Source organism: Gossypium raimondii, chromosome 2 (genome assembly GCF_025698545.1).
Source record: "Gossypium raimondii isolate GPD5lz chromosome 2, ASM2569854v1, whole genome shotgun sequence".
Taxonomy (NCBI): Eukaryota; Viridiplantae; Streptophyta; class Magnoliopsida; order Malvales; family Malvaceae; genus Gossypium; species Gossypium raimondii.
The window spans coordinates 26,293,597-26,365,685 of NC_068566.1; the positions used below are offsets into that span (position 1 = coordinate 26,293,597).

Genomic DNA, 72,089 nt, shown 5'->3' on the forward strand with positions numbered 1-72,089 from the left:
ACAATAAAGGCTTATGGAAGATCTTACTAAGAAGATGGATTTCTTAAATAATTAGGAGAGAGACAAGGAAAATCTGGTGGAGTTATTGGATGTTAAGTTACATCTTAACATTGAGATTAAGAAAGAAGAAGCCTTTTGGGAGCAAAGAGCACGTGCAAATTGGTTAAAATAGGGCAATAGGAATATTGTATTCTTTCACAAATTTGCAAATCAACGTAGAAGGACGAATAGTATTCGATGTTTGTATGATGAAAATGGGAGGGAAGTTACAGAGATGGAAGCGATGAATGTGATTGCTTGTGATTACTTCCAAGAATTGTTTACCATAAAAGGTGTCAAAAATTTGGATCATATTCTGAAAGGAATGAGGAGGTGTATTTCAGTTAATATGAACAGAGTGTTGACTGAGGAATACAAGGAAGAGGAGTTGTATGCGACGCTAAAAGAAATGGGTCCAACAAAGGCGTCGGGATCTGATGGATATCCAGCCTTATTCTTTCAAAGGTTTTGGCATATTTTGGGCTGAGATGTTGTAACACTGGGGTTTGTGCAAGTGTACACAGTCGTTATCAAGTAATAAGTAAGTATCGAGTTATCGTCTCCACAAGGATTGTATTTGTGCTAAGTCACTTAATTTGTAAAATTATATTAACAATTTGATAAATAAAAACACAGTATAGTTAAGAAGTGGTGATTAAAATATATTAAACTAAATGCAATGATCCCTAATGCAAATTATCCTATGTAGGCAAACTATATGAATGAAATAGATTTTAGTAAAATTAAACACTATTTGCAACAATTATAGCATAAATAAACTAGGACAATTACTTTAATTAAACTCAATTTATTATCAACATGCTTAATAACATTCGGAAAAAAATTCCATGGCAACTCGATCTTTCATGAGTTTGGAAACCACATTAGGTCCTTTCGGAATCCTTTACTTAGTAAATACACATTTTATTGATCCTTATTTACTAAAGGTTTCTTAGCATTCGTGTAAGGTAACAGGGACGTGTTAGGTTTGAAACAATTTAATCACACAAATCTAAAAACTATGCAGATAACAGAGCTTGGTTAGAGTTGTTATACAACCTACAAATCAATCAGGTTAGGATATAAATTGAGCATGCACATTTCAATTATGCGTCCATTAGCCGTTCTCTGGTTAGGATCGCTCAGCTAATTCAGGTGCATTTCAGTCACGTATGAACGAAATACAGACTTGATTTTAATTGAAAACATGATCAATTGAGGCACAAACATTATAAGCATGAATCAAATAACTATTATTTAATCAAAATAATCATCCTAACTTAAATAAAATTAAGCTATCATTGTTGTAAACAAGAACAAAGAACACATACCAAACATCTTTAAATTAAATTTAAAGAAAAGAAAGATTAAACACAATTCAGAGTGGTTGTCACCCAAGACTCTGACTGACGAGGCTCCTTCACTTCTTTACGTTGCTCCTTTGCTGATGGCTCTCCAAGGTGGCCGACCAAGGGTTCCTTAAGAGGCTTAATTGCTAAAATCCTTATGCAAGGATGATGAAGGGGAAAGATAGCTAAAAGAGTTGAGAGAATGATGAATGAGTGAGAGATGATGGGATGAGGGATGATTGAAAAAGTGAGAAATGAGCTCTTATTTATAGGTGAGGCAAGGGAGCTAGTTTGCTAAAAATAGGAGTGTCCATCCTTTGAAACTTCCTTCAAGAGTGGTTGGCCATGAATTGAGGAAAGGTGGCTGATTTTTCCTTGATTTTTGGTCAATTTGAGTGCCAGAACAACTCAGGACTAAGACTCGGTCATTAGCAAATATTCGGGAAAATCTCCAATTTCTTTAACTCTTCAAGGACTTTGTATAACTAAACCAAAAAATGGTTTATGACATCCATGTGTAGCCAAAAATTGGGTTGACTTGGTCCCCAATTTGGATGGTTTTGCAATTAGAAGAAAACTCTCAGACCTGTCCAAAAATAGTAGATAGTTTAGATGACCAAATAATATAATTTAACCACTTTAATTAATCAATTTACTTAATTAATTAAAACCCAATTTATTAATGAATTATTAAAAATGAATTATTAAATATAACTTTATATTTTATTGTTTAATTTAATCATGCATGACCCACTTTATAGCTTAAAATATAATATGCTCAAATTAATATAAAATAAGCCATTTTATGCATGAAAACTATATAATAAAGTATAAAATCACATTTTAATAATTTATATGTCCTAATTTCATATTTTCACGTATTTCATTAATTTATTAAAGAATTACTTGGTTTTAACAACAAATTTGAGTAAAATGTAATGAATTATATAGGAAAAATCCTATATATTTTTCGGTTTACAAATGTCAACTCTTATTTCCTGGAAATCCTTAATCAAGGTATGTCTTTGGAACCTATTAATGTTATGAATATTTTTTTGATTCCAAAGATATCTCATCCGAGAAATTTCCATCCCATAAGCCTATGTACTATTATGTATAAAATTATTTCTAAGGCTATCACAAATAGGCTTCAAATAGTTTCGGGTCTTTGTATTGATGAAGCGTAGAGTGAATTTGTTCCTAGTCGGTTGATAACTGACAATGTTTTGCTTGTCTACGAGATTCTGCACACTTTCAAAAATAAGAGGACAGGTCTCAAGGGTTGTTTAGCTCTTAAGTTGGATATGAGTAAAGCATATGACTGGGAGGAGTAGGCTTTTCTGAAATGTATAATGTTAAAGATGGGTTTTGAAGATAGGTTGACTCACCTTATCATTCGGTGTATCTCCACAACATTATGCAAGGTCATTATGAATGGGGAAGAAGGAGAGGTGTTTCATCCTTCTAGGGGGTTATGTCAAGATGATCCATTAAGTCCTTATCTTTTTCTGTTTTGTAGTAAAGGGTTGTCAACTCATATTGTAATAGCCCGTTTTTCAGTGGTGTTGGAAACAATGGTTTTAGGACCACCAAATTCGACAAGTAAGTTAGTAAACATTATTATTAAATATTTACGAGTCAACCATGGTTTTAAAAAGGTTTTTTATTTGATAATTTATGTTATTTAAGCGATTTATTAAGTTCGAATGGTAAGACATTAAAGTCAAAGTGGTTTTAGAAAATGAGGTATCGGGACCTCGTTTCTATAAACTAAGCAGTAATTATTTTTATAAATATTTATGAAGTGTCATTAAGGTGGTATTAAAGTTTCGTTAAAAAAATTTAACGTTTCGACAGTTAATTAATTAAAAAGGACTAAATTGTAAAAGACGTAAAATTTGATCACTTTTTGATTTGAGTGATTAAATGGCTTATTGAATAAAGGAAAATGGGCTTAAATGGTAATTAAACCATTTAAGGAGTTAGTGGATGGTTTTGGTTAATTAAAAGCTTGAAAATTGGTTGAATTTTAAATGGACAAAATTGTAGTTTTATAATTAAACATTAATTAAATAAAAGAAAAGCCATTATAACCATTTTCATGTCTTCTTAACCGATTGTAAAGAAGAAAAGGGAGCTATTTTAGACCTAGGAATTTCGGCATGTTCAAAAGCTTAATTTGTATGTCATTTTAGCCCTGTTTCTTTTAAATTTTATGTTTTTAATATCGTTCCAACTAGGTCCAGCTAGCCCGTACCTTCGATTTTGAAACTATTAAAGATTTTCAATGTTGCCATTGATGAATCTAGTGATTTTTTATGTTAAATTATGAATTTGAAATGTTGGTTGGTATTTAAAAGTATTTTATTAAGGGATTTTTGATGAATTTTTCGATTAGGAACTAAATTGTTGAAATAGTAAAAATACAAGGGTTTGTTGTGAAATTACTGCAAAAATGGGCTGTATTGAATGCCATGAATATTTGGCTAGCATGGATTTGCATTAAAAATGGTTAATTTGCATGTTTTAGGCTCAGAGACTAAATTAAATAAAAGTATAACTTTAGTGTCAATTTTGTAAAAAAATAGCTAAATTGCACAAAATACATTTTTTTACTGTCTAAATTAACAAACTGAATGAAATTATTAATTTAGATCAACATCGGGTGGAAAATCGAGGAGAATGGAAAATTACCAAAATGCCCCTGTACTTTGACATTTCTGCAAAATCGCTATGTATGTTTAAATGTTATTATATGATTTTATTGAAAATTAATCAATATATATATGTTAATTACACAATTGATCGAGTAAAGAAACGATGAAAATTCAACGACTTACGATGACTATTGAGCCCTGTTTGAACCTTAGGAACATATAGGATACAAGTACATGATGACATTAGGGGTTACAGTGTTTCGGGTGCTAGTCCTGAACATCCTACCGGTGGCTAAGTTTTTGGCATGTGTTGCGGTTACTTGATAGCTTGTGTGAACAGACCCACTTATGGCTCGAGAGAGAGCATTTATATGAGAAAAGAGAAGAAATGGTTTCGACCATATGTTAGTACATAGTGTGTGAGATTTTTGCGTATCCGATATTATTCTAAGTGGTTCAATAGGCATACAAAAGGAAGGAACGGTAAGTGTTCCAATTGGAAATGTCATGAAAGTATAGAAATGTATGAGTTACTAATGATTAAAGTGTGTATAGCCATTTTCATGAAAAGTATGAATGCTTATATGCTATATTCATGAAAGTTATTTTACCATGCAGTGATTATGCTAAATTATGTGTTTATTCACTAACTTGTGAATATAGTTAATGTTATATTTATGTTTTATGTCTGTGCAAATGAAATGGTAAGTGTTTAATATGAATTAAGATATGTATGCATGAAACTTGTTGGAATGGTGATATATGAAAAATATGATATGTTTTGAGATGAATGATAAATCCAATTGAATTGTGCTTAAGTATAATGGTTATCCTGTTAAATTCATATGAATTATGTTTAAATGAACTAACATATGTTGTTGATGTGCTTAGGCTTATGCTAAGCTTGTGGATATGATTGATGTTTATGATTATGCTTATACTATGCATATGTACGGGTAAGAAAAGGGAACAAAATGGTAAGTACGTAATTGGGATGTATTATGATGTTATAAAAGTTTAATATGATAAATGATGTATTTATATGTGAACAAATTGTGTATGCTATGGATGAATATATCTAGATCGGGGATAAATACACTAAGTCGGAAATTGATAATGTTGTTTAGGCTTATGATAAGCATTGAGTACGAATGGAAAGTACCTAAACTAAAAGGTGTATAATCTTATACAAAGGTCGATGGTTATACATTATGTCCCATAAAATCCTATCACATTATGAATGATAGATATATATGATATTAATGAATTTACTCATTTGTGAGTCGATGATCATATGTATTTATGAATTATTGGCATTGGTATAGGTTTATGTCTATTCTAATAAGATTAATATCGAAATGGAATTTTTATACTTAAATTTTATACGAACTTATTAAGCATACATTGCTTACGTAGTTATTTTTCCTTTACTTTTCAAATTATCGGAAGCTCGATTAGGTTGGAAGCTCGATTGGGTTGGAAGCTCGTCGAAGATCTATCACACTATCCAGCGATTATATCGGTTGATTTTGATGTCTTGGTTAAGGTTATAATGGCATGTATAGGTGGACTTGTGGTTGATGATTAGTTGAATGATAGTTGATGAGTTAGGCATGTATATGTCATTTTGGGTGATGTAGCCTTGGTACATTTGGTGCCTTGTTGATATGTGTTAATTTGATAATGTGTTAAAGCATGTTTCAATGGCCAAAGTGATATATGATGAACTGACCTCAACATGGTGAAGATATGGTATGCTTTGGAAAGGTTTTAAACTAGATATGGCATGAATCTAATATGGTATGGTGGTTATGTATCAATTATGTTCTGTTTTGGCATGGAAACAAGTTAATTGATAATTGGTTAAATATGCACATGTATAGGTGTTTTGATTGATGTTTTAGCCATTATGTTTTGGCTTGTAAATTTTGGTATTATGAATGATTAAAATGGTTGATATGTGCATATATGTATGTAGCCTTTTGATGGATGACTTTATAGTCCTTATGATGCTTAGATGATGGAAGTTGAACATGGTCATTTTGGTATTAAAAATGTAGTTGGTATTTATGGCTTTTATGCTAAATGTTAAATGGTAAATTTGGTACATATGAGTGTGATTTTGATATGTGAACCTAGTGGTAAGTTTTGGCATGAACTTGATTATAAGTTGGTTGAGTTTTGGCTAAACTATGCAAATGTGAACATATGTATGATTGTTGTGATTTGAGGTGCCTATTGGGCATATTGGTTGTGTGAATATATACCTTATTGATTTAGCTTGTTGATGCATTATTTGATGCAATTTGAATGCTTGATTACATGTGGAAAATTGGTTGTAGGTGTATGCATGATTGGGTGAGAAAAATGGCTTGGAAATAGCCTATTATTCGTCCACACGGGTAGAGACACGAACGTGTGTCTTAGCTGTGTGTGACACACGACCAAGCGATAAAGTCGTGTGTCCCCTGTAGCTTACTAAGGGATTCCAAGTCAGGCAGTTACACGGCCTAGCACATGACCTGGCACACGGATGTGTGAGGCCATTTCGAAGGGTACACGGGTGTGCGGCTTGGCCGTGTGACCCAAGTCAGAGAGTTACATGGGCACAGAAATGGGCTGGGACATGGCCGTGTGTCCTTACTTCGAATGTCTACACAGCCTGAGACACAGGCGTGTGTCTCAGCCATATGAGCCCTGTAGGTTGAAAATTTTCATCTTTTCCCTAAAAATTCTATATGTTTTCGATTTAGTCTTGATTTGTTTCTAATGTGTTTTTAGAGCCTCGAGGGCTCGTATAAGGGACAATATGTATGTTATTGATGAAATTTGCTATGATTGATGTTGCGAAGTAAATGAGTTATATTTTTTGATAGTTTTGAAATGTAAACTTCGGTAATGCTCCGTAACCCTATTCTAGCGACGGATACGGGTTAGGGGTGTTACACTTATGAGATTAGCTTGAGAAGAAGGCCTATTAAAAGGGCTAAAGTTTGTCGTAGAAGCCCTCAGATTACATATCTTATGTTTGCAAATGACTGCATTTTGTTTTGGAAAGGCAAGTGAGAATGGGGAAAATGTGTTCAAAAATATTTTGAGGGAGTATGAAGGGTGTACGGGGAAATGTGTTAACTTCAAGAAGTTAACAAGTTTTTATAGCGTAGATGTTAGTGATCAAGAAAGGCATTTAGTGGAAGATATTTTGGGATTTAGAAGTTCTGATAATCATGAAAAATATTTGGGGCTCCCAAATATGGTGGGACAGGCAGAAAATTGACAATTGGAGTACAAGATTTCTATCACATGGAGAAAAAGAAGTCTTTATAAAATTCATTTTGCAATCAATTCTGACGTATTCTATGTCTTATTTTCTTCTCCCAAAATCTCTTTGTGTGGGAATGGAAAACCTTATGGGAAAGTTTTGGTAGTAGAAAAGTCATGGAAAACTTGGATTACATTGGTGTGATAGGGGAAGGTTGTGCAGTTTGAAAGAGAATGGTGGTCTCGATTTTAGAAGCTTAACCAAGTTCAATTTGGCGTTATTAGCAAAACAAGGATGGCGTTTAATTTACTATACGAATTTCTTGTTAGTAAGAATGTCAAAATCAAAGTATTAACCGTTAAAAAATTATTAATGTAGGTTTAGGTAATTTACCTTCCTATACCTGGCAAAGTGTGTAAGCTGCAAAAGGGCTCCTTCAAGCCAGTTTATGCTGGTGATTGGGTATAGGGACTTCCATTTCGATTTTGAATGATACTTGGGTTCCAGGAGGAATTAACTATAAAATTCAAGATGGGGTTAGTGATCAAGATATGAGACTAGTTGTAGATTTGATAGAACCTAACACTAGAAGGTGGAAAAATGACCTTATTCAAAGTACCTTTAGTGAAAGGGATGCTGAAAGATTCTCAATATTCCTTTTTCACGTTGCCCAAGTGAAGACCACATAACATGGAGAGGAGAAACATGTAGTGAATACTCTGTACGCAGTGAATACAAGCTCCTTTTACAAGGACTTACAAACCCAAATGCTAGACAGGAACAAAATACAGAAGGTGATCTTTACAAAAAATTATGGCTGTTAAATCTGCCACCAAAAATAAAGATTACAATGTGGCGTATAATCTGCAACTTTATTCCTACTTTAAACAACCTACACTACAAAGACTGATCGTCACAACACGTTGTCCTAGATGTGATGAGGTAGCAGAACAGTAGTACATGTGATGCACGATTGTAGATTTACAAAGGATATTTGAGAAAAGTTGAGGTTTGGGTGGCCCCAAAATTTGGAAAATACGAGTCACAGAGACTGGATAGCCTACATTTTTTAACATTGTTCACAAAGTCAATGCAGATTATTTGTTTGCACTTTGTGGGAAATTTGGATGAGTCAAGATAAATTGGTGCATGAAAAGGAAAGACAAGTTGTTCTATATACTATGAATTTCATCAAGAACTACATTAATGAGCTGGATGATCTTATGAGAATCTTATTGGAGAAATGGGGTGCAATGGAGCGATGGAAAAGGCCAGAGAATGCATGTGTCAAAGTCAATTTCGACACTGGTAATAGGAAAAATGAGAAAAGGTCATGCTCTGGTATTCTGATAAAGGATTCAAGAGGAAAGGTAATAGCTTCAAAAGCTAACATTATGTTTGGTTGGAAAGAATAACAATGCATTACAGCCCAATTCAATGGGCCCATCACCAAACCATTGTTTGGTTGTTGTAATAAGCTACCTATTCCATACAACTTTATTCAGTGTGAAAATGCAGAATACCATTCTGTACTCTCCCCACAAAATGGTGATTTATGGAATAAGTAGAGTAACAAATTAGCCAACCTTTCAATTTTACCCTCACCATCCTCCCTTCTTTCCAATGTTTGAATTTCTTTTCTTTTTTTTTTTCCATACTTCTTCCCTCCTCCACTGTAAATCAACAAATTTCCAACATCATCTCTTCTTCACTTAATTTAAACCCTTTCTTTTAATTTTATTTCCTCCCAACCCTTTCTGTTTCGCACACCAAAACTCTTTTTCTCTTCAATATATTTACAAAATTCCTGATTGTTTAATCCATTAGAAAAAAGAAGTGAAGCATTTTTCGAGTGGTCTTGCAGGATCCAAGATCTGGTAAGTTTTAATTCCGACCCAAATTTCTAATTTCATTATTGTTTTTTTATTGTGTATATGGATGTACTACTTTTAAAGTTGATTTCAATGAAATAATTGTATAATTGTGCTTGTGGGTTTTTATTATTATTTGTTTATGAAAGTTTTTCTGGGTTTAATAACTTTGCTTTCTGATGGTAATTATTCAATAAATAAGGATTTCTACTATGACAATGGGTTTTTTTATGGTGATTTCATGTAAACTTGGTGAGGTGTAATTTATAAATCCTGATTTTTCAAATACCAACATCAAGAAGTTTAAAGCATATACTTCTTTTACTAAAAATCATATTTCCATTTTCGTGTGGCAAATTTTGCATTCATAAAGCTTTTTTCTCTTTTCTTTTCAGCTGGCACATTATTCAGCACAATATGTTTTTTTTTAAAGTATCCCATAATTCAATAATTTCAAAGAGAGTAGATATTTTGTTTATATTGTCAAATTCACAAACACTTTGCAAGCATATATTTGAAAATTGGTGAACATTGTCCATGAAAATAAAATAAAAAAAAGCTTTTGTTGTATTTGTGAAATTTTTGTGTGGTTTTCTTTATTGTTTATTTGTTTATGATGTGTTGGTTTTTTATTTCTTGTATATCAGTTTAATATCATGGTTAATAGTTTGTGGTTGTGGTAAGGTTGTAAAATAAATCTGCTACCTTTTGCATTTGCATTCACAAACATCAATTTGCATATTCATGAAAACAAAGAAGTATCTAGTTTTAGAGGGTAACAATTTTAATTTAGTTTCATTTTGTTGATGAATCAATTTAATAACAATGGTGTAAAGTTGCACATCTTTGATCTTCCTGATTGAATGATGCTTTTACTTATACACTTAAAAGGGAAAAGACCTTTATATTCTGGCAACTTTTAATTTCAAACAAGAACAAACCTACATGTCATATGGTTATGGTCACTTTATCTTAATTTTGATTTCCCTTATCTTAGTAGAAGCTTTTTTATTTTACCTTTTTGTTTCCTGTTTGTTTATGTTTACATGTTATGGTGGTTCATGGTTTTGAATTTTTCATTGTAATCTTTAGAATAACAACTTTAGAGATGTTTTGTTCTTTTCAAACAAAAATGAATGTTTTTTGTTATATCTGCTGAGTGTTTTCAAGTGGTCTTGCAACTTCTAATACTTAATTATTGTATTTAGCTCTTAGCCTCTTTGCAATCATAGGGATAGATCATCTTTGTCAGCTTTTCTAACCTTGTAGTAAACCATAAAATGTTTTGTTTTTCCTTTTTCACATATCAATCACTGGTGAAGTTCCGTACTTTGTTTTATGTTTTTGCTCCTTGTTGTATAACAACTTAATTGTCTCTTAAGGCACGTCTTTGTGTTGGTTATGAAGTAAAAATGCATTAGGCATGTTAAAGCCACTACAATTTTGAAATGTCCTGTTCCATTGCATTTAAAATCTTGGTCTTACTAACCAAAAAGGAAACTGCCAGTCACCATTATGTTGTATATGTTTTATCATTTTGATTCTTGTTTGTTGGCCCTACATGATAAGATACTAAGAAAGAAATCGATGCCTGAAAACTTCAAGTTTCTACTATTGAGTGGTATTAAGGTCTTGGTTCTAATTTGGTTGATTTATATGCATCATATTCCTTGCATAAAGTAGACCCTATATTTCTAATTTGCTAAGATGATAAGATTGTTAAATTTGTTGTTTGTGCATGATATCAGGAGATATTCCTAGAGTTAATGGACAACTGGCAATTTCGTGTGCTTTCGGTGACAAGAGCCTTAAACCGCATCTATAATCAGATCCCTACATTCAATGGACTAACATAGATAACAAAACAAATATTTTAATTCTTGCAAGTGATGGTCTTTGGAAGGTAAAACACTTTACTTTGATGTCTCCTTATTGAGTTGGAAATAGTTTTATAGGAATTATTTTTCCTTTTCCATATGCTTAATCCAGGTGATGAGTAATCAAGAGGCTGTTGATATTGCAAAAAATTAAAGACCCACAGAAGGCTTCGAAACAATTAATTGCGAAAACAATTAAAAGAGAGTTAAGATGACATATCTTGTATTTTCCTTTTGGAGTGTATTTTCTTATGTAAGAAAAAGTGTGTTTTTTTCCTTAAATCTCCATGTAGGACAAATAAAGAACTGGAGATTAATTAGGTATGGATTGTATTTAGCTTGCTCCTCTTATTTATTTTCCTTATTGTATCCAATACATATTATCTTACATCCCTGTCCAACATATTTATATAACTAGCTGCAAATTGCTAATGGTTGTAATTTTTCATCTTTTATGCATCTTTTCAATGTTGAATTGATTGTCCTCTGTTAAAATTTATGTGAATCCCTTTTTCTCTTAGAACTTTTGAAGTGGATCACAAGCATCTAATACTTGACAATTGGCATCCAAAATTGTTTCCAAGGTTTAAATTCATCACTGAAGCTTCTAATGAGCAATTGTTCTTTTTTTTTTATTCTTTAACAGTTTTCATAGTGGCATGTGCATTTTAGTTTTTGGGGTTGGAGTAATGAATGGATTGAAGAAACAGAGATAAAGATGGAGTTTGATCTTCAGGAAGTGAGAGCCGGGAGACTGAGAATAGAATAGGGTTTTCATTTTCTAATGGACCTTTTGTTTATTTGTTTGTGATCTATTATTTTGGGAAATTCTTTATTTGTTAGAAGAAATGAAGAGAAGCCAAATCTTGGGCCTTTAGGGGTTATATCATTTGGTATAAATTTTTTAATCCCTTCCTTTAAAGCAATCATTAATGCAAAGATGTCTCATTAACATTACCTTTTTCAATTCTATAATGTAGGCAAACAAACATTTTTGTCTCTTTTAGTTGAAAAAGAAAAATAAAATGTAGTGTATTATTTTAACAAAAAGTTTTTTTTCCAATTCAAATAATAGTATATTGTTTTAAAATGTAGTAAATAAATTATTTTAAATATTTTAATATAATTTAATATAAAAATAATTATATTAAGAATGTTATTAAATTATATTTAATAATAATTATATTAAAATATGATTAAATTGTTTATTTTATTAACTTATATTTAATAATAATGTTATTAAAATTTAATAACAACAATCATCTACCTAAAAAATTATGTTAAGGATACTATGGTCATTTTAGTTTTTCTTTATGCTATTACAAATCTATTCCATTCAACCAAACACAAGAATACTATTACAGTTCTATTTCATTACATTCAACCAAAAAATTGAATTACTGATTACAGCTCTATTCCATTATAGTTTTATTTCATTACAGATCTATTCCATTATAGCTCTATTTCATTCTAGTGAACCAAATGTGTCGTAAGTTTCATGAGAATATACCTTCAGCGTTTTGCGGCTGAAGTGGCTTGTACCATGGCAATGAAAATGTGTTTAGATCTGAATATCAAAAGGCTAGAAGTTGAAATAGATTCCTGAACTGTGATAAAAAAAAGGTAAGGAAAAAGGAGAGAGATAGATCTGAGATTTTTGCTTATATCGACGATGTGAAAATTTTAAGCAAGGATTTCCAATTTTGTACCTACATGCATGCATAGAGATCAACCAATGGAGCAGCACACCGGTTAGCAACTGAAGGGTTTAAACAGAGAATAGAGATTATCCTGATGTATGATGGTCAAAATTTGCAAAGACAATGGTAGAAGTTGATCGACAATGGGTAAAGGCTCTGGATTGAAAACTCACAATCGTAGATGGAAGGGAAGTACAGTCATCTAAAATGCTCTGTTTGGAGCTCAATTAGGAAATGAAAGGTTTTTCCCCTGACTCTGTTGTTTACAGGTGGATTAGGTTTTGAGATTATCTAGAAACTCTTAATTTCTTTGCTTGTTGAAGCATTCTAGTGTTTGGGCTGGATTTAATTTTCTGTTCTAATTTTTAAATTTTTGGAGAGTATTGGGCAGCTTAAGGGCCCTGTCTAGGGTACTATTTTAAATAAATCAACTGAAATCTTAAAAAAAAAACTCTTTTCTTTTTAATAAAATTTGGGACTTTGTATTAAAAAAGGCATTGGCTCGAAGCTCATTACAAAAGAAAAAGAGAAAAAATAACCTAAACCTACAAATTGGACTCACAATTCCTACTAAACTATATACCTAAACCTAGCCCAAACCTATGCTTTCCTAAGCCCACCAGTGATGCGATCCCAAACGCATCATGTTACGACACAACTCGATGCTACCGAGATTGGCCCAAACTCGAGGGGCCCAAGTGCAAAATGAAGCTTTTAATTTTAGTTTGTTAATTCGGCTGCTGGAAAATACGGACTTTGATTCATTAATTTTTAGTTATTTTAGTTTGTGTTTTTAATTATGTCATAGTTTGCACATCATTAATATGTGTTCGCATTTAATAAAGTCATGCATTATGTAACTTTCATGTTAGTTAATTTTGCATCATTAAATTAAGTCAAGTTAGTTTAATTATGTAACTTTCATGTTAGTTAAATTTGCATTTCAAAACCATGCATTTAAGCATCTTAGTTTAATAAATGAGTTCTTGAACATTTATTCAACTCATCTTAGTTTTAATTAATAAGTGTTTTTGTTTAACTTTATTTAATAAGTGTTGTTCTTAATTAATCTAGTTCCTAGGATTATTTATTGATACATGAGTTAAGTTCATTTAATTATGCTTCTTTAATTAAACTAGTTGTTGGAATAATTATTGCATATATGTTTTAGTTCATTTATTTAAGTAAGTTTAATGTTTGTTATGATAAATAAGTGTTTTCATTTGTTTAATAAACTCATTTTAATGTGTTTATTGCAGGTGACTTTTAGCTTATAGTGGTTACAATTCAAGGTCATTACGCATTTAATTAAGTGGTCGTTCAAGTTCTTTTGAGTTACAATTAAAAGGGCTGTTATAAAGGGAGCTTAAAATCATTAAAGGAGTTTTTAAAGAGCATTTTATGCCCTTTAAAATTTAGCAGCAACTCTTCCACTTCCGGTAGTTTTTGGAGCTTTCAAGAGAAATCAATCAAGCCTTTGAATGTCATTAAGGAGCAGGTTAAGAGATGGTGACTATTCAACTAGCCAAGGACAACTCAAGAGTCATTTTCTAAGCCATTAAAGACATTCAAATCAGCTGAATTAAAGTGATTTTATGGAAGGAGTTATTTGGTTCAAAGAATAAGAAAAGACATCAGTTTTTTATGGCACATTAAGTGGATGTTTTTGACCATTCAGTAACCTTGTTCTAGCATTATAAATAGATGTAATCAGCCATAGAGGGAAAGAACTTTTTGCTGAATATACATGAAATCTTTGAATTGTGAGTTATCCAATTCTTTTTATTCTTACGGAATTGATTTGACTTATCAAGCTTAGCTTGTGGCGTCTATCCGTTTCTTGTTTTCGAACTTATCCCTTTCATAGTGTGGCGTTCAATATACCTTTGGTTCCTATCATAGTTGATAGTGGGTCAAGGTTCCTTTCCTGTTTCCTTTAACCGAAAAACACCTAAAGACCATTTTGAGATTCGGGTCAACAATTCGTTATTGTTGGTTCATTTTCGGTCTTAGCCAATTAATTTGTTATTGTTTCCTCTTTATTTTGTTTATTACCTTTGTTTGAAGCCATTATCTCTATTTTGTTTCATTTTAAAACCGAAACGAATCCATCCTTACTCAATTCACGATTGGGCAACACATACGACTCAAAACATCACGAGACGAGTTCGTATCAACCAGGCCCTATCTCGATACCTCAAATGCCCAGCATTGTTATCTAAGATAGCCTACACCATCTCCATTAAATTTTTTTGCCAGAACCCTCTTTCGTCTTTTTATATGCCCTGTTCCCCTCATTTCTACTTCTATTTCTGCCCTTATCTGTGAAAATTTCCTTCAATTGCTTCGTAGTGCTTCATTTTCTCAATTGTTCCCTATGTCCATCATTCCTCTCATCTCCTTCTGATGCTACCAGACTCCTCACATCTTCCTCTAGTGCTAACATGGCTTTCCTCGGTAGCTAGTGTCTCAAGTTAGTATTCTTTAAACTCTAAGCAACCCTGTTACCAGATCTAGATATTTTCTAAAATCAACACTCTTCAAATCCTCTGCTTAATATTTGTATATCCTGTATGTACGAACATAGTACTGATCGATCCTCTTTTAATGCCTTTACTTGCTGAATAACATTGAGTGCAGTTCTTTCTATGACTACCCATTGGAGTCATATTTCTAACCTCGTCTGAACTGCCTGTAGACAGGCTATTGCCTCTACCGCGAAAAGTGTAAGTACTCTCTCATTAACTATCATTTCGACACCCAAGTTTTCTCATTTTGAGTTCCTACAGATTATACATGTTCCTGACTGCTTCCTTTGTTTGTTATAGGCCCCATCAAAGTTTATTTTGGTTATACTCTCGTCCGATGGTTTCCAACATTCATTGTTATTAATCCTCCTTGGTATGTTGTTCTTTACTACTGACCATTCCTCTATATATTTCCTTATAAAGCATATTGTCTCTGTGGCTGATTGTTGTATTTTTTCATGCAACACTCTATTTCGTCCCATCCAAACCGTTCATATGGTGGCAAATAAAAGTTGTTTCTGTTAGCCACTACTTCTAGTAAGTTTACCCCTTATCCATTCCTGTAAAGTCTCGTTTAATGTTGTTCCCTACATCCTAAACTTGAGTTCTGACCATACCTCTTTTATTGCATGACAGTCCCTAAATGTATGCTCCAAAGTCTCTGTTCCCTCCCTACATCTTGGACACAGAGCCGAGTTACTGATTCTTCTGTTGTATAGGTTTCCAAATTTGTAGAAATATAATTGTTGTATATTCTCCACTTTGTAGTTTTAATTTTGATATACAGATTTTTATGCCAAAGGTTGTTGTAATAATCTCTATTTGTGTAGTTATTGTTAGCCATTTTTGGGTTTGTATTTCTCATCAATAAGTCTATAACCGCTCTTTATTGTGTATTCCCCCGTAAGTTCTCCACTCCAAACCCTTCTGTCCTCCTGTGAGTCTTTTGCAAGAGGAATATCCAGGATCGCCTCTACCTCTTTATTACTAAAGAGTCTGGTAATTACTTCCTCATTCCACTGTCTTAAATTTAAATCAACTGCCTTTTTGTTTCTAAAGAGTCTAGTAATTACTTCCTTCTTCCACTGTCTTAAATTTAAATCAATCAAGTCTGCCACTTTTGTTACACTATAATCACTAACTGACTCTTGAACTATTTGGTTTTCCAATCTAGGAACCCAGGCATCCTGCCAAATTGAGATGTTTTCACCATTCCCAACTCTCCAAGCCATACCATCTTGCAAGACTTTCCTCATTGCCCAAATGCTTCTCCAGGTATACAAAGGGTAGTTTCCTAACTCTGCTTGCATAAAATCTGTATTAGGATAAAATTTAGCCTTTAATGTCTTCACTAATAAAGAATCAGTATACTCCAATAATCATCAGCCATATTTGCGAGAAGGGCCACATTAAACTTGGTCAAACTTCAAAAACCCATCCCACCATCCTCCTTTAATGCGCATAATTTCCTCTACTTGCACCAATGCATTCCTCGCTTCCCTCCTATTTTTACCACTAAAACTTGCAAATAATCTACTTCATTTCTCGACATAAAGAATTTGGTAAAAAAAGCACGACATAGCATAGGTTAGGATTGCTTGTAACACACTTTTAATAAATACCTCTTTCCCACCTTGCGACAATGCCTTAATGCACCAATTATTAACACGTTTGTCCATCCTGTCCTTTAAACCCTAAAAACTCCCCCTCTTCTAGTTTTCAACCACTTTCAGCAAACTTATATACTTTTTTGGTTCCTCCAAACATCTTACCTGCAATGCTCGTGAAATCAATTCTCCATCTCGTATTGAACTATTAGAAGTAAAAAGTAAAGTGGATTTGTCCAATTTAACCTTCTGCCCCGACATTAACTCGCAGTTCTCCAAAATACCTTTCAACTCGTTTACCCTTCTCACTGTAGCCTCTCCGAACAAAATACAATCATCCGCAAACATTAGATGAGTTATCTACGGGCACCTTTTACTTACCTTCACTCCTTTTATTTTTCTTTCCTTACTCGCCATTCTCATTAACGTTGAGAGTCCCTCTCCACAGATTAAAAATAAATAAGGGCTAAGAGGGTCGCCTTCTCTTAGCCCTCTATTCGGTTTGAACTTATCCCTTCTTTCTCCATTTAAACAAACCGAGTAAGAAATGAAATTAATACTATGATATTAATCCATCTCACATCAAAGCCCAGTCTTACCATCATTTCTTATATAAATCCCCATTCCATTCTGTCATATGGCTTGCTCATATCGAGCTTAAGCTCAAACGAACCTGCTTTCTCCACTCTCTTTTGCTTGAGCACATGCAAAATCTTATAAGCAAGGAGAACATTATTAGTAATCATTCTTCCTGGTACAAACACACTTTGTGCTTTATCTATGCATACATCAAGCACTTTTCGAAAATGATTAGTCACCACTTTTGAGATAATTTTATATAACACAGAACAAAGACTAATAGGTCTAAAATCTCTTAAATCACCTGGTCTAGAAGTTTTAGGAATTAACACAATAAGTGTAGAGTTAATACCTTCCAAAGACTCCCTTTTGTTGAGAATGTTAAGACAGAACTTCCCCACTTCTTTACCAATGATATGCCAAAGTTTTTGAAAAATAAAGTAGGGAATCCATTGTCCCCTGCCACCTTCAGTGCGGCCATCTCTTTTAATGCTGATATGATTTCCTCAATAGTGTATTCTACCATTAACATCTTATTCATTTCTCCCATTATGCTTTTATCAACTCCTTCAAGACCCCGCATCACTTTTCCCCTTCTATTTAATGTGGATAGATCTGAGAAATACTCCTTCACTATTTCGGCCATCTCCTCTATATTGGTTGCAAGCATGCCATCCTCCCTTTCAAGTTCCTTTATATTATTTGTTCTTCGTCTCTATGAGGCAAACCTATGAAAAAAAGTTGTATTTCGGTCCCCATTTTTTAGCCAATTCGCCCTTGCCCTTTGTTCCCAATATAATTCCATCTTGTCAATTTCCATACTGAGTTCTAATTTTGTTTCAATAAGATCACCAAGAATAGTGTCCGTTCATTCCTCTATTCTTCCTCTAGGTCCTTTATCTTTCCAACTTTCATCATTCTCAATTTACCTGCCCATTTCATTAAGCCCTTCCCAACCATCTCAAGACGCTTCGGAACACTCAAATTACTACCCTCTCATAACTCTCTTATCTCTTTTTCACACGATTCCTCAAGTAACCACCACTATTCAAATCGAAAGTATTGCACTTGGTGCCTTTGATTATCAAGCTCCGTTTCCAATAATAAAGGACAATGATTTGAAAAAGAATGTCCTAAATGCTTGACCCTGTACTTAGGAAATAACTCCCACCATTCCATATAAGCCACAAAGCGACCAAACCTCTCCCTTATATTTTTGTTCTCAAAGTTATCCCTCTCCTGAGTATAGGACCCGTAAACCCTACTTCCTCCAATTGACATTGATCCAACATTTCCCTAAATGCTTTCATTCACTCCCCGTCTCTTACCATGTCTCATTTCTTCTCAAATGAGTATAATATCTCATTAAAATCCCCACCCACTATCCATGGGTGCCTCGAATTTTTCCTTAATGACTTTAACAAATTCCAAGTCATTTCCTTCAATCGAATATCAAGAGACCCATAAAAGCCTATAAATCTCCATTGCCTATCAACAGACTCATCTTCCACCTTCAAATCAATGTGATTTTTTGAAAAACTATTTAAACTAACTTTACTTCCTTCCAGCTATCCTAAACTCAACTTCCTCTTGTACCCTCTGCTGATACGTCAATCCTATTGTAGTAACCACATGTTTTCCTAACATGCTTCAATCTTCTGCTATCTAGTTTGGTCTCTCTGAAGAAGACCATGTAGGGACGATTAGCTTTCAGAACATGCTGAAACCTCCTACAAGCCCGAGGACTCCCCAATCCTCGAACATTCCAACATAAGATTTTCATTGTTGTCGGTCAGTTGACCTCCTAACGGCTACCGATATTTTTGGTTGATTGACTGACCCTTAACCCCTCGAGCATTCCATTGGTTCTATCACATCCTCTAAATCTAGAGTCCCACTCTCTATCTCTTCTTACCTTTCACATCCGCTAATAGACTATCTTCTTCCTCTTGCATTCTCATTCTTTCCTTTGGATCTCCCACATACTAATCCTCCCCCCAACACCTCTTTTATTCGTCCTTCTAAATTAAAACCCGTAATTCGATTCACATGTCTTCCCCTCTCAAATTTTTGATTCATCTGCTCACCTTCCCTTTTTTCCATCTTTTGCTCCATTTTTCCATACTTGCTTCCTTTCAACCTATTACCAATGTCCTCCCTAAGTCATATGCTTGTGGGTAAATTAGATCTCCTTTCTTGCACCCGCAAAGATGTATCCCAACCTAATTCTAGATTCTGCCCTTTGCTTTTAACTCGTAATGGACAGAAACTATCCCCATGGCCCAATCGACCACATAAGAAACAAAACAAGGTTAACTTTTCATATTAGAATCTCACATAAAACTGTTTTCCACTCAGTGTCATTAATTTCTTCCTCCTCTTTAATGGAACTCTCACTTCCACTAATACTCGTATTCTCATATAACTTCGATATCCCTTCCTTATCTTCCTCGCATCATATTCAATAAAAGTCCCAATAAAATCATGGAATTGCTTAGTAACCATCTCTGAAACATTCCTAGCAATAGATCATGAATTTGCGCCCAGAAAAAAGAATAAGTCAATGGCACCTCCATTGAGTCCTCATTCTCCAATAGACTATGAAAAACCATCAGATGGTTATTAAAGGTCCATGGTGCCCCCTTTATCACTCTGTCAATGTCCACCTCATGATAGAATTTAAATAAAAATCTCTTCTCCCCTAGATTTAAGATAACTACACCACCTATTGGGTGCCAAATGTTAGCCAACATATTCTTCATGGTCTGAAAGTTTACCATTATTGCTGTCAAGAAACACCCCACTAGAAAAAATTCCTGTTCCACATCCTCATCCACTGCCCAGATCTCCTCCTCCCCATCATGATCCTCAAATTCGCTAAATCGTATTCCATCACAATGATTCGGCAAAAATCAGACTAAACGCTCCTATGTTCAATTAATTAGAGTTGTACGCTCCAAACACCCAAGATCCAATCCCTAATTAACTAGAAACAAGAGTCTTAATTGCACCTGCAACCTTAACAGACCAAATTAGAAAAGAACTACCATTGCGGTAGAGGAAAAACCTTGATTTTTTTTTAATTTTGAAGGGTTTGAGGCTTGAAACCCTCTTTATTATATTATTATTTTTTGACTCATAGCATAATTCAACTTTTTAGATAACATAATTCATTAAAATATGTTTTAGATTTAGAGTTTAGACTTTATATCACTCATTTTATTTTATTAATTTAATTTAAAAGTATAAATTTTAAAATTTAAAATTAATTATTCATATGATAATTTTTTAATTAAATTCACTAGTGTATTATTTTGGAATAAAATAAATACTTGGTAGTTATATAAAAATATGCAGTAATTAATCTAAATTTAACTAAAAATTTTAAAAATACTAATAATTAAACTTGAATTGTTAAATTAGAAAAAAATCCTAATTTTTAAATAAAAATAAAAATTTTAAATTTTAAATATATGAATGCAGGGTTTTTGATAATTTATTAACCCTCAACTTTTTAAAAGAATGTGATCCCATAACAGAGGAGAAAAACTCTGACGTGTGTTGGTTCTATCTTACAAAGGAAACTCCAGAATCTGTTCTTCACCCTCCCACGCGTCCCATATAGCCGTCTCTTCAAGCGCGCTCTCTCTCTCTCTCTCTCTCTCTCTATATATATATATATCTGCGTACAACCAATCAAAGTTCCCAAATCCAAGCCCTAACTCAGTGAAAATGTTGAGGATGGTGTCGAAGAAGCTGCTCGGGATTCCCTCCCCATCGCCTCCCCTACAGACTCTGCCACGTCTTTACCACCAGAATGTCATCAATCACTACAGCAATCCTCGTAACGTCGGTTCCTTCGACAAGAACGACCCCAACGTTGGTACCGGCCTGGTCGGCGCTCCTGCTTGCGGTGATGTTATGAAGTTGCAAATCAAAATCGACGAGGATTCCGGCAAAATCGTTGATGCTTGCTTTAAAACCTTCGGTTGTGGCTCGGCCATTGCCTCTTCTTCTGTTGGTATGCCCCTTCGATTTTCCTTTTTTATGTATATACACTTCTGGTTATTCAGGTTTATAGGTATAGTTTGTTTCAATCCACAATCGGTGCTGTGATATTTTATTTATTTATTTATTGTTTTCTTCTATTAAGTTAAATTTCAAGTCCAAAAAAAGTAATCCTAATTTCAAATTCTCTGATTGTAAAGGGAATTTCACACGGATTAGTTTTTATTTCGATACTTTATTTTGTTTCTCATACAAAAGAAAAAGAGTCCTTTATACAAAAGCAAATATTTATGTTAATCAATCAATATAATATTTATCTTTTTATGAAGAAAATGCATGATTTTTCTTTAATATGGAACCGACATGTTGAATTATTGTTGATTTTGGGAAGCAGGAAAAAGCTGCTATTATAAAAAAACAAACCAACGGAACAAATGTGTATTTGTTTTGTCAGTAATGTTGAAACTTCTAATCTGTTTTTATTGATGTTATTCAATGTTTTGTACATATGAGTTTATTTCAAACGGCCTTCAATTTTTGTGGAGGACCTAGGTAGTAACTTGGAGCTTTTCATGTTGCAGCTACTGAATGGGTGAAAGGGAAAAGCATGGACGAAGTGCTTACTATTAAAAACACGTAAGTATTAGTCCCATTTGTATTTATTTGATTCTTATCGTCTCCTGGGGTATTTTGCGGTATTCCTTTTTGGTATCTGACCTTGGAAACTAGTGGAATTTTTTGATTACTTGATTAAGTTATTTGCACACACTGTTCGTATTTTTCGCTTTTAATTTAAACATTGTAGAATGCTATGGATAGATCATCTTCTCTCCCCCATTCTTTTAACTTCCTTTCTTACAATTTTTAGGCCGCTTTCATTTAACCATATCTGCATTTGGTAAGGGAAGGTTTTAATTACTTATAATATGAATTTTTTTGTTATGCTTGTTAACTAAGTTTACTTTAGTAATTCTAGGTCATTCTTTATTCTTCATGTGTATGCACAATGATATTAAGGCCTAGTGGTGGCAACGAATTAGTAGAAGTCGCACTTTCCGCTCATAAAGATTGACCTGAGTTTAAAGGCTTGTCTAGCTTTGTCTATTGAGCCTTTTTTCTAATTAATTTTCAGATCACGATTTTAGGTATCAACAGAATCAATATAATAAATACAGTTAGTCATGAGAAGAAATATTAGATGATGTTGTGATGTTTTCCTAGCAACATATGTAGGTATAAATTGTAATTATATGATTGTCTAAATAGGTAGCTTAAGAACATCCAACTTTAAGTTTTAAGGTGATTGCATAGAGTATGCATAAGCTAATGCATAGCTTTCATCTTTTAGTCAACTGGTTTGTACCCTTTATTTTTTAGTTGGGGAAGTGGGGATTTTAACTGGGCTCTTTTGTGTAGGGGGATCATGCACCAACCCTTTGAGTCTAATGCTCTGGTGCTGGTGTGTTCCCATCTAGTTTTGAGAGCAATGTATAAAATATATGTGAGTGGTAGTGGAGGAAATGAGGTGAGGAAATATAATATTTTGATGCCAAAGGATGCTGTTATGTTTTAACCGTATTTTGCATTTATGCTGTTCGTCTTTGTGGTACCAATAGTTGGTCCTTTAACTAATTTTTCTTGCAATCAATCAAATTTACTCATGCTGGCAGGGAGATCGCGAAACATCTATCACTTCCACCAGTTAAGCTGCACTGCAGTATGCTTGCTGAAGATGCAATTAAGGCAGCTGTGAAAGATGCTGAAGCTAAACGTGGCAAAATGAATGGTAATTCCAAGGCTGCTGATGCCTGATGTATGTGGATATGCTAAGGAAAGAACTCTGGAAACTTTGATTATCATCTAATCGTATGTAAAGTTGGAAGATGGCATGCACCCGGGGGGGGGGGGGGGTGAAAAGAGTATACTACTTGTCCAAAAGATGTGTTTGGTCAATGATAAAACTTATAACTACTGAATAAAGCATTGGTTGAGTCCAGACGCGATCATTATAGCAATATTAAGCTTATTGTTGCAAGTTCTAATCCTCTTAGCTTGCTTGGACCTGCTTTGATGTTATGCAATTTGTAAGCAATTTGGGATCCCATTTGTATGTGGAGCTCTTAGCTTGCTTGGACCTGCTTTGATGTTATGCAATTGGTAAGCAGTTTGGGATCCCATTTGTATGTGGAGTTGGCTGTTATTGTGTAGTGAATGCCCTGGATCGTGGTTTTGCTTTCTTATCGTTGGATCCAAGGTAGAGGCGAAGATAACAATCAAATCCACCATCTCTACTGACGTCTGGATTGGAAAAAAATTGTTTCCAAGGTTTTTAATTAATGACTTCTTTATTCACCTGTTCTGAGATTAGCATTTATTAAGTGATTAATATTAAAATTAAAGATTAACTTAATTTGATATATTAACTTTCTTTTGGTGTAATTATACACATTTAAAAAATTGAATGTATTACTTTTCTTTTTATATTAGTTAAGTATAATAATTTGTCTATGTAATATTTAAATGTAAAATAGTGTTATATCAATAAATGTTTTAGTGATTATCGTTAAGTAGTTGAAAAAGTGGAAGTGGACTAGTTCCTAAGTATTTGAACAAAGTTTAAATCTTAGAGTTAATATTGTTGGAAGGGCTTTACATTAATATTATCACGGTCCGACTAGGATAATAGTTAAACTGTAAATGATTGAGGACACTAGTGATTTATACAAAAAAATAATTGTTCTAGTGATTTGTGAAAGTTGGATCAAATATATATTTCACATATAAAATTGCTCAAAATAATAGTTCATGTATAACATTATACATTAATTAAATGTATAGTTTTAAAATTGATCTATAAATTTTAAAAAGTGTTTTTAAATGAATGGATAATTTTAACTGTAGTTATTTATTATGAGATATGAACATAAAAGACATGCTTTTAAAAGCTAAATGACATTATTTTAGTGGTAGTTATTTATTATATATTTATCTCTATAATTTATAAGTGGAAGGATCTACTTACACATATGTAAAATTAACGATCCAATCATTGAATTTATCAATAGAAGTATACTTATCATGCATGTAATTTCTCAAACCAATTCGATAACTCTATCTATTTATAACATTGTATAAATATATAGCTATACTTATCATACGTTGTAAATTTTAAATTTACTTCAGATTTTACATGCATGATCTAAATGAATGTAATATGAAATATAATGGTTGGATCGTTAAAATATTAATCTACAAAATAATATACGAAAAGGTGTAATTTAGTTTTACACCGATTGATACGAGTCACAGAGGCCCAACCCAAATTCTTGAAGGCAAGGCCCAATAAGAAGATTCCAAGCCCAATCAAGAAATCCACCCATACTTAGTTGAAAATCAGGCCAAATTGTCAAAGTGGCCCAAGTTGTAAAGTTTTATTTTTATTTATTTATTTATTTTACTTAGTTTAATTTTATGTAAATATTCAGGTCGAGTCCCAAATAAAGACCCTTGGCTGAATTTCCATATTAAAATAATTAGGAGTTTTTTTATTTTAGTTTTCTAATTAGATTAGGACTAGTTATAAGGCCTATTTAAAGGCATGGCTAGCCACCTTGTAAACAACTTCTCAAATATATATTAAATTTCAGATTTGTTGAACTTATCTTTTAATTTCTTACTGTCAATTCTTTCTTTATTTCTGCTTGTGCCGAATCTTTATCTAATTTATTTTCTGTTCTTATTGTGTTTTCAGCCTTTTTCTATCTTAAGGAATTAGCCCAAAAATCCCCAATTTCTAGGGTTTTTGCCGATTCATCCATACTCTTTTTGGGAGAAATTAGATTGCCGAAATTTGGGGAAAACTATCTGGGTGTTCAATTGGGCAGAATCGCAATCTCCTTTAGGGTTTCAAGAACCCTTATTAACACTTATTTCTATTCTCAATTTGATTCTTTGCTGATTTGGGGATTTTATTTCAGATCTGAAAATTCAAAATTCTAATCTTTTAATTTTCTGTTTCGTTTCAGATCTGATTGTTTAGGGTTTTTCGTAGGAGTTTCACGTGACTTGGCAACTCGATCTTGGTCCGCGCGCAACCCCCGTATCATTTGGTATCAGATTTTGGGCGTTTTAGGTGTTCTTGGTTGATTTCTAAACTGATCTCTATTTTTTAAATTACAAACAGCAGTTTTACCCAGAAAAATTTTCAAAAAAAAATTCATTTGAGTGGGTAAACGTTTTCTGATTGATCTGAAATTTTACATACATATTTGTGGCACTGTTATTGAATATACAAAAATATTTCCCGCAAAAAAATAAGTCGAAAAAGTCAAAAAATCGAAAAAAGACGAAATCCAATAAAAAATTAAAAAAATATTCAGCGGGTTGAATTTGGTGCCCAAATTTTCCAGATCAAAAATTCAATATTTGAAGACATTCCAGATTTAATTTCGTGATTTTTTGAGATCGGGAACACCTCGAACGAAGTTGTCAAGTTACTCCGCAGTTTTTCGGGTTTTCTGTTTTCAACAATTTTTATTGATTCTTAGCTGTAGGTTTTCATTTGTTTGCTTTTATTCTCCTTTACAATATCTAACACCTTCTTGTTTCTTGTGTTAGTAGGATTTAAACGTGTGCACAATCCTTCCTCGGTGCAATACAAATCAATTGGTGTCTCGTCGGTTTTGGCATCCTAGTGCAAATTAGGATTCTTTGGTAGTTTGGTTCACACTCTCTAATTGGTTGATATAAACTCCGATAAAGAACTCACAAGATTGAATTCTACCTCATTGAGAATTTGAATTTTTCTTTTGAGTGATTAACGGTGAGGTTTGCTAATTTTTCTTTTTGAGTGTTGAGTGTTTGTTTTGCGGTAGTCCAAAAAATAATAATAAGATGCTCCGCACCCTTAACATCCAAGTGGGAGACGATTGTGATAACCAAAGGACCAATATTTTCCATTCTAGGTGTTTTATAAAAGGTAACTTATGTTCACTTATGATTGATAGTGGGAGTTGTTCAAATGTAGTTAGCGTTATTTGGTGGATTCCTTAAAGTTACCTTGTATCGAGCACCCTAAGCCGTATCACCTTCAAGTGGCTTAATGAATGCTCGAAGTTAAGGTTACAAAACAGTCCTTGATCACTTTTAAGCTCGGGAATTACGAGGATGAGGTATGGTGTGATGTGGTCCCAATGCATGTGGCACACTTGCTCCTTGGACGGCCTTAGCAATTTGATCGTGATGTTACACACCAAGGCAAGCTCAATAGATACTCTCTTGTGTTTAAAGGCGAAAATTCACTCTTGCTCCTTTAAATCCCAATGATGTATATAAAGATCAATTAAAATGATGAAATTTTGTGAGGGGTGAGGAGAAAGGAAAATAAAAAGACAGAGAGAAAAGAGGCTAGTAGTGAAAAAAGTCAAAATTTAAATGGCCCAAAGGTGAGTGAATCCGCAAGTGGCAAAACTGGAGAGAAAAAATTGATTGCAACAAAAAAAGATGTGCGGAGAGCCCTACTCAATAAACAACCTTGTATCCTTGTGAGGTTTAGGCAAAACTATTTATCTCTATCTAACATTAATGGATATTTGCCTAGTGTGTTTCAATGTCTTTTGCAGGATTATGTGGATGTCGAAAAGGTAAGTTCTAAGTGCATCAAATGTAAACAAGCAAAATCTAAGGTAATGCCTCATGGCCTTTACACTCCTTTGCCGATTCCTACTTCACCATGGGTAGACTTATCCATGGATTTTATTCTAGGATTGCCACGAACTAAGAAAGGAAGCGTGAGTTGTTATTCTCTTGATTTGCCTTGTGTAAAATCTGCGAATTTGTGCAAACCTATTTTGGTGAATAAAAAAAGTTTTGCATGTAAGTTGGTACGTATGCGAAAACCCTCATGGTTTAACTTGATTGGTTTAATGAAATCTTTGTTACACTTCGGCATGACTAATCAAAATCAAGCCTGGAATCTATTTTGGTATATTTTGTTGGAAAATCAAGCATCATCTATTGTGTGCAAATACTTTCTATTGTTTTGATACTTGGTTTTTGAATAAGGTAACGAAATTTACCAAATTTGTTTTCAATTTATATTCGTGCCTTAAATAGTTTCTGTGGTTATACATGAAGTTTGAGTTGCATTTGACAAAGGTTAACTCAACAACGGAGTTTCGACTACACTATGCCCCTGATGAGCGAAGGTTTGTATTAAATGGAAAAGGTAAAATCGACCCTTATTCTTCTCATTATAAAGGTAAGATGCTTGAAACTTTTGAAACACCTTTGTACTCCTCGGATAGTGACAAAGATCATGTTGATGATTTAATTTTTGTAAAACACTTAGATCGAAACATGCTTGCCTGTCCTATTTTATTTATTGATGATCTATCTGTTTTGATGGTTGATAAAAAGATTATTGTTTTTAATAATTTTTATGATGCATGTGTGAGTGAATCTATAGTCCGTCAATTAATGCATGGTATGATTGTGCAACTCTGTGAACCGTGTGAACCTTTTCAAATACCTACTTGTGATGATTACGTTTACCATTTGATTTATTACTCGCGATTTATTCATGGTTTGTGGAAACAATTTGAGAGGATTGAATGCTTTAAAACATGTCCATCTTTCAATGTGGCTGACTTGTCCCCATTTGATTTTTCAGATTCGAGGACGGATCTTTTTGAGGAAGGGGGGAATGATACGAGTCACAGAGGCCCAACCCAAATTCTTAAAGGCAAGGCCCAATAAGAAGATTCCAAGCCCAATCAAGAAATCCACCCATACTTAGTTGAAAATCAGGCCAAATTGTCAAAGTGGCCCAAGTTGTAAAGTTTTATTTTTATTTATTTATTTATTTATTTTTACTTAGTTTAATTTTTATGTAAAGATTCAGGTCCCGAGTCCCAAATAAAGACCCTTGGCTGAATTTCCATATTAAAATAATTAGGAGTTTTTTTATTTTAGTTTTCTAATTAGATTAGGACTAGTTATAAGGCCTATTTAAAGGCATGGCTAGCCACCTTGTAAACAACTTCCCAAATATATATTAAATTTCAGATTTGTTGAGTGCAGAATTTTCTTTGAGGTTTTCTCCAAGAATTCTCTCTTGAGCTTTCTTTAGAAGTTGTTTTAACAATCTTTTGATTGTGGGAGCCATCTTCAACCTTCTTCTTGCCATTGATATTCTTTGGAGGGGAGATTAGAGCCGTTTGAAGGGAGTTGTGAGATCTTTCGGGATTTCAAGGCTTCTTAGGACTTATTTTTTAATTTCTTACTGTCAATTCTTTCTTTATTTCTGCTTGTGCCGAACTTTATCTAATTTATTTTCTGTTCTTATTGTGTTTTCAGCCTTTTTCTATCTTAAGGAATTAGCCCAAAAATCCCCAATTTCTAGGGTTTTTGCCGATTCATCCATACTCTTTTTGGGAGAAATTAGATTGTCGAAATTTGGGGAAAACTATCTGGGTGTTCAATTGGGCAGAATCGCAATCTCCTTTAGGGTTTCAAGAACCCTTATTAACACTTATTTCTATTCTCAATTTGATTCTTTCTTGATTTGGGATTTTATTTCAGATCCGAAATTCAAAATTCTAATCTTTTAATTTTCTTTCGTTTCAGATCTGATTGTTTAGGGTTTTTCGTAGGAGTTTCACGTGACTTGGCAACTCGATCTTGGTCCGCGCGCAACCCCGTATCACCGATGTAAGTGGATCAATATATGGGGAGGGATCCACTTAGACCATTGTAAAATTAAAGTAGTTTTAGACCCACCCTTAACTTTTTTATACAATTAATATTTTAACAATCCAGCAGTCACATTTTATACTTCATTCAAATATATCATGCATGTCAAGTTTGGCACAAATTAAAAAATTATAACTATTTGTTTTGTGTAAAAAGAAACTTTCAATCGTTAAATATATATTAATATATACAATATTTTAGACCGATATGATAGAAACATTGGATCGATTAAAAATTTTACATGTATGAAAAATACAAATATATTTATAAATTTAACGGTTAGATTGTTAAAATATTAATAATATAAAAAGTTATGAAATGATGTAAAACCACTTAAATTTTGAACTGGTGTAAGTAGATACCTCCATTTTTATTATTTATTATATTACTAAATTGATATTAGAAAATAATATTAATTAAAAATTAATTTGAATTTTTAGAGAAGAAAATTAATTTAATTAGATAAAGTCATGGTAATATTAAAATAAATTTTGTAACCATCTTTAATTAATACTTACTATTTTAGAATTTTAAGCATTATAAACAAATGTATTAGAATGACGACTTATACATTTTATTTAAGTAGCATCTCAAAAATCATAAAATATAATTAATACTTATTGTTATTTGATAGATTTTGCTTCTATTATATAAAAAGTTTTGATTTTCGTAACACTCCATTATCCAACTCTATCATTAGGTCTGAGTTAAGAGATATCACATTTGTTGACAGAACAACTACGGTCAAACTATATTCGATATATACTATTAATGATTAATTTCAACCAATACAATCATATAATACGATATAAAGTCATTTTTGAGTTTTATATGAGCTTACAAAAACTCTAAAGTTAACTCGAGGTCGAATTAGAACCAATTGTAAAGTTTTCAAAATAACGAATTGAAGTCATGACGTCGAGGGTTCCTCATTGCGACACAACATACTAAGTAGGTCTAGTCGTGGCCTCGAATACATGTCAACGCAATGTGAATCCTAGGTTGCTCCTCGTTGTGACATTGGGGATATGTCGTCACAACGTGACATATTGTTTCCATCAAAATCAACTTGGTACAAGTTTGGGAGACCTGTAATAATACTTTACATTTCAATTACAACCAAAACAACAATATGCCAATCACATGCAAGCTAAAATATGCCAAAATGATACTTTAAAACAACATCGAGCAATCAAGTTTTAAATTCAACCTTTTTTGATACAAAACTGACTTAAACACTAGGTACATGCCATATACTAATAAAAGAAAACTTTACAAACTTTTCTAAGTCGGGGGTCGCTTGCTGGACGTTGGGTCAACTGCTCGAACTATCTAGAATCTACTAGCGGAGTGTAATACCCAACTGATGAAACGACCAACCTTTCAGGATTTCAACTATAAGCATATGCAAAATAATTTAATAACCATACCACAGTTCCATAGTGTATTACCGTGAAATCACAATATATATGTAAACAAGCTTATGATAATATTAAACTTTTTATAGAAAACGGTAAATTTAGCCTTATGCGTCTAATTACAATTTTAACTAAATTTAAAGAGTTCTTATCCATATGCAAAATAGAAGTTTAAGGCTACAAGTTGCCTCGATATCTATACATGTTACAAAATGAAGGGTGACATGCTCACACAAGACTTTGAAGATTCTAGCTTAGTTTGCTTTTCTTACGAACAACAATTTATAATACTTTAAATAAGAGAGAGAAACATGGTAAGTTCATAAGGAACTTAATGAGTTCTGTAATAAAGTTACTTCCATTTTTATTTCAAAAATTAAGAATTTGTCACTGATTTCTCTTAGGTAAAACTTGTGCATTCATATTTCACAGCTTATGCTTGCCTTGAACAACACATAAAATTGTTGTTGGAAAAAATTCTCCAGTGATAGATCATGAAGCATGTAGTTGTTGGAAAAAATCTGATTTGAAAATGTTTTTCTTGCACAGCAGAAAATTAAAATTTTGAAAAATGACCTGATTTGTGATATTTATAGCAATAAACCTTAACTGAATTCATACTTGTGTTTTCGGATAAGCGAATTTGTCACATCCCAAAAACTGCGTTAGTAGAAATTGAGTTAATGAACTGAGAGAGTGGTCGCCCGAATTTTATTTAGTTATTTATTTATTTTAGATGATCTATTGATATTAATAAATATCAAGTATAGTGGTTGAGTAGTGGTGGAGCTGTCCATGATGACTTCGGTTTGAATCCCTTCCCTTACACTATTTTTTATGTGGTGCAATTTTGCCTCAAACCTTAGCAAATGTCACACTATGTTTTTAAAATAAATGTGGTAGAAATTAAAACAAGGAAGTGAAGTGGTCAAGTGGTTAAGTGGTTAAGTGCTTCTAAGCTATTCTAGAAGTCCTAAGTACAAGTCCCATTGTTCTCATCTTTTTATTTAATTTTTTAACACAATTTTCATGAGTATAATGTGCTTGTCGTCCACCCCATTGTTACCATGTTTAGGAGGATTCCTTTCCCTCTTTATGAGTCAAACTTATCATATGTTGAGGTAACATGATCCCTTTTTCACTACATGTCTCCCTTCATTGCCAAAACTTCATATCTTGCCTTTTGTTGTGGTTCATTAAACTTAGTCACAGTTGACCAAGCTTCCACCACCCGTTGCCATACCTACCTCCCTATTACTCCCATTCTTTCACTTTTTCATTTCTTTTCTCATCAATTTTCTCTCATTTCACAAAATAACCACCACTATTTTCTTTTAGTATTTGTTTTTCCTCCTCCACAACCGACCATAGCACCACCACAGTCATACCTTTTAGTCACCTTAGCACCACCCTTTCCCTCCTTTTTCTTTTTCCACCACCGCCGATCACTGTTGTGACCACTGCCGCGAGCCACCGCGAATCTTTATGGGTAAACCTAAGAACTCATAAGATAAATATTCCCAACATCGATCAGAACGAAGTGCCTTTATGGGTAAAACTAGTTGCTTATCCACTTCCGCACAAAACGCTTTGAATTTATCAAAGGTTTCACTCTTGCAGTGCATCAAGTATACATACCCATATCTGGAATAGTCAACAATAAAGGTTACATAATAATCATAACCACCTCTTGCACTAACACAAATAGGGTAACATACGTTAGTGTGTACAAGTTTTAGGGGTTTTTCGGCCCTCGTTCCTTTTGTATTAAAAGATTTCTTAGTCATCTTACCTTCCAAGTAATATTCATATTGTGGAAGATCAACTTCTTTAAGCAAACTTAAGATGTCATCTTTCACAAGTCTAGTGATTCTTTCTTGGTTAATATGATCAAGTATCAAATGCCAAAGGTACGCCTCATTAGAGTGAGAAGTTTTAAGTCTTTAATCCGATGTTTTCAGTCTCAAACAGTGTGTACATCTTTGGTTTGAAAAAATAGAGATTATTTGACATCCATCCATTACAGATAATATTTTGATTTCTAAATATTACAATTTCATTAGTAAAAGTCACGGTCAAGTCGTCTTTATATAACCACGCAAAGGAAATTAAGTTTCTTTTGAAACTTGGTACATATAAAACATCTTTAAAATAATCTTCCTAAGATTATCAGAATAAAAATGTACATCTCCCACTACTTCAGCTGCCACACTTTTCTAGTTCCCAGTTCGCAACGATAAGCTCTTATCTCTAAGATCTTTCGTCTCCTTGAACCCTTGTAGAGAAATACAAACATGATTAGTGGCTCCCGAATCAATGACCCAGTATTCTATTGAATCTTCAACTAAATAAGCTTTTATCATCAAGAGTTCCATACCTTTACCTTTGGTAGCTAGGTATTCCTTCCACATTTTACAATTTGCCTTAAAGTGTCTTTTCTTACTGCAGAAGAAGCATTTAGACTTAGATAAGTATTTAGGCTTTCTGGTTCTCTTCCTTTCAACTTTTGATGGCCCAGAGACTTTAAACTTTCCTTTATTAGTGTGCTTTTCCTTCCCTTTTGAGGAAGAAGTGACGACTATATTCGCTTTTGCTCTTTGGACTGGCTGACCGTCGTTCAACATCAACTCATAGGATTGTAATTCCTTCATGAGTTGTGTAAGTGCCAAGTTTTTGTTGCTAAGGTTATAAGCGGCCCTAAAACCAGCAAAATCCATTGACAAACTTTTGAACACCGTCTTAATTTGAGTGTTCTAGTCTAGATTGGACTCATCTCTGCAACCTTGACAAAGTATCTCGTAAGAGTGGTCATATGGTCTTTGACCAGAGTGTTAGGCTTTTGTTGGGCATTCATCAAGCTAGTTATGGCAAACTATTGAGCCAAGATAGCTTGGCCTTCAAACATGTCTTCTAGCTTATCTAGAATTGCTTTAGCAGTCTTACAACTCTCCAATTGCTTATATAGAGTATTGGTCATGCTTGCTTGCATATAGCAATGACCTATCTCATCAGACTTTTTCCAACGTTTTCTAGCCTCAGCTTGAGTGGTCGGTAGGCACTGATTATCAAGAACTGTTTTAAGTTTCTCATTGCTAAGGATAGTTATCAGGTTCCTTTTCCATTTCTTATAGTTATTTTCGTTCAATTTGTTTTCAGTGAGTATGTTCAATAAAGGAGTTGGTGCCATTTTCAAACTGAAAATAAAACATTCATATTTTAATATCTTTGTATTAAGCAAATGTTTGAAAAACATTTTGCAACATTACAATATGCATTAAGATGAGGCATGTGTCTTACATTAAACCTTGAAAATATTTGTAAGTCATTGCAATGATAATTCCCACACCTATTGAATCAAGCCACCGTAGGATGATCATGATCAACTAGTAAGAACATGAATTTTCATCCAATTAGTATATGAACCTAATTCTTTTACGCATTCGCATGTACTAATAATTGTGTAATGTTTGGTCATCATTTTAACTAAAGTAGAGCTCTATGGGGAGTTACTTAACTAGAAGATCTTTAGTGTATAACCATCAACTCAACACTTATCGCATCATGCACCATAAATGAGTCATCTTGGGACAATATCATCGAGTAGCATGTTGTGACTAGTTGTCCTCTTTAAATACATAATTTCTTAATGTATCGCATGATAATTCCTACCATAGAGGCCAGTCCAACTATCATATGATCATAAAAAAAATTCTGTTTACTTTCAAGAAGTCTCCTTAGTGAAATCCACATGACAATGTCTACTTTGGGACAGGTCCATTTCATGCCATCACAAGAGACCATTAAAGAAGGCCATAGGTCTTGTTTAGGGACCTTCTCCCACTCAATGTTTTAAAAACATGCAAGGTTTTTAATTTTCAGTTTCAATCATGTATCATCAATATATACATGACAAGTACATGTGACATTCTTTCCTAAACTATATGGCATGCTTATCTCATGTAATCATGACATACTATGACAATTTAATAATATTCACATTCCTTCATTCACAAGAGCCAATCAAACAATTTTGATTCTCCACAATTTTTCATTTAGGGAAAAATTGAAGAAGTAAATGTGACCCGAGCACCAGGTAGGTTCCTAGGAAAGGGAGGTGAGTCGTATTTGACCACTTAAAAACTAAGTCTTCCTTTTCTAGATCCAATCCTAGGCATGCACCTTCTCATTACCACACTTGTCAGAGTAATTGAATAACCTAAAGAAGTGAATGGAACAATACAACACATGTATTTTCTCATTTTCACACTTCTTATCTTTGATAGATCAACTGTGGATCATCTCATACATATATATATATCACAATTATATCATAAATAATTATTAAAAAATATTGTAACACCTTTTACCCGAGACCGTTGTCGGAGTCGAGCACGAGGCGTTACCTGACTTAACTTACTAATTCAGAGGATAAAAATTTGCTTTTAAAATTAATTCGCTTATATTCAATCAATATGTCCCTAAAAAGGACCCTTGAGACCCTAAAACATGCAACGAAAATGGTTCGGGTCCAAATCGAGAACATTAAAATTTTTTTGAATACTTAAACAAATCAAAATAATTTATTTCACTACTTACAATAAAACTATCCACTTGCGTAACAGTCACGAATTTAATTATAACTCGAGTTACAAAACTCAAAATTTAGATTTGTAAATTTTCCCTAAAACTAGACTCATATATCTTCTTATCATAAAAATTTCAGAATTTTTGGGTTAGCCAAATAGTACAATTTTTTCGTTAAAGTCTACTCTATTTCACTATCTGGCGGTTCTAACCTCTATTCACTAAAAATCAATTATCTTATTGTACGGACTTCATATGATGCTTCCTCATGTTTATATTGAAAATAGACTCACCAAGGAATATAGACATATAAATTATGACTCATAATTATTTCTATACAATTTTTAATAATTTTCTAAAGTCAGAACAGGGGACTTCAAAAAAACATTCTGACCCTATCTCACTAAAATTCAAATATTACAAAATATAAAATTCCTTTGCCTACACCGTTTCTTTAATGTGAAAATAGACTCGATAAGCTTTAATTCTATATCTCATTCACTCTCTAATTTCATTTATACTATCTTTGGTACCAACGCCATGTCCCAGACATGGTCTTATGGGAGATCTCTCATCTCGGTACTAACCCCATGTCCCAGACATGGTCTTATGTGGGACCTCTCATAACCTCAATAATGCCAATGCCATGTCCCAGACATGGTCTTAGATGGGATCTCATCCCTCTAATGTCATGACATTTGTATCCTATACATTCCTAATGTTTCAATGAGACTTTTTAACACTGATTCTCTATCATCTCATACTTGAGTCAACATTAAATAATTTCATGAAATAAGTACATAATTGCTGGAAAATAACATTAATAACAATTATTTAAATATTGCATTTATTACCGTAAACTTACTTCGGTACAACATACGATCAAATCTAGCAACTTAGTCCTCAACCTTTTTCTCTCCCTAGTCTAACTCCGGATTTCGTTCCTCTTGATCTATAATAGAAAATTTAGCTTATTTAATACTCAAATTCATCAAAACAGTCCTTGACTCGAACTTTGGCATAATTATAATTTTTTCCCTAAACTTTTGCACATTTACACTTTTTCCCCAAAGCTTGAAAATTAAACTTCATCCCTTATTCTTATGTTTTATGACATACTGAACATCTTTTCCTTCTATGGAAACATCAAATTCCCACTCTAACATTTACTTATGAACATTAGGTATTTTTACCGATTATGTCGTTTTACTCGTTTTCACTTAAAATCGCCTAGCAAAAGTTATTTAACATAATTTCAAGCTTTATATTCTACCATAAAACATCAAAATAAACACATTTCACCTATGAGTATTTTTCCAAATATGAACCTTAACATGAATTTAATGGTAGAATAAGCTAAACCGAGTTACGAGGACTTCAAAAACGTAAAAAATATTAAAAACGGGGCTTGGATGCACTTACTATGAGCTTGAGAAAGTGAAGATACCCTAGATATGGTGTCCCTTGAAGTTTTGGCCCTTATGGAAGAAGATGAGCACATTTTGCCATCTTTTTCCCTTTTAATTCTTTTTATTACCAAATAACTAAAATGCCCTTTATTAAAACTTTAGTTATTTTTATCTATGCATGCCCATTTTTGTCCATTAAAATCTAATGGTCTAATTCCCATTTAAGGACCTCTACTTCAATTATGCACTTCAATTAAATCCTTTATCATCCAAAGCTTATATTTACTCGCTTTTGCAATTAAACCCTAATATGCAATTCAGACATGCAATCGCTGAAATTTCTTATCAGTATTCTAACACATGCATCGAAGAAATCTGTAAATCATAAAAATTAATCATAATAAACTTTTTTATCTCGGATTTGTGGTTTTGTAACCACTGTTCCGATTAGGCCCTATTTCGAGATGTTACAAATATATAAAGAGATGTGTAATAAAATACAATTGTCAGCCAATGTCTCCATGATTTTATTTCTAGAAAATAAATAAAAAACAAAAATTACATAATTTTTCATCACAAGGCATTCCTTGTGTCTTAGACCACCATCGCTCTATCTTTTTCTCGTCCTCGACTTTCTTTTGGAAACATTACATTTATGTCCTGTGTCTATTTCTAGCTCATAAGAATTCTATAAATAAAATTAATCCTACATGGAGATGATAGTCCACAATCTATTTCCTAAGAACCACAATCTTGGAAAAAAATAATAATTATATAACAAATATAAAATATTGCATACATTCACCTAAGCATGTGAATAATTACAAGAATGCCACATCTTATCAAATATTAATCAAACAAGATGAAGAGAGATATTTGGTCTCGGTTTACACTATAAACATAGCTATCACAACCTGACTCCTGATACCAATTGTTGGAAAAAACCTGGTTTGAAAACGATTTTCCTACAAAGTGAAAACTTAAAAATTTGAAAATCGACCCCGTTTGTGATATTTATAGCAATAAACCTTAACCAAATTCGTACATGTGTTTTTGAATAAGTGGATCTTTGATATTTTTAGACTTTCAACCAAATGTTCTTCTTCACTATTCTCGTACCACAAACTGCTTTGAGTGTGAGCTGGAACCAATTGAATTGCAACATATAATTAGAAAAAGTTCTCTTTTTTTAGGGTGAAAACAAAAGTTCTCTCTTCTTTAATAGAAATCGATAAAATTGTTAATTTGGAAAAATATATTTAAAAGTTGAGAATAAACTCTCTCTATTTTTTGGCAGAATAAAAACCTCTTAAAAGTTGTGTTAATAACTCGTGCCATCTATTTATAGGAAGAGAAGGTAGAACCCTTATAGAGTTGTAGAGGTTTATTTTAAATAGAAAAACAATATCCTACTTAGAGTAGAAGAGGGGTGACCGACTCACCCTTGTATTTCTACTAGGGTTGCTGTCCCCTTCATGTTATATGAGGGGTTTTGGGCCTCTCTCACATTGGGTCCAATTACAAGTGCTTCCTGGGCCATTTTGACTCAGTACTCTGTAATATATCCAACCCGATTCAGTTTTTTTCTATTTCCCAAAATAAACTTTAATATTTATATATTAAATAATTTTCTCATCCCAATTTTACTCCAGTAAAACTTTGATGATTTTGCCTTCGAGAAAATTCGTTTAATATTTCACAACTCAACATGTTCACTATGATAGAATGATTATTTTCAATTTCGGGCTTTAAAACAGTCAAAAAACATATACTTATTCTTCTATCATTTTTAAGTAATCCTATATAGGATTGCGAATTTCCATTTTCATTTCCATTTCCATTTTTGGAAACCTACATTCATTTCTAAATTATTTCATTTCTCCATTTCGGAGAAAATCATAATCATTCATTAATTTTCACACTTTTCTTTTTCTACTCATTCCATTCATTTTTATTCAAACACGCAATTCATTTCTGGTTTCAACGAGTTAGCGGAGGGACCAATTGGACATATGAGGTTGAGGCTCAAATGATTTGTAATTAAGTTCCAAATTATTTCCTATTAATTATAAACTCGTTTAGTCGCGAAGTCATTCCACTACAGTATCATGATTGAGCTCTCCCAAACGACATGTCATAACGAAAGCAACTACTTAGTGTTCATCCAATGAACTTGCCATTAATATGTTACCCTCATAGGTTATCTTCGATCTCTTTGGGATAAGATCCGTTCTCCTAATATGATCCTATTTTAGCTCATGGTAACAATTACGTATTCCTTCAAGAAAAATCAATCAATATCAATTAGTGATCAAGTCATCCATCACAAATAGGAAAAACCTGTGGCCATGTTTACCTTTCATCAACCATGTAATGCCAATGAGAGGATATCGTTTGCCCATGTTTTGGGCTATGAATTCCACTGCTAATAATGACAATACATATTACAGAAGTCATACACCCAAAGCACCATTTTCGGTTCCTTATCTATTTGAACTCATGTTTTTACTTACATCAAAGTGTACGACTCATGCATATATAGTCTGCCATCCACTCAAGAATTAGGTACACCACACTATGAATGTCACAAGTTAATAAATCCATAAAAATATTCAGTATCTATTTTTCTTGGGTCCTGTAACAAGCAATTTTGGCGGGTTCTAAGTTCTGGCAAGTAGGTTGAGAGTAATTTGTGCAACATAGCCTATCCGCCCAATTGTTTTTTTGGCGTATAGATCGAGCGCATAACAAATATTATAATATTATTTTTCTTAGAACGTATTAAGTAATAAAGAAGAAGATATTGGTAAGAATGTTGAGAGCCTTATAAGTAGGGGTTATCATCGAAGGTATTGTACTCCCGGTTCATTGAGTTACGGTGCTAGTTACGTTAAAAATGATTTGGTTAGAAATGGATAGAATCGAAAAAACCAAGTATATAATTTTATTAGATTTTAGTTAGGTTCTCTCTACAGTTGTAAACCATTTATAAAGGTAGTCCTGAACACTATGACACGTGTCAAGTTCCAATAAGGACTTACGTTAAATATGTGGATATTAAAGGTATAGAAAGGGGAGATTTTTTATTCTTTCTTCAAAAATTAATTTTAACGAAGGCTGGAAGAACCTAAAAGTATTTCCTTCTCTTTTAAGTTGGAGTTGTAAATCTGGATCTTTGTTTTTCACTACTCCATGTCAAGGTACGTATTGCGACTTTGCATGTTAAAGTTATGAAAGATTAGGTCTGAAAAAGTACATGAGTAGTAAAATAAAAAAGGAAGGCTTTATTGAGGGTTGTTTCGGTTTGAGGTGATAGTAAAGGTTACAAATGAATTTTAATTGTGTTCTCAAATTTAATAAGCAGTGGTTGCTGCAGTTTCTTGTTGGATCTGGAGTTCAAGCTGCTATCTTTGGTTGCCAGGTCAGTCTCAATGTTGACTATTGTATGTGTACTATTTATACTAGAAGATCTATAGAAAACTAGTTAAAAAGGTGATGTCGAGATCTTGAAAGTTATAGTATGATATGTCTGTGACTATATAAAAGACCACTTAAGGATATCTATGGTTATATGTTTGTTGAGGATGGTAAGTACATCTGGTATAGACTTGATGATTCAAGTAACGTGATGGGGAGTCTAATTGTATATGTGTGTCTTAGATGTAATCTATGATGTATGTTCTGTTAAGAGTACGTTAGTGATCTAAATGGTGAATGAGGATTGTATCAATGCATGATGGGTCTGTCAAGTGAGTCTATGTCTGTTCATCGTAGTGTTGTTAAAAGGAGTCTGTAAGGACTTTAAACATGAACTCTGAAAGGAAAGCCCATGGCCATGGCACCTTCTGAAAGGAATTAAAGTACGATGATCACCCAATGGGGTTCTCTGCATGTCCCATGATGATAATGGGCAAACCTCACATAGCGTGAGTATAGGCAAATTCATATCGTAAACACGTGATGAAAGAATTGCCTCTATGGTGAATCATGAAAGAAATGCCTTTGTAGTGAATCATGAAAGAAATGCCTTTGTGGTGAATCATGAAAGAATTGCCTTTGTGGTGAATCATGAAAGAAATGTCTTTGTGGCGAGTCATGAAAGAATTGCCTTTGGGGCATATCATGAAAGAATTGCCTTTGTGGTGAATCATGAAAGAAACGCCTTTGTGGCATATTATGAAGTAATAACATCTACAGCGAACCCTGCAAGTATAGCCTTTGTGGCGTACCCGGATGGACAGCCCTTTTGGTATGTCTTATTAAGGTTCTTAGAAAAGAACTTTGAAGGATGATCCTTGTGGCATACTATGATAAGGTCTTCATAGTGTGTTCTAATGAATTTCCCTAGTGGGGAGTTCTGTTTGGCTTCCAAAAAAAATTAGTGGAATCAGTAAGGGGCAATCTACATCTATGGACTATATGGTAAAGTATGGTACAAGACTAAGGGTCATTCAGAAATAATGAAATAAAGAGAGATAGAGAAGTAATGGATTAAAATTGAAAACGTATTTTCATTTAGGACATTAAATTTGGTGTTGAAGGAAGTATCAGTTATCTGTGTATGTGTTTCTTCTTGAATCGTGATGAGGTGAAGGCTCAAAGATTTAAGGATGTAGGTGACGTGTCGAGGATGTTTTGATAAGAAAAGGAAATAGTTTCCGAGTAAGGTATAATAACAAATGAGTATAAATGAGTGGAACTTGAGGAAGTATTCGCCAGAGACAAAGTTGAAAGTTAAGAACAACGGGATCGTCTATCTAAACTATCAGCTGCAATGTGCAAATATGACTCAGGTAAATGATGTTTTCCTCACTAAGTTCTTATGAACTTATCCGTGTGTGTTATGTTATAGGCAATATGATGTGGGTCTGCGCTAGGAGGGACGATGCCAGGACTATGCCTTGAAGTGGCGTATCGGGTTATTATGCATACAGAGCGAGTTTAGCGGTTTGTTCAAGGTCTGAAATGTCACTTGGAAACACCTAGTTTGAGCCATCTGTAATGGATTAGAATCTTTATATAAGTATCATTGTAACCTATTATACGTGTTGAAGTTGTATATGTAATCATGTATCTTAGTTTCAAAACTTTGTAATTATGTAAATTGTAATTAATTTAAATTTGTATAAGTAAATTAAGTTTTTTCTGTATTAGTGTGGTAATACCCAAGATCTGGATTCGATCAATCAGATCAGTTTGAGGGTGTTACAGGTCCTGTCCGATGTACTGTCAGTCTAGTCAATCACATCTATGTCTCTATCTTCTAGGAGTCATCCGCTCTGATGTCCAAGACAAGGCATCTCCTTAATTGGACTTGATAGATGGCATCTCCCCAATCGGTTTGCTTATTTTCGATTAAAATAAGGACATATTTAGGTTCGTCTACTAATTCAAGATATCTTTTAGCACTATGATCCGACCACGTAGTACCGCTTATTATTAGTTAAACATTTAAACAACCAATGAGCAACATTTTGTTTCATTTTTCTTTGTGTGTAAAAACCATATGAGGACAATTATATAATATATATTAATGTAATCGATGAATTTGTTTTATTATCCAATCTATTCAAAAAAATTACAAGTGTATATTGAAGAAATTCTACACTTAGGGTACTAGATCCAACAATAATCTCTTTGTCACACCCGAATTTTTTTGAGGTCCCGAATCTAGAGAAGCATCGGGAGTTAATTGAATAAAGTAGTGAGTTGGAGGACTTTACTAAAAAGCTTGGAAAATTTTTGGCTGGTTGGTAATTAGTTGAAATCTATTTCTGGTTTGGTTAAGTTGGAACTGGTTGGTTCCTTAGTGGGAGATAAAATGATTGTTGATGGATGGTTACTTGGGACCTTGAACTGTGTGTAAGAACAGTTATATATATGTGAGTGGAGGATTTTTCCAAAAGGTAGAACTCTCCTCATTTCTGTTTTACTTTCCTTCATTCTCTATCTTCTTATCTAGTTGCCCTAGAGGAGAGAAAATTGAGGAAAACACTGCATGGGTTAGTGATCATGAGGATAGAGGTTAGGGAATAAAGAATTTGAGGAACGAATAAGCCTTTATATCTTTTTGTATTGTCGATTAAGAAAAGGGGAGTAAGGATTTTTGAAACCTCTGGGAAACTTTGAATGATATTGAATTCTGGGTTTTAAGGTTTGAATGCCTTAAATTTAACTGATATATGGTTGTCTTGCTTAGCTGGCAAGATGATAGAGGCTCTATTCTTTGGACAAGCTAAGCTGGCGTGGCAAAGAATTCAAGGTGAGTTTTTGTACTCTAGTTTTGGATGATTGATGGATGAGTGTTGCTTGTGTGATCTGAGTTTACATCTGCTCTTAGTTTTTTTTAAATTTATGGTAGTACATGAGTACGATGAATGAGCATGACATGCATGTTTAAGGTTGTATGAATTCATGAAAGTCTACAAGTATGTTTTGTATGATAGGACGGTGTATTGTTGTATCAAAGTGTGGCGTACTCCTTAGTGTAATGATATTTGGAATGTTATGTATGAAATGCATGTTCATATTATATGCAGAGTATGGAGGGAATTACCTTGACAAGGTAGAAGAAGATAGAAATAATTCTCAGAATAGAGGAATGGATGGATTGATAAGGGGATAGAAAAGAGTTTGGCGGCATTGTGGAATGGTTATCTATTGGCTCGCTATAGTGACATCGTGACAATGGTCTATCGACTCTATGGAGTGACACCGTGACGACGGTTATTGCGTGCACATAAAACAACCAATTGTATAAAGAAAATTTAAAGTGCGGTTTTACTGCAAGCATACAGGTCAGTTGTAATATTTATAGTTCCGATGGAACACGAAGTATTCCAATGGGATGAACCCAAAGGAGATAAAAATTGAATTATAAATAGTGTACCCTATAGAGTCTAAGCGACTACTAGTATGATTTTATAATACGAAAAATCATAACAAGAAAGTTTTGCGAGAAAATTAAATATGCTAATCTAGGGACCAAATTATAAAGAGCACAAAACTATGAGATTAACCAATGAATGACTAATAGTGGTTGGTTGACTTTGATGTGGTTCACTGGCCTTCAAATAAGGGACTTAAATCGCTTAAATTACTAAGTGGCTCAATTTTATCTCCGAATCTAAATTTTATCAACTTAGATAAATTAATCTGGTTTATCTCTCGATCTCACTATTTAATTTGGGACTAATGAATTGGTACACAAAAATATTAACTCTTGATCTCACTTGTCTAGATATTCCCTTAGGGGCGTGGATTCCTAAGTTTTTAGGTCTATTCGATTTAATCCAATTTATTATGATTTAGTCCCTTGTCTAAAAAATCAACTTATCCATATCTCCATCAACCAACCCCCTTTAAAGTTTAGCTACTCATGCTGAGAATAAAGCTAAGGGACATGGAAATGAAAAGCAAGTAAACCATTAAAGTAAAGCTTAAGAAAATATAAAAGTTTAGATTTTTATGCAAGAAAACTTAAAGAACATGAAACTAAAGGCATTCAACAAGAAAATCTAAACCTAGAAGTATCTTACAACCAAGGTACAAGGATTGAAAGTGCAAATAAACCTAAGCTACAATGATACCTAACTTAACTAACACTAAGAAAAAGAAGGAAGTGCAGAAAAATAAACTCTAAAACTAAGAAAGGAGAAGAGAATAAAAAATTGATAAAAGTTACAGAAAAACTAAGAGAAAACCTAGAGAAACTAAAGGTAAAAACTAAACTAATGTGTGTCTCCTCAACCAAAATTGGTTGTTTTAGGTTGAATGCTGATGAAATTTCATTTTCAAAATTGCCCCTACACAGGCCATGTGTGATTGGTACATTGGATGGATAATGACTACTTTTTTTGTCCAGCTTTGTCCCCTCACGATATCAGAATTGCGATACGCAAGTTAGTTTCGAACTTGGACGTCTTCTGTAAGAGTGGATATTGTGATACCCAAAGTGGATATCTTGATACCACTGAAGGGTGGTCTCCAATCTTCAAGTTTGTTGGTGGTATCACGATTCCAAGGTTTGCATATCGCGATGCCCTTTCTTTTGGTGTCGTTTTTTCTCATTTTCAACCTCCAACACATCCCTACACCACTCAACCACATGTTAGGCCCCCCAATGGCACTATCGGCCAAATTGGTCACAAAATGAGTAAAAATGAGACATTTACACTTATTAACTTAAAATCCAAAAATTACAAAAAACTACGAAAAATATACTACTTTGCTTCAGAACAAGCTCCTTAAGTATATCAGAAAAGCCTAATTTGTCATATCAAATTATGGCAAATCAAACTCCCCCACAAGAAAAGACAATTTTTGGATTAAATCAGACAATTAAGTCATATAGCGGTAAAACATAGAACTCATACAAGAATTACCTCTCATGCAACTTAAGAGTAATATCTAGCTAACTTGTTTATTCCTAATGTAAACATAATTAGTTCACTAAGTTAAAATGCCAAATGATGTGGAGGCAATGGAAATGCACATATGTACAATTGTTATCTATCAAAATAAATTATGCGGATCACTCATGGATATTTAAAAATAATTGGTCATATTCGTTCAAACAAATGCAAGCTATTCAAGAATTATTGTGTAGGTGACTTATTTGGGTCCCAAAGGTCTTCTAGGCTTGTAGCGTTCTGAGGCTTAAGATGATTTGGAATACAAAAAATAGATACTCAAAAAAGGTTCAAGCAATAGAAATGGTAAGCACATGACATTGTTCCCTACTCATTCCCAATTAATTCTTGAGTTCTCCTCCTTATTTCTCCTTCCCTCACCTACCTTATTTCTCTCAAAATGTTAGAAGGTATTACACGATATTAGTACGTACAAAATTTTGTAATAGTGAACCGAAAGGTTTTCATTTTTTAGCTTAATTTTGATTTAGCGCTTTTTTTTCTTTATTTTGCATTCTTTCGTTCACCTTTTTTTTGTTTAACAAACTAATTCACGTAATACCTTCATTTTCTTTTATCACACACAAAGCCACCATGATGCCTCTACCTGGCCCTTAATGTCCATGGCCCGACGTCTATTACACAGGGCATTTTAAAGAATGGGACCAAGAAAGATTAAGTGATAGACTCGTTTAGGTTCAAGGTTTTGATATTAAGGTGACCGCCTTCGGACATACCAACATCCAAATAAAGAAACCTACACAAAAGATATAAAATAAGCGATATCCACAAGTATACGGGTTAGGTTGTAATATAGTTGCAACGAAGTAATTAGTACTCCAAGGATTTTACCTAAAGGAGGCAAGTACTAAATTAATTCTAATCTAAAAACAAATAGATCTAATTAGTACTTTAAATAAATTATATCATAAATAAACATAAAGAGAGATTTTTGGGGTTTTAATAATAATAAAGAAAATAATAGAAATAAAGAGATTAGGGGAAATGAAAGATGTAAACTGAATCAGATCTAAGCATGACTGATTATCTTGCTTTGGTAATCATACTTAACTGTCGCTTTAGGTTTCTATTCAATTAGATAGTCGTCACCCTAGTAGGATCTCTCAATCTTCCACTAAACTAGCGAGTCGGTAGAAACTACTTATCTCTCGACCATAAAGTTCAAACCGGTTTAAGGCTAAGTTATTCACGGATAGACCATACCAATTTTGGGTTAATTCCCACCTAAATGACTTCTTAGGGTCATCAAGCCTAGGGTTTAAGTTCTTCCTCTCCCAAATGTTGATTTGATAAGAATCCCTACACAACAATTAATTAGTCAAACCTCTGCTCACTAATCCCCTATAAGAGGATTAATTCCTCATGGATTTCATAAACACAATATAGAAGATAAACATGAATAATAAATCAAGAGAAAATGTTTAGAGAATCCTGAATTGTACTTGAATGAAATGCAGAAACCACAAAGATTTGATCGAGTCTACAAGTCAGATCTCCCGACAAACACAAAGATAAAAACGAGAAGTAACCTAAAAGCCTAAGAAAAGGGAAAAAATTGAAATTGAAATTATAAAGAAAGTTCTAAAGTCTGAAAGCTGTCTATAACAAGTGTTAAATGAGCCTATTTATAGTTTAAGGTTGTTGTCATCCTCAACCCTAGGTCAATTGGCGCTCTCATATTAAATGTTTGATTGTGCAAACCAAAATGCCCCTGGCTCATAAGTATTTCTCATATAGCACTAATGTCGCGACACCCTAATGTCTGTGTCACAACATCGAAGGTAGTATGCTCAGCCTCTAGGTGGTTTTAGGGGTGTGTCGTGACATCCTTTGGTTGTGTCATGACAGCAAAGGCAGTTTCGGAATTCTTGTACTTTGCTCCCTATGTTGCGACATCAAACTCCCTGTGTTGCAACACAACAACCATTATTGAGTTTGTACACCCTCTGATGGTCTTTTGCACACTCACTAAGTATATTAGCTCACCTTTAGGCCTCATTCGGCCCTTAAGGTTGATAAAAGACTCAAATTACACTTTTTATTGAATGTCAACGAAACTATGAAAACTTAATTAAAACATAATAAAAGTGCTTGTATTCAAGCTCCTCAAGTGCGAAAACTAGTTTAATCTGCTACACTGAATTACAACAGATCAAACTCCCCCACAGTTAAGTCGTTGTTTGTCTTCAAGCAAGGTAACAAAAAACAAAAAATTAAAAGACGACCCTCGAGAAAATATATTACAAATGTTGGTTTCGGAGTACATAACTAGGCATTTCATATTTACACATTATCTTGACATGATATATAGCTGACTTACTGATACGAGCTCGATTCGGATGATGTGACGAGTCGTATTATGTTCCCGATCGAATTTAGGTAGTGTCGATTTAGTTCAAATTCAATAAGATGAGTTATATTGGTTTTAAATGGTTTAGGAAGCAAAATGGGGATAAGTGGTTTCCAATGAAACAAGAACGAACCCTTATTAGCAAATAAGGACCCGGGCTTAAAGGTTTCAAAGAAAAGGAAAGAAATGGTAGATAAAACCGAGACCCTCTATTTAGCAAAATAGGAACCTTCGGTATAGTTGGAACGCCACACCTTATGGTGATAAGTTCGAAACAAAGTCAGATTGACGCCACTCGTAAAGATAAGTCAATTGAGCTTTGAAGAATAAAGAGAGTGAATTGCCTCACTAAAATGATATTTCATTCAAAAATTCGTCCAAAGTCCTTTTACAAGAAATTCAACAACTATTTATAGCCTTTCTACTAGTAACCGAATGGACAAATTCAAGACTTAGTTTCTAAGTAAACAATGAACTAAAATTTAGCATGAATGCAAAATTATTAGCCCATGTAGATTCGGCTGAATGAGAGCTCCAATGGTCATCTTCTAGATGGGCAAATGCACCTTGAACATCTTGGATGTGCATGAATAGGCTAGGTTCGGTCAATGAACATAATGGGGTCATTCATGAAGCAACTATTGCTGAAAAATTACCAGCATTAATTGGCAATTTGAACAGCCATTTAGAAGTGTGAACGGATGGTTTTGAAAGGCCATGAGGTGTGAACATGGCTGAACCGATCAGCCATAGTGTGAACAGCCTTTATACTTCCTTGAGAAGAGAATCGGCCAATCTTGAAAGGATGAAAAGCTTGGTCACTTTGGCCGAATAGTTGCCTTGAAAAAACTCCAAAAATTAATCAGCTTTAATGCATTAAATCAGCTGCACATGCATCTTCAAATTCATTGAATCTCCATGCATGAATCTGCCCAATTCATCTTCAAATTCGGCTGCACCTAAAAACACACATGAACTTAATTAATTTCAAGCAAATTCAGCTGAACTAAATTAAAGTATAATGTGAACATCCTAAATAACATTGAGACAACTTAAATATTAACAAATCATAACACATAAATTCGGCTAGACAAATTTAAAACATGTAATAATTTAGACAAACTAAATGACATCAAGACATCTTTAATTTAACTAAATCAAGACATATTAAACACTTAAATTAATTAAGACATATTTAAAAGCTGTAATGAAACTTATTTAAATGTTTATTTAAATGGTCTAAATTCCAGCATCAAATTAATTAGCTAGAACGAAATTCAGCTTCAAAGAAGTTGAATATGTTCACTGCTTTTAAACTCCTTGCTATCATTTTCCTCAACCCGTTCCACCATTGCTAAAATAGCATCTTTGAATCGTTTAGCTCTAGCTCGCGTTATTGGACCAATGGGCAGCTTGATGGCTTCTTGTTCGTTCTCCATTTGGTTCGTAGGCAAGCTCACATCACCATCACCCCTTTTTGAACTAATTCAAGCCTTTGTCTCTTGTTTCTTAACCTATTTTTGACAAACCTTAATATTACTCCAATTCACGATCGGGCACATCAATGACTCGGTTTAATCAACGAGGCCGGGCCGCATCATTTGGTATCAGAGTTAGCTGAATCGGAGTAAGAATCATCGTCTTCGGTATTTCGAGATTGTAAAAAAAATCAAAAAAATTCAAAAAAAATTCGAAAAAAAATTCAAAAAAAAAGTTTGTATTCAATTTATTTTTCCTTTTTGTATTCAGTATTGGAAAAAAAACAAAGAAAAAAATTCAAAATTATTTAAAAAAAAACAAGTGTGACAAAATTCATTATTGCCGAATTGTGAAGGTGAAGTTGCTGCCATAGTATTCAAATTATTTCCAGCCACACTTAACCATTTCTATTTTGTTTGATAGCCTACCATTTCTGACATCATTACCCACCAAGCCAAATCAATTTTGTAAGCCGACGCCAAACGGTATTGATTTGTCGACTTAGTTTGCGAAGAACTTCGAGAGGCAAAAATCGAGTGATAAAAGGCAAGAGAGTGTGAGTTCATTCGAGAGAAGAAAAGCCAAATTGTGTGAATTTTCTTTGTGAGTGAAACGTGAGATTTTTTTTGTGGTGAGGTATTTATTTTCTATTGTATTTTAATCATTTTTTTCTCTTTTAGCAAAAAAAATGTCTCAAGAAGAATTTTCCGAATCAGAATTCCAATATTTGATGCAAGAGATGCGTAGAATGGTGAAATCTAAATTTGATAAATTGCATGATCGATTGGATCGAGTGGAGGAAAGATTCCGACGGAAGCCAAATTCACCGCATCAAGAGACAGAGACAAGATCATTTCGAAAGCACACATTCCATGATTATTCGAGAAGAGATGAACGAGTTTCTTATGCATCGAGATATTTTCCCACGGAGGGTTATTCACAAAGAGATGATCGTGACTTGCATGATGAATCTGCCATTTCTTTCCAACGAGAAGCTTGTCGTTATGATTCTTATAAGTTATCATCTTCTTGTAATGAAAGAACAAGACAAAAAGAAAATAGAAGAAAAGAAAGGCAAGAGATGTTGATGCGAGAAAATGAACGAATCTTGAATGAAATTGAGAGAAGAAAAAAAGAAATGAGAGAAAAAGAAAAAGAAATAAATGAAAATGAAAATGAGAGTGAGAAAAAGAAAAAAGAATTTGAGATTGAGATTGAGAAAAAAATTGAAAAGGAAAACGATGTTGAAAAAGAAATGAGAGAAAAAGGAAGATGGTGAGCGAGAACAAGAAAAAGAGAGGAAAATTTTAACTAACCCCGGAGATGTTTGTTTTTGTTCTGTTCCTTCTTTTCAGGTTCCGACAAATTTCTATGACGAATATCAACTTCAATATCTTCCTGACGAGCGACGTTTTTGCCTGACCGAAAAGGGTAAGGATGAAGTTGAAATTGAACCACATGAGCCCGAAGGTAAGTTAGGTAAGGAACACCTAGCACTTGAATTTCCATTATCTTCCTTGAATGTGGATAAACATAATGTCAAAAACTTCATCTTTGTAAAAGCTCCATGCCAAAAAGTGGTTGATTTTCCTTCATCGATTAGTGTTGTAATCTCAAATGGTCGTGAGATGAGCTTTTCCAAAACAAATTTTTGCGTTGACAAGTTTAAAGGTGAAGTCATGTTTTGATATGATCTCGGTTTAGTAGTTGAACCCGAGTCGTTTAGTTCCCGATCGTAAACGTAGAAGTGTATTAGAAAAGAAGAAGAGAAAATGTAATTAAGTTCAAAGAGGTAAGGTAGGTTCGTTCAAAGTAGGTTGTGGAATTTGGTTTAAGTCTAAATGGTATGATTAGGTTGGTTGAGTTCGGTTTAGGAATAATTCAAGAATGGTCTTTAGTTTTGGTGTGATTTGGTATTCGGAAAAATGGTACGAAATGGTATGGGATTTGGTACGAAATGGTAATGGTTCAAAAAGGTCAAGAAAGAACCAACACTAAAAAGAGTGTCGACCCGAAACTTATAGGACCTACATGAATTGGAATTGGGGTGATAAGGACCTTGACCCAATACTTAGGAAAGTATGAACCAAAGGTATCAATGGTGAATGCCACACTCGGGTTCGGGAGTGATAAGTTCGAAAGAAAATGATACGACCCTAGCCAAGGACGCCCTTGATTTCAGCTTGAATTCAGCTCCTCAAGCTCCATTTAGCTTGGTTCAGCTCACCGAATTTTATTTTAGCTCACATGAGCTTAATTCAGCTCGTTTGAGCTTGGTTTAAATTCAATTCAGCTCATTATTAGCTCTTTAGCTAAATTAATTTTATTTGCTGGAATAAATTAATTATTTAAGTTAATTAGTTAATTTAGTTACAGCTCTTAATTACTTGTCAGCTTATTACATGTTATAATTATGTTGTGTTAGCCGAATTTAATTAGGTGGCTGGATTATATTTAATTTGTCTTAATACCATTTAGTTCAGCCAAATATACATTTTCACTTAATTTAGTTCATGTTTTTTTTTGTAGGATGGCTGAATGCATGAAGGAGCATTAAAGTCCAAGTGCATGAATGGTTCAAATACAACGTATGGGAGTATACATGAATGGCTGAATACATGAATGGTTGGATTCATGGATATGGCTCATTTTATGATAATTCAAGGTGTTTATTCAGCCAAGAAGAGCAACTAAATTCATTCTCCAAAAGCTGGCCGATGCACTTCCCAAAACAACACCTATGCGTTCACATTTGGAGTTCACACCAAGGACCATTTGGCTGATCATTGTTCACACTTTCAAAGACTTTTCCAACTCCTTTTTCACACCTTCAAGGCTGTTCACGTTCACCTTTAATGCTGGTATCTTTTCAGCCAAGAATTACATTTTAATGAGCTCATTTAAGCTCAATTGGCTGAACCTAGCTGCTGCCATTTCTCCAAGTGCATTTGCTCTTCTAGAAATCGTCCCTTGAGCTTCAAATTCAGCTGAATTTAGCTCCAGCAATTTAGTTTTTATTTCCAAAAATTTTCTAGCATTTTCTAGCCTAATTAATTACTTAGACATTAAGTCTTTGTTTTGGCCATTCGGCTACCTAGCTGAACACTATAAATAGTTGTTCATTTTCATTGTAAAAGGACTTTTGACTTTTGATCATTTGAATGAACTTTGTTCAAAGAGTGAGTTTTCTCCTCTCTAAATTAAATGCGAGTTTCGATCGACTTATCTAGCGTCTTTGGTGGGCGTCTATCGTTCTCTTTTGAACTTATCACCTTGCTTTGGTGTGGCGTTCAACCTTCTACAATTCCATAATCCCACCACCTTGAACCGAATAGAAATCGGGTGACACTTTTTAGTGTTGAATCATTTCGTGTTTAAGCTCATTTATCCATTCTCACCGAATATCTTATATTTTATCTTTATTATTTTATCCTTAGCCAACCTTTAAAACCATTTGAAAGCTTCCGCATCTTTAGCCTTATTTCATCCTATTTCCGATAACTCAACTATTCCTCGTCGACGATCGGGCAATTACGTGAAACGACTCGATTAACCCGGGTCGAATCGCATCAGAAAGACTCGGAAAGACGCCACTAGAAGCTAGATAAGTCTTACGGGTCTCGAACGAAATTTGAGAGAAAATGCCTCACAAATTTGGCAGCAATTCGTTACTTAAAATGTCAAAAAGTCCTTTACAAATTGAATTTAACAACTATTTATAGACAAAGACTAGGCTAGCCGAATAGTCATATGAATGCTTAAGAATTAAGCAAATGAATTCCTTTAATGTGCTTAACTAAATTCGGCTGAATGGAGCTCCAATGGTCATCTTCTAGAATGAGCAATGAACTTAGAAGCTTGGAAAGATGCATGACAGCAGCTAGGTTCGGTTAATGGACTTAAACAAGCTCAATTAATTGGCAACTTTTGTTGAAAAGTGATCAGCAATTAAAGGAGGTAATGAGCAGCCATCAATGTGTGAAAACTCAGCTTTGAAGAGTCATGGAATGTGAACATATAGAACCAAACAGCCAAGATGAATCCAGCAATGTGAAAATAATTTAAAAGCCGGCTGAATGGTCAACTTGGGAGTAGGAAACAATAGCTTCTTTGGCTGAATGGTCACCTAGGATACTTCAAACAGCAGCCAAATTTAATTCCCCAAACATGCATGTGCCGTCCCCTTACATGTATCTTCTTTTAATTCATTCATGCACCAAGGACGTCCAAATGTGATGTACCTACAGCAAAATTTATTCAATAAATCAAATACATTTTTAAACACATTAATTTGGCAGCAAATGACACAAAAATTATGCACATTAAATTCGGCCACCTTAGGACATAATGAAAACATGTAATAAAATTGACACATTAAAACATGCATAAAAAACATATTAATGAGCTGTAGAAATTAAGACAAATTAATAACATATAATTATAACTCAATTAACATGCATAATTAAATTTGTCCAGATTTTAAACCAAATAAATAATGAATATTAATTGAGTTGTAATAATCTAATTAAATGACTCAAATAATTATTTCAGCTACTATAATAAGGTCTTAATGAAATTGAGCTAGTTCGAGCTCATTGAGCTTGAAAGGAGCTGGAAACGAGCTAAATAAAGCTCCACAAAATAAGATTGAGCTACGTCCAGCTTGCAAACACAACGAGCCTCGCTTGTAGGCTGAAGCAATGGCCGTTCCCAAGGGCGGGTCGTATCATGTTTAATCGACAAATGTAAAACTCGATTCTGCATAACAACGAAATCTCATTTAAACATCTCAAGTTGATTAATTGTGGTGATTACGTGAATCCTTTACTACTTTGTTTGAAATCCTTGAGTTTTTGGAAATTTAGTTTGAAGGAAGTAAAGAGATTTGAACGTTTGTTTCTGTGGACACAAAAATTCTTTTGGGTTGACAAGTTTGGTTTAATGAACTCTTTGCTACTCTTTGGCATAAATAATCAAAATCAAGTTTTTACACCCGGAATCTATTTTAGTATATTTTTTGGGAAATTCAAGCATGACCAATTGTGTGCGAACAACTTCTATTGTTTTGACGCTTGGTTGTTGAATAAGGAAAAGAGGTATGATAAATTTGATTTCAATTCAATCCTTAGTCTATTTCTGTGGTTGTACCTGAAGTACGTATTTCATTTCGGCAAGGTTAATTCCACCAAGGAGCTTCGATTGCATTACAAGTCCAAGGAGAGAAGATTTATGATGATCGACGAAGGTAAAAATGATCCTTGTTTTTCCATTCTTCGAGGTGAACAAGGTATGTGATACGGGGTTGCGCGTGGACCAAGATCGAGTTGCCAAGTCACGGGAAACTCCTACGAAAGCTCTAAACGAACAGATCTGAAAATTAAAACAAAGAACAAGATTAAACTAATTAAATCCCCAAATTCAATTAAATGAGCAGCAAGGAACAAAGAACGAATGGATAAATGTATTCAGAGTTCAAGAAGATGAAATCGAACTCCAATAGTGAAATCCCACAAGCCGAATCTGCCAAGAACACCAAAACAGTAAGTAGATTGAAACAATCAGATTTTTTTAATTGGAAGATTAGGGATTTGGGCGGCAAAAAGAAAAGAAAGAAATAGATGAAATTGAACGGTTCAAGAAGTGAATTTAAGTTGCGATTCGGTCCAATTGAACACCCAAGATGAATTGCCCAAATTTCAGCAGCCGAATTTCACCCAACAAGAAGAAATAGAAAACGGCAAGAACCCTAAATTTTGGGGAATTTTGAATCGATTAGATGCTGCCAATAAAAGAACCGATTAAATGAAGAGTTCTTGGAGTTTGAATCAAGGCTGAAACACAAACAAAAACAGCAAAGAAATTAGATATAGATTCGGCATCAATAGAAATAAAGAAAAGAAATTGAACAGCAAGAATAAAAGATAAGTCCTAAAGATCCTTGAAATCCCGAAAGACTTCACAAATCTCTTCAAACAGCTCTAATCTCCCCTCCAAAGAATATCGATGGCAAGAAGAAGGTTGAAGATGGCTCCCACAATCAAAAGATTGTTAAAACAACTTCTAAAGAAAACTCAAGAGAGAAATCTTGGAGAAAACTCAAAGAAAATTCTGCTCTCTCAAATCTGAAATTTAAGAATGAATCTAAGTGTTATGTACAAGGGGTGGCTGGCCATGCCTTTAAATAGGCCTCAAGTAATCCTAATCTAACAAGTAACTAATAAAATTAAACCTAATTAATAGAATAAAATAAAGGAAAATTCGGCCAAGCATATATATGGGCTGTTTTTGGGCCGAATTTTACATGTATGTTCCTAAAGCTTAAAAAATTAAATTAAACAATTAAAATGTTTATAAATTGGGCCCTTTGACATTTTGGCCTGATTTTCAACTAACTATGAAGGAATTTCTTGATTGGGCTGGAATTTGATTATTGGGCCTCGCCTTCAAGAATTTGGGCTCGTGATCCATCTCCTTCCGAAATTGGGTCGTTGATGCTCGTAACGGAGATCCAATGCATGTTGGCTGCAAGATTTGGTTTCTTGGACCAAGATTTCCAAGATTTGAAATCTTGATTTTCTTGATTCTTGAAATCTCTTCGAACAACATAATTGGGCCAAGATTCGGTTTCTTGATTTTCTTGAAAACAAGAAAGTGAATCTTGATTTTCTTGTTCTCTTGTGTATGCATCTAAGGCCTTGCTAACAAACTCTTGAATGGTCCCATTTAGTTTGGACCGCATTTGCCGGGCCTTTGATCTCGTTATTGGGCCTTGTGGCAATTTGAGCCCATCACTTTCTTGAACTTGGGTTGGGCCTTTATGACTCGTATCATTCCCCCCTTCCTCAAAACGATTTATCCTCGAATTTGAAAAATCAAATGGGGACAAGTCAGCCACATTAAAAGTAGAACTTACATTGTACTCACCAGGTAGATCAATTTTATAGGCGTTGTCGTTGATCTTCTCGAGTACTTGGAAAGGCCCATCGCCCCTTGGGTCCAACTTTGTCTTCCTTTTTGTAGGAAATCGTTCTTTCCTCAAATGAACCCAAACCCAATCTCCGGGTTCTAGTACAACCCGTTTGCGTCCCTTGTTTGCTTTGTTGGTGTTGGCATCATTTGTTTTGGCTATTCGCTGCCTAGCCTTCTCATGTAAGGATTTCACCAACTCAGCTTTCTGTTCGCCATCTAAATTCATAATGTGTTCAAGAGGTAATGGCGCAAGATCAAGTACTGTTAGTGGGTTAAAACCATAAACAAGTTCAAATGGAGAATAACCAGTTGTAGAATGAATAGATCTATTATATGCAAATTCAACAAATGGTAGGCATTCTTCCCAATTTCTAATGTTCTTTCCCACAACAGCTCGTAATAAAGTCCCTAAGATTCGATTAACTACTTCAGTTTGGCCATCAGTTTGGGGGTGACATGTAGTAGAATAAAGTAATTTAGTACCAAGCTTACCCCACAATACCTTCCAAAAGTGGCTAAGGAATTTGACATCTCTGTTAGAAACAATCGTTTGAGGGATGCCATGAAGTCTTACCACTTCTTTAAAGAATAAGTCTGCCACATGTGTAGCATCATCCGTTTTGTGACAAGGAATAAAATGTGCCATCTTTGAAAACCTGTCAACAACAACAAATATACTATCTCTGCCTTTCTTGGTTCGAGGCAAACCTAAAATAAAATCCATAGATAAATCTATCCAAGGAGAAGTAGGAATCAGTAAAGGAGTGTAAAGGCCATGAGGCATTACCTTAGATTTTGCCTGTTTGCATGTAATGCACTTGGAACATACCTTTTCCACATCTTTCTTCATATGTGGCCAATGAAAGTGTTCTTCCAAGATATCCAGTGTTTTGGCCACTCCAAAATGTCCCATTAAACCCCCACTATGGGCTTCATGAATCAATAAGTCTCTCATGGAACACTTTGGTATGCATAACCTGTTCATACGAAAAAGAAATCCATCTACAAGATAAAATTTATCAAAAGCAGTATATCCACAATTCTTATAGATATGGTCGAAATCAGCATCATCATCATATAGTTTAAAATCTCTCAGTATTAGTTTGACTCATGAGAACTTTAAAATCTCTCTGCCCTATTCGGTTGGAAATAAACATCTTTTTGAAGAATTGGTTTTTGCAAAGTATTTCAATCGTGAAGTGTTTAATTGTTCAGCTTTATTTGAAAGTGATTTATCTATTTTGATTGATGCTGATAATGCGAATTTGGAAGAACCCATCGTTCAATTTCCATTGCCAAGTTTTATTGTGCGAGATTTCCATTCATTTGTTTGTGATGAAAGGATTATGCTGATGGTGTCTTCATTTCGTTTGAAATATGTTGGTAAGACTATTATTGTTGATAAATTTGTTGGTGAATCAATAGGCAAACGTCCACTACAAGTTTCAATCGAACAAGAGCATGAATCCAATGGTTTTTTTATTTACCTGATAATGTAGAAAATGCGTGGTTGTTGAATTGTTGTGAAAGCTTACTATGTTTGAACGAAGAAATTTGGAAAAGATTCAAGGCAAATGAACGTTTTAACATACCTGATTTTGTGAGCCTATCCATTCCATGCTATCATAAAGGGTTGTATAAGGACAAACTTTTTATGAGGGACAAGAAGCTCGACTTGAGGACAAGTCGCTTCGAAGAAGGGGGGATGATACGACCCCACCCCGGAAACATTTTCGGTTCAGCTCATTCGAGCTCAATTCAGCTCATTGAGCTCGTTATTAGCTCACTAGCTCATTTAATTTAATTTGCTGGAATAAGTTAATTAGTTGAGTTAGTTATTTTAGCTTAAATAATTACTAAGTATTTAATTAAGAAATCTGGACATTTTAATTATGTTTGTTTAATGCATGTTTAATTTGTTTTAATTATTACATAGCATAAATGTGTTTGTCTTATTACAATTAATTAATGTGTCTTATTGTTGATTTATTATGCCTAAGCTGTTATTTAATGTTCAGCCGAATTTAATTAACTTGTCTAGGCTACTGAATTAAATGTGTCTAAATGTTGGCCGAATTTAATGTGCAGCAAAACATCTATTAAGTGAGATGTCTAGCATGCAAGGAACGTCATTTAAAGGGAAGTTGGCTGCTGCATTTTTCCTAAACAGCCGAATTTAATATGCCTTGTTGACCAAATTTTGTTTTGCCTTAAACTTGAGTTAATGGCTGATTTAAATGTGTGCAGGTGCATGGATATGGGGACGAATTTAAAGAACAATTTATTGTGCAAGTTTAATGTTAGCTGCCGAATTTAATGTGTCTACAATAGATTTAATTTGCTAAATCAGCTGGTTTAATAGCAAAGGGAAGCATTTAAAGAGCTGCTGACTTCTCCTTTAGAAGCATGCATGAACGGCATTAAAGGAAGCATGCATTGTGTTTCTAGACATCCATTTTCGTGCATAGCAAAGGACACATTAAGGGCTGCTGATTCCTATTTCCTATGAGCCTTTTCGTGAAGATCAATGGCTCTTGAATTTTGATGCATGCTTGGACGACATTAAATTGGTTGCTGCATTCTTCTCCCTATGCATGGGACGGCATTAAAATCCCTCTTCTCTATGTGCTATTTCGGTCCCTTCAATAGAGCCATTAATGTGCCGTCTCAATTAAGAGAATGCATGAGCAGTAAATTAAAACCTGCATTTAAGCTGCCGTTTGAGCTCATCTAGGAGCCTTTTTCATGGAAACAAAAGAGCATGGCTGCTAACATTGAATTCGGCAGCCCTTTTCCTTTTTCCCAAGCAACCCTTTGTGTATACATTAATGTGCAGCCACCACCATTATTCCAAGTGCATGGATAGGAGCTTGATCAACTTACTTCCTAGCTAAGGCTGAATGAACAGATTTAAGAAGCCAATATTGGCTGTTCGGTTGAAGTAAAGAGTTTAAGCATTTATTCATCATTCTAGAACAACATTAAGGGCTGATTTGTGGCCATTCGTTTTACCTTCTTTTTTTTTGTCTTTTGTCTATAAATACCTTGGTTATAAGCTTTGTAAAGGTTAGACAATATACTTTTGAATTATATATGAATTCTGATTACTTTGTGAGTTTATTTTCAACTCTCATTGTTCTCCAAAGACTCGTCTGACTTATCAAGCAACCCTTGTGGCATCAACCCGTCTTCTATTCCGAACTTATCACTTTGCACCCAAAGTGTGGCGTTCAAATTATACCGAGGTTCCTATCATCTTTGATAGCGGGTCGAAGGTTCTATTTTATTCATTTTCCATCCATACACCATTTAGCCTATCTAAGTATTCCTATAAGTGCCGGGTTAACACACTTATATTGTGTTGGTTCAACTTGAATACTTGAATTTCATTCACATATCAACCTCAATACATTCCATCACCCCTTTTTGAACTAATTCAAGCCTTTATCTCTTGTTTCTTAACCTATTTTTGACAAACCTTAATATTACTCCAATTCGCGATCGGGCACATCAATGACTCGGTTTAATCAACGAGGCTGGGCCGCATCAGACCCGAAAGTCATCTGGTAAGAAATGTTGTTCCTGGAGGAGGAGGAGTTCCCGATTTAGGCCAACAAGCCCTCTTAAGAGAATTTCAACGAATGCTTCAAAATGAACTTGAATCCATCAATGAGAGGCTAGATCGAGTAGAAGGAAGGGGAACACAAGAAGGAACTCCTCAAGGACCAAGATGGGAGCGAGGGTGAGCAAGACTTCCTGAAGATGAACTCTATGAGCTAAGCGAGTTGGAGAGTAACCAAGCATCGAATCAAAGTGAAAGACGATGGGGTCCAAGGCAACGAGGTCCTAAGGAACGAGATCGAGTTGATGATAACTTAAAGAATATCAAACTTTCTTGATAGAGGGTCGCGCGTAGACCAAGATCGATTTGTCAAGTCACGGGAAACTCCTACGAAAACTCTAAATGTTTGTGATGTGCGCACGCTCACACCAACAAAGCAAACTGATCCGGAGGTCTTACCATTAGGACCTATTACTCGATCTAAGGCAAAGAAATTCAGGGAAGCCTTGTTCCTTACTTGTGCTACGATTCCAGATTTATTCGATCATGTTCATGCCTTAGAACATAGGCTTTATAACATGTTGCATGCTGATATGCGACGTATTTAGGTTCTACTATGTATTATGTGTGTATTTAAGTATGTTTTGGTATTGATTTGATGTTGTTTGTGTTTTAATGAATAAGATTGCAAGTGTTTACACTTGTATTAGTGTAGAAACTAAGCTCTATAATGTTTTACATCTTGAAGTGTAACATTTGCATTAGTTCCATTGAGTATATAAGTGTGTTTGCATTATGTTTACAGCTTGTTAATAAGTTTTCAATAAGTTTGCATTACTTTAATGCATGTTTGTTTTGTTTACCATAAGGAAGCGTAATGGACAATGACTTAAAATCTCATTTCTAGCTCGGTTGAAGCTCAAACAATAATAGACAATGACTTAAGACCTCATTTCTAGCTCGATTGAAGCTCAAATATGTGCATGCAGCTCATCTCAGCTCGAAATAGTTCTGAAAGATTGTTTCCAGCTCATTTCAGCTCAGTACATTTCTAGCTAGCTCAAAACTCAGCTCCACCAGCTCAACTCCAACTGACGAGTCTAGAAGCAGCTGAAACGTGTCCTATGTAAGGGCAAGTGTCCTATGCATTTGTGGCAGCCCATGTGGCGTCCAAACATGTGAGGAGCACATGACCGCTTGTGCACAAGAGTGTGTGTGTGCATGTGTAGCCGAATATACAAGGATAAGAACAAGGGAGGTTGTCGTTTGAAATTTAAATGTATGGCTGCTATTAAAATGATGCCAAAAGGAGTTATAACTTCTTATTTTAAACCCTTTTGATTACAGCCACGAATTTCCATTCAACACCCCTCTTTTGTACTTATAAATACATATTAAAATGATGTATTCAGGTTAGATGATTTATGAAAACAATTACATTTGAGAATTTCTCTCAATTTCGGTTCTTCATTGAACTTTCCTTGGCATTTCAGACTTAGTTTGTTGTGTCAAATTTTCTTGATACTTCGGGTTCCTAGATCGCTATCTAGAGGGTCCAAGTCCTTTTGACGTTGAGCAGTTCGATTCGGGTTTGCTCGATGAGATTGTGCAAGTTCTTTCGAGTTTAACGTTAATCTATTCCAACGATTACCTTTGCCATTGTTGAACACTCAAGTTGCTGCCTTGGCCGTTTCATGAAGCGTTCGGCTTCACCGATTGAATTTCTTTTTATTTTAAACGCCAACAACTTCATTTTCCTTCCATTTTCGTTCTTTTGTTTTACCCATATTTTACCATGATTATTTCTTTAATTCCTTGCTGTTTTCTTGTTATAGGAACGTGCTTACAACATTCCTAGATCCATAACATACGAAGATAGTCTGTTTCGTTAGGCTACATCGTATCATCTGGTATCAGTGCATAGGGTTGGAATTGTTGTACTTTTCTTCTCCAACAAGAAAATTCAAAATTCATAACAAAAAATATATATATCAGCTTCAAAAATTCAAAAAAAAAACAACAAAAAGAGAAAGAAAAATCAGATTCAAAAATAAAAAATAAAAAAAATAAAGGAGGAATTGAAATTTATCAAGTTTGGGAAAGAAAAAAAAGTGTGTTTTGTTATGTTGAAATGTTGAATAATGTTTAGTTTTGTACTCTGTAATTGCGAAGCGCTTGGATATCAACTGAAACAAACTATTCTTATTTGTTCGGTGCTAGGAACGTTGTAAAGCACTTCTTTGTAGTAAGAAACTAAATTATTTAAATTCCATCCTTTTTCCTTTGTTTATTTTATTTTCTTATCCTTTTACTCTTTTCTTATCCTTTCCCTTTGTTTATTTATTTTTTTCTCTCTCTAACCGTGTGTTTTCCTTATAGCCAACACAATTATAACAGGTTCTGAAATGTTGGATTAGTCCTTTAAAGAACTAAAAACACGAGAAATTGTGAGGGAAAAGGCATTGAGCATTGTGAGAACAGAAGGGGAGACAAAAAGAGTGATTCACGCATTCTCCCGAGTGAAACACGAGCGCTGAGTGCTATTTTAGAGTGCACAGTTCTTTGGAGTGAAAACTAAGAGGTTTTGAGAGTGTGCTGTGAGGACTTTTACTTTTGTTTTACTTAACTCATTATCTATATTTGATACGCCCCGTGATACGAACAAGGCCGTTGGCTGGACAAGGTGTTCGATAAGTAATTGATCATTGCTAAGGGAAATGAGAAACCTGGACTAAGTTGGGCAGAGTTAGATTCGAAATTGGCTGAGGACAGTTCGATTCGGGATTGCGACCCATTAACCAACAAAGAGTAAGGAACCGGCAATATCAAGGGATAGTTAACAATCGGATTGACGCCACAAACAGTGTTGATAAGTCAACTCAAATTTGTAAAAGAAAGAAGAGTGAAAACTCTTTAATAATCTCACTTAGATAAAAATTCATTAACCTCAAAATGTCCTATTACAAAGCCTTATATAGGCACACAAATGACCATTCGGTTTTGGAATCTAATTGGTCACACTAGACATAAATCTGTTCACACACAACATTAAATTAGGTGACTGAATGTGATGGATTCATGCATGGCCGAAAATGTCCTTTGATGAGTACATGAACACTTAGCCTTGAAGAAAACTCTTGGTTCATTGCATTGGCAGATTCTTTGTGCCAAATTTATCACTAAACTCTCCCCTTTGGACGTACATGCATTTTGGACAAACATGCATCTTACGAACGGTCACATTAAGCCCCCTTGGTGTGCATGAATCTTTAGGGCTCCATGAATGCAAGATTTATCCTCTCCATTTCCCCAAAAACGTGCATGTATCCTTTGGTATTTAATCCTTCACGAATGGACACCTTCATGCCCCCTTGTCAGCTTCAAAGGTTGTTTACATGCATCTCATTCATGGCTTGTCTCTTGAATATTCTGGAAGTATTTAATCAGCTTCTTTAAGACACCTATTAGGAAACATTAAACGACTTATTAGGACACATTAAACATACCAATAATGCTGTAGTAAAATAGACATATTCAATGACTAGTTTTAAGACATAATTATCACGCAAGAAAGTAGTTAATATAACCAATAACTAATCTAAGAACATCCAGAATTAAAATATGGACTAAGAGAATTGAATAACACCAAATTGAGCTGTGGGAAAAACATAAATAAATAAATAATGGTATCATATTAAACTCCCTCAAGGTTCTTGGACCAAAAGATGAATTAGGCCTGAATTTTGGGTAACATTCAAGCATTCGTTCCATGCTTGATTCACCAGGCCCGAAAGGGCTTCCTTGAGTTTCTTTGCCCGTGAACGAGTAATTGGACCCAAGGGAATCATCAAATCGGCATCCTCACTAGCTTGTATGTCTTTGCTAAGCTGGCTCGTATCACTCATAAATTCCAGCAGCCAATTCATGTGGAGGCTACTCCTATTCGGCCAAAGAAGCATAATTTTTGAAGCTGTCCATTTCTCTTCTCCATAGCAGCAATTAAGCTCTTTTAAAACATTAATTGAATGTGAATTTTCTCCATTAAAGGGGCCAGCCGAATCATCTTTTCTAGAAGGTTAATTTTCAGAATTTTATCACATGAATGTAACTAGGAAATTTCTAGGAAGTTTCCTCAAGAAACTTAAGGCATAAGGATCTGATTAGATAGGCTATTCGGCTGCCTTAGTCAAGCTATAAATAGGTCATGTAATTCACATTTTGAGGTTAATGAACAATTTGATAGCTTTGCTAAATTGTGAGGTTGTTTTCAACTCTCGTTATTCTCCAAAAACTTGTGAGACTTATCAAACTTCTTTGTGGCGTCAAACTTGTTTTTGTTTCTACCCGAACTTATCACTTTAATCCCAAAAGTGTGGCGTTCGATTCATACTAAGGTTCCTATAATTTTTTGATAGCGGGTCGAAGTTTTTATCCATTCAACCAACTATCCATCCACACCTTACCAACCTAAGCATTCTCCTAAGTTTCGGGTTAACACACTCCTATTGTGTTAGTTCGGCTTTTGAATCCTTAGCCAAAATTGCTTTTATTATTTCTGATTTATTTCCTAAACCAACCAACTCTTTTGAGCCCAAATAATCCTTTTCTTCTAGCCTATTTTGTAAAGCTTCCAATTTACTCCTAATTCATGATCGGGCAATCTCTACGACTCAATTCGAAAACGAGGCGAGGGCGTATCAAGTTGGTATCAGAGCTAGTTGAATTAGAGTAAGAATCGTTGTAATCGGTATTACGAGATTGTAAAAAAAATCGAAAAAAATCGAAAAAAAATCTTATTATTATTTTGTGTTCAAAGCTTTCTATTGTATTTGGCAAAGTGTAAAAAAAAAAGAAGAAAAAAAATATTCGGAATAAAAAAAACGATTGAAATTCATTTTGAGTTTGCAAAAGCCTAGCTTGCTGCCCGAAGAACCACATCTATACAACCACACTAATTTCCTTCTATTTTCTTTGTTTGTTAGCCTACCCGATCCTAATATATTTACCTACCAAGCCACATCTATTTTGTAAACCGACCCCCAAACAATTTTGATTTGTCAAATTTTGTTTGCGGAGAATTTTGAGAGGCGAAAACCGAGTGGTAAAAGGCAAGAGAGATTAGTGAGACTATTAGAGAGTAGAAAAGCCAAAGTGAGTGATTATTCTTTGTGAGTGATTGGTGAGTTCTTGCTGTGAGTCTTTAAAGAATTTAAAAATGTCACGAAGTCTGGAAAGGAATCCAAATGAGGTAGGTGGATTTCGTCCCATAAGAAATGTTGGAGGAGGAGTGCCGGATCTCACTTTGCAAGCCATTATGCGAGAAATGGAGCGATTGTTTGATCGCAAGCTTGAACCAATCGAAGACCGCTTATATCGAGTTGAAATCCGAGGACAATGCGAAGCGACTCCGGAAGATGCAAGGCGAGAACGAGAGCAACCAATTGACAACTTTGATGAAGGAGAATCCGAAGGTGACCACTTGTCTGAACAAGGAAACCCTCAACGGTTCCAACGAAATCGAGTCCCAAGAAATCGAGACCGTCCGGATGACAATCTCAAAAATATTAAGATGTCTATTCCGCCGTTTCAAGGGAAGAATAATCCTGAATCTTACTTGGAGTGGGAAAAGAGAATGGAACTCGTCTTTGAGTGCCATAACTACTCGGAAAATAAAAAGGTAAAGCTCGCTGCCATTGAATTCTCGGACTATGCGATCGTGTGGTGGGATCAATTGGTGACTAGCCGAAGGAGGAATGGGGAGAGGCCTATCTCTACGTGGGCCGAAATGAAGGCCGTTATGCGCAAGCGTTTTGTTCCCTCCTATTACCATCGGGAGTTGTACCAACGATTGCAAAATCTCACACAAGGCAACCGAAGTGTCGAGGACTACTATAAAGACAAATCGCTATGATAAGAGCCGACGTGGAGGAGGATCGTGAAGCAACAATGGCGAGATTTTTAGCCGGCCTAAATCGGGATATTGCCAATATCGTCGAGCTTCAACACTATGTAGAAGTTACGGACATGGTGCATATGGCAATAAAAGTTGAAAAACAATTGAAACGGAAAGGACCCACGCGGACATATCCAACGGCTTCTACCAACAAGTGGGCTCAAGGGACTAGCAAAGCCCCCAATCGGCCTAAGGAGCCTTTCGTTGCTGCCAAACCCAATCAAGTAAGTGCCGATGCTAGCAAAAATAAAAACGAGGCTGTCTGGAATCATTCTCGCGATCTCAAGTGTTTCAAGTGTCAAGGAAGAGGCCACATTGCGAGTCAATGTCCTAATCGACGAGTGATGGTGGTTCGTTCAAATGGCGAGATTGAGTCAGAAGATGAACAAGATGAGGAGCCTGAAATTCCCATGGAGGAAGGTGAAGAGCTCGAGCTGCCCGTTGAAGGAGAATTACTTGTTGTCAAAAGGAGCTTGAATATCCAAGTAGCCGAAGAAGAACAACAACGAGACAACATCTTTCACACCCGTTGCCATGTTCAAGGCAAGGTATGTAGTTTGATTATTGACAGAGGGAGTTGCACCAATGTCGCAAGCTCTTTGCTTGTTGAAAAACTTGGTTTAGCTACCACAAAGCATCCAACTCCTTACAAGCTACAATGGCTAAACGACGGAGGCGAACTCAAGGTGACGAAGCAAGCAAGGGTGGCGTTTTCCATAGGCAAGTACCAAGATGAGGTGGTTTGTGATGTCGTACCAATGCACGCAGGACATTTGCTATTGGGGCGTCCTTGGCAATTTGACCGGCGAGTAGTCCACGATGGCTATACAAACCGATATTCATTTAAGCACCTTGGAAGGAATGTTACATTAGCTCCTCTCACACCGAAGCAAGTGCATGAAGACCAACTCAAAATGAAGCAATCTATTGAGCGAGAAAAAGAAAAAGAGAAAAACAAAAACAGTGAAAAGAAAAAGAAAGAAAAGAATGATGAGAGCGAGATAAAAACAAGAGTGACCAAAGAAAAAGAACAAGAGTGTGAAAATGAAAAAACAAGTGTTTTTGCTAGAAAAAGAGAGATTCGAAAATTGATATTAGCAAGGCAACCCATCTTTATACTTATGTACAAAGAGTGTTTATTTGAAACTAACGAACTTGAAAATACTTTTCCTACTCCTATCGTTTCTTTGTTGCAGGAATTTGGAGATATTTTTCCCGAAGAAGCGCCAAATGGCCTACCTCCCATTCGAGGAATCGAGCACCAAATCGACTTTGTGCCCGGTGCTGCAATTCCAAATGGGCCAGCATATAGAAGTAATCCTGAGGAAACGAAGGAATTGGAAAAGCAAGTAGCTGAATTAATGGAGAAGGGCTACATCCGTGAAAGCTTAAGTCCGTCTTGTGATTCGGTATTGTTGGTTCCTAAAAGGATGGATCTTGGCGAATGTGCGTTGATCGTCGCGCTATCAACAAAATCACAATAAAATATCGCCATCCTATTCCCGCCTCGACGACATGCTTGATGAACTTAGTGGAGCCCAATTGTTTTCAAGATCGATTTAAAAGCGGGTATCATCAAATCGAATGCGGAGGAAGCGAATGGAAGCGCATTCAAAGCGAAGTATGGTTTGTATGAATGGTTGGTAATGCCATTCAGACTTACCAACGCTCCTAGTACTTTCATGCGTCTCATGAATTATGTTTTACGTTCGTTCATTAGGAGATTTTGTGTTGTGTATTTTGATGATATTTTAGTATATAGCAAAAGTTTAGAAGATCATATTCAACATCTACGTGCGGTGCTTGAAGTGTTGCGAAAAGAGGTACTTTATGCCAATTTAAAAAAATGTTCTTTTTGCACTAATGAAGTTCTTTTCCTAGGTTTCGTTGTGAGTGCTCGTGGTTTAGAAGTTGACCAAGAAAAGGTCAAGGCGATCAACGAATGGCCGCGTCCAACAAACATCAGCCAAGTGAGGAGTTTTCACGGGTTGGCAAGCTTCTACTGAAGGTTTGTGCCTAATTTTAGTTCTGTTGCTGCCCCCTTGATAGGTATAATTAAGAAAAATTCTCCTTTTGTGTGGAGTGATGAACAAGAAAATTCTTTTAATAAGCTTAAAGAATGTCTAACTAATGCACCATTGTTGTCTTTACGATTTTAACAAAACATTCGAGATAGAGTGTGACGCTTGGTATCGGCATTGGTACCGCTTTGATGCAAGATGGATGACCTATTGCATACTTTAGTGAAAAGCTTAACGAGCTACATTGAATTATCCAATGTATGATAAGGAACTATATCGTTGGTCCGAGCTCTTGAAACATGGCAACACTATTTATGGTAGAAGGAATTCAGTAATCCATTCGGACCACGAGGCTCTAAAGCATTTGAAGGACAAACCAAGCTCAATAAACGCCATGCCAAGTGGGTAGAGTATTTGGAGTCGTTTAAATGACGTGATCAAGTATAAAAGAGTAAGGAAAATGTTGTAGCCGACGCCTATCACGAAGGTACGCACTTGTCAATTTAATGGATTCTAAATTGCTTGGTTTTGAATTTATCAAAGATCTTTATAAATCCGATGCTGACTTTGGTGAAATTTATGAGTCTTGTTCGCATGGTGCTTGTGAAAAGTACTTTCAGCATGAGGGCTATTTATTTCGTGAAGGCAAGCTTTGTGTGCCTCAAAGTTCTGTGAGAAACGTCCTTGTGGAAGAAGCTCATAGCGGAGGACTTATGGGCCACTTCGGAATTGCTAAAACTTTAGCAATATTGCATGAACATTTCTATTGGCCCAAAATGAAACGTGACGTAATAAGGAAATGTGATCGTTGCATCACTTGTAAGAAGGCAAAGTCACAAATCAAACCGCATGGTTTATATACTCCGTTGCCTATTCCTGATGCTCCGTGGGTAGACATTTCAATGGACTTCGTTCTGGGCCTTCCAAGAACCAAAAGAGGGAGAGATTCAATATTTGTTGTTGTAGACCGTTTTTCAAAAATGGCCCATTTCATACCTTGTAATAAAACTGATGATGCTACTAACATTGCCAATTTATTTTTCAAGGAGGTTGTTACATTGCATGGAATTCCTCGAACCATTGTGTCCGACCGTGACACAAAGTTTCTAAGTCATTTTTGGAGGACATTGTGGGGGAAATTGGGCACTAAACTTCTATTTTCGACGACATGCCACCCTCAAACGGATGGCCAAACCGAAGTAGTAAACCGTGTGCTATCGACTTTGCTTCGAGCTATTTTGAAAAAGAATTTGAAGATGTGGGAAGATTGCTTACCTCATGTGGAGTTCGCATACAATTGAACCGTTCATTCTGCTACGAAATTTTCTCCTTTTGAGGTAGTATACGGTTTTAACCCCATTACTCCTCTTGATTTGATTCCTATGCCTTCTAATGAATTAGTACATGTAGATGGCAAAAAGAAGGCCGAATTTGTTAAACAATTGCACAAAAATGTTAAGGATAATATTGAGAGGAGAACCGAACAATATGTTCGAGGGGCAAATAAAGGGTGCAAACGAGTCGTGTTCGAACCCAGTGACTGGGTTTGGATCCACATGCGCAAAGAACGATTTCCCAATCAAAGGAAATCCAAGCTTCAATCAAGGGGTGATGGCCCTTTTCAAGTATTGGAACGGATCAATGACAACGTCTACAAGATTGACCTACCGGGTGAGTATGGAGTGAGTGCAAGTTTTAACGTTGCTGATCTTTCTCCTTTTGATGTAGGTGACGATTCGAGGACGAATCGCTTCGAAGAGAGGGAGGATGATATGAGCTCGCCCATGAAGATAGGTGTCGAATCCATGGAGTTGTCTTTGGGGCCAATTACTCGAGCACGTGCCAAGAAGTTCCAAGATGCTGTAGCAAGCTATATTGCTCGATTGTGGAGTGATGGGTTGATTGCCCATAAAATGCCCAGCTCAACTAGCTTGATTCGCAATTTCCTACAAGCTGATTTTAGCTTGTGTCAGCTCAATTTAGCTCAATTCGGCACTTAACTAGTTCAAGGAGCTGATTATATTCATTTTGAATAAATTAAATTAGTTGTGTTAGTTTAGAATCAGCTCAAATCATTTAATTAAATAAATGTGTCTTAATCTGGACATTTTTAATTCAGCTTATTAAATATGTTTTAATTAGTACATACCTTTAATATGTCCATATTAAGTCATAAATTAAATGTGTTAGTTTAATTACAAAGTTTTAATGTGTCTTGACTAAGACAAATTTATTAGTGGCTGCTAATTAATTTGTCTTAGCCGAATTAATGTGCAGAATTTTAATATGTCCAGCTGCTGATTTCATGAGTATTAAACATGTCTTAACCACATTTATTTGATGTTTTTTTCAGATGAATCAGCTAGCTTAATGGCAAAGGAAGCTCATAAAGAAGAAGCATGTATTTGGGCACATGCATGGACGGCATTTAAAGTGCAGCTGCCTTGTGTTTCCAGCTGACTTTTCGTGCAGCTCAATGGACTTCTAGCTGCTGTTTTGAGCTTCTCCAAGGGTCAATTTCGTGGAGAGCAACGGCCAAAGAGTGCCTCATAAATTCCAGCAGCCAATTCATGTGGAGGCTACTCCTATTCGGCCAAAGAAGCATAATTTTTGAAGCTGTCCATTTCTCTTCTCCATAGCAGCAATTAAGCTCTTTTAAAACATTAATTGAATGTGAATTTTCTCCATTAAAGGGGCCAGCCGAATCATCTTTTCTAGAAGGTTAATTTTCAGAATTTTATCACATGAATGTAACTAGGAAATTTCTAGGAAGTTTCCTCAAGAAACTTAAGGCATAAGGATCTGATTAGATAGGCTATTCGGCTGCCTTAGTCAAGCTATAAATAGGTCATGTAATTCACATTTTGAGGTTAATGAACAATTTGATAGCTTTGCTAAATTGTGAGGTTGTTTTCAACTCTCGTTATTCTCCAAAAACTTGTGAGACTTATCAAACTTCTTTGTGGCGTCAAACTTGTTTTTGTTTCTACCCGAACTTATCACTTTAATCCCAAAAGTGTGGCGTTCGATTCATACTAAGGTTCCTATCATTTTTTGATAGCGGGTTGAAGTTTTTATCCATTCAACCAACTATCCATCCACACCTTACCAACCTAAGCATTCTCCTAAGTTACGGGTTAACACACTCCTATTGTGTTAGTTCGGCTTCCGAATCCTTAGCCAAAATTGCTTTTATTATTTCTGATTTATTTCCTAAACCAACCAACTCTTTTGAGCCCAAATAATCTTTTTCTTCTAGCCTATTTTGTAAAGCTTCCAATTTACTCCTAATTCACAATCGGGCAATCTCTACGACTCAATTCGAAAACGAGGCGAGGGCGTATCATTCACAATCTGTCCATAATGAACATAATGATGAAAATGACATTGAACATTCACCAAGGGTGAATCAACGACCAGGACGCACAGTTGACGATAATATTTCTAACATTAAAGTCACCATACCTTCTTTTCAGGGACGTTCAGATCCAGATGCTTATCTGACATGGGAAAGCAAGGTTGAACACGTTTTTGAGTGTTATAACTACTCAGAATAGAAAAAAGTTCGACTAGCAGCTATGGAGTTTGTTGACTATGCACTGGTATGGTGGGACCAATTACTAATTAGTCGACGACGTACAGGTAAAGGTCTAGTGAGAACATGGGAAGATATGAAGCGTATCATGCGGAGATGATTTGTTCCTTCTCACTATCATCGAGATTTATTTCAGAAATTACAAACCTTGAAACAGGGCAACAGGAGCGTTGAGGACTATTTCAAGGAGATGGAGATGTCCATGATGCGTGCAAACATAGTTGAGGACCGTGAGGCGACTATGGCTCGGTTTTTGGCAGGTTTAAATTCTGAAATAGCAAACATTGTTGAAATGCAACATTATGTTGAGTTGGATGACATGGTGCATATGGCGATCAAAATTGAGCGACAACAACGTAGAAAAGCTTCTACTCAAGGTAATACTCCATTTAAATCTTTTTTGAATCCTTTATATACCCCTAACAATGCCAGGAAACAAGCACCACAACCGCCATTACGGATTCGAGAGCCAGGCGAATCCAGCAAACCAAAGTCTCCCATTGCTAATAATGGATGTGGCAAACAACCAATGGTGGCACCAGAACGATCAAGAGATATTCAGTGCTTTAAGTGCCTTGGTTGATACGAGCCAGCTTAGCAAAGACATACAAGCTAGTGAGGATGCCGATTTGATGATTCCCTTGGGTCCAATTACTCGTTCACGGGCAAAGAAACTCAAGGAAGCCCTTTCGGGCCTGGTGAATCAAGCATGGAACGAATGCTTGAATGTTACCCAAAATTCAGGCCCAATTCATCTTTTGGTCCAAGAACCTTGAGGGAGTTTAATATGATACCATTATTTATTTATTTATGTTTTTCCCACAGCTCAATTTGGTGTTATTCAATTCTCTTAGTCCATATTTTAATTCTGGATGTTCTTAGATTAGTTATTGGTTATATTAACTACATTCTTGCATGATAATTATGTCTTAAAACTAGTCATTGAATATGTCTATTTTACTACAGCATTATTGGTATGTTTAATGTGTCCTAATAAGTCGTTTAATGTTTCCTAATAGGTGTCTTAAAGAAGCTGATTAAATACTTCCAGAATATTCAAGAGACAAGCCATGAATGAGATGCATGTA

General features: G+C 34.7%; 3 protein-coding genes and 2 long non-coding RNA genes across 5 annotated transcripts; 4 read left to right on the forward strand and 1 right to left on the reverse strand.

Moving 5' to 3' along the window:
- Nucleotides 1–9,000: 9,000 nt before the first annotated feature.
- On the forward strand, nucleotides 9,001–11,286 carry LOC105788288 (uncharacterized). The gene is made up of 3 exons (XR_001131944.2): nucleotides 9,001–9,184; nucleotides 10,927–11,081; nucleotides 11,168–11,286. It is a non-coding gene; the product is annotated as an uncharacterized LOC105788288 (long non-coding RNA).
- Nucleotides 11,287–15,061: 3,775 nt separating this feature from the next.
- LOC105788287 (uncharacterized) lies at nucleotides 15,062–16,246 on the forward strand. Its single transcript, XR_001131943.2, has 4 exons — nucleotides 15,062–15,228; nucleotides 15,396–15,481; nucleotides 15,596–15,820; nucleotides 15,920–16,246. It is a non-coding gene; the product is annotated as an uncharacterized LOC105788287 (long non-coding RNA).
- Nucleotides 16,247–20,991: 4,745 nt separating this feature from the next.
- On the forward strand, nucleotides 20,992–23,519 carry LOC105788286 (iron-sulfur cluster assembly protein 1). Its single transcript, XM_012615097.2, has 3 exons — nucleotides 20,992–21,490; nucleotides 22,059–22,113; nucleotides 23,148–23,519. The coding sequence occupies exons 1-3, from the start codon at nucleotides 21,202–21,204 to the stop codon at nucleotides 23,287–23,289; spliced, it is 486 nt and encodes a 161-aa protein (XP_012470551.1). The 5' UTR covers nucleotides 20,992–21,201; the 3' UTR covers nucleotides 23,290–23,519.
- A 10,000-nt stretch (nucleotides 23,520–33,519) lies between these two features.
- On the reverse strand, nucleotides 33,520–33,834 carry LOC105789585 (uncharacterized). Its single transcript, XM_012616957.1, has one exon. It carries the CDS (start codon nucleotides 33,832–33,834, stop codon nucleotides 33,520–33,522), a length of 315 nt encoding a protein of 104 aa, XP_012472411.1.
- Nucleotides 33,835–65,339: 31,505 nt separating this feature from the next.
- Nucleotides 65,340–67,391, forward strand: LOC128034054 (uncharacterized). The gene is made up of 3 exons (XM_052622636.1): nucleotides 65,340–66,278; nucleotides 66,582–66,831; nucleotides 67,267–67,391. Exons 1-3 carry the CDS (start codon nucleotides 65,340–65,342, stop codon nucleotides 67,389–67,391), a joined length of 1,314 nt encoding a protein of 437 aa, XP_052478596.1.
- Nucleotides 67,392–72,089: the final 4,698 nt, after the last annotated feature.

What these genes read in the sequence shown, in the direction of transcription:
- LOC105788286 (XM_012615097.2), top strand. Translation starts at nt 21,202, where the DNA reads ATGTTGAGGATGGTGTCGAAGAAGCTGCTCGGGATTCCCTCCCCATCG. An exon ending in CATTGCCTCTTCTTCTGTTG is followed by an intron (nt 21,491 to 22,058) that starts GTATGCCCCTTC and finishes TTCATGTTGCAG; the next exon opens with CTACTGAATGGGTGAAAGGG. An exon ending in GTGCTTACTATTAAAAACAC is followed by an intron (nt 22,114 to 23,147) that starts GTAAGTATTAGT and finishes TCATGCTGGCAG; the next exon opens with GGAGATCGCGAAACATCTAT.
- LOC105789585 (XM_012616957.1), bottom strand. Translation starts at nt 33,834, where the DNA reads ATGGCACCAACTCCTTTATTGAACATACTCACTGAAAACAAATTGAAC.
- LOC128034054 (XM_052622636.1), top strand. Translation starts at nt 65,340, where the DNA reads ATGATAAGAGCCGACGTGGAGGAGGATCGTGAAGCAACAATGGCGAGA. An exon ending in CTCCTCTCACACCGAAGCAA is followed by an intron (nt 66,279 to 66,581) that starts GTGCATGAAGAC and finishes TCTTTGTTGCAG; the next exon opens with GAATTTGGAGATATTTTTCC. An exon ending in AAGGATGGATCTTGGCGAAT is followed by an intron (nt 66,832 to 67,266) that starts GTGCGTTGATCG and finishes TTCTTTTCCTAG; the next exon opens with GTTTCGTTGTGAGTGCTCGT.